General features: G+C 48.6%; 1 protein-coding gene across 3 annotated transcripts; it reads right to left on the bottom strand.

Moving 5' to 3' along the window:
* Window positions 1-1,832: 1,832 nt before the first annotated feature.
* Window positions 1,833-50,776, bottom strand: EMP2 (epithelial membrane protein 2). Of its 3 annotated transcripts, none has more exons than XM_027526627.1 (5): window positions 50,579-50,776; window positions 13,345-13,476; window positions 10,210-10,300; window positions 6,425-6,571; window positions 1,833-5,340 (listed from the first exon to the last, which is right to left on the bottom strand). In XM_027526627.1, the coding sequence occupies exons 2-5, from the start codon at window positions 13,420-13,422 to the stop codon at window positions 5,153-5,155; spliced, it is 504 nt and encodes a 167-aa protein (XP_027382428.1). In that variant the 5' UTR covers window positions 13,423-13,476; window positions 50,579-50,776; the 3' UTR covers window positions 1,833-5,152. The 3 variants fall into 3 exon arrangements, with proteins under 3 accessions (XP_027382428.1, XP_027382427.1, XP_027382429.1); XM_027526626.1 differs by lacking the exon at window positions 50,579-50,776 and adding an exon at window positions 47,358-47,626; XM_027526628.1 differs by lacking the exon at window positions 50,579-50,776 and adding an exon at window positions 31,667-31,808.
* Window positions 50,777-60,948: the final 10,172 nt, after the last annotated feature.

Below are 60,948 nucleotides of genomic sequence, written 5' to 3'. Positions count from 1 at the left end.
CACACAGGCTTCAGTTAGCTGTGGCACACAGGCTTAGCTGGCCCGCAGCATGTGAAATCTTCCCGGACCAGAAATCGAAGCCTGCATTGGCAGGTAGACTGTTAACCACTGGGACCACAGGGAAGCCCCAAATAACTCTAAGAATGAAAAAGCATTCCACATTTGAGGACCACAGAAAGGCAGGGCTTTGGCCAGCTAGCCGGTAGTTTGCTAAGCCCTGGTCAAGACTAAGGGTCTGTGGTGTGAAGGCAAAAAGCTGGGCAGAAGATAGATGGGGTGATAGGAAAAGATATGTCAGATCCTGTAGCGTTCTTCATCAGACAAAGGATCAGCCTGGGCACATGGCTTGGACTGAAGGCTCGAAGAGACTGAAGCATAAGACTGAGAGGTAGGAATTCTCAGGTCCAAAGATGAAGTCCATCTCATTCATTAAGACCACAAAGCAAAACCACCCTACAATGCTGCTACTGGATCCCTGACTGTCAAAATGTGTGTGATAATAAATTTCTGTTTAAAAAAATCCACATGAGAGCTCTTAGCCTTGCATGGTCAGAGGAACTGAGAGCCTTCAACCCCCAGGGACTACCGAGACCCTTTGTACCCACAAGGAGGAAAGGGCCTCCTCCCCACACCCACCTTAGATAAGGCCTTGGAGGACTGTGGACTAGAGAGATCATCATGCTGAGTGGAACCAGACAAATCCTGCATTGACAAACCCCTGGTCTTACTCCCACCATGGAAGGGAGTTCTTGGAACTGGTAACCAGCATGGAAGCCATGCGTGGATCGCTGGGCACTGATGTTTATCCCGCTCATCCGTTTTCCAAACCGGATCATTTATTGTAGACCTCCTGTTCCTTTCTTCCTATTCCACATTGGGTGCCTTTAGGAGCCTGTGATGACCCTAAGTCATAGAGTCATATGGCCCTCCTGGGCCACAAGGAGCCACACTGGGCCAGATGGATATCAACACATCACCAAGTGACCCTGGAGTGGTTGTGACTTCAGGGTGTGTACCTCCTGGTAAGGGGTATGGTTCATTTCATGAATGTATAACTCTTGACTACTTTTGGCATTCCTTAGGGAAAAGTGAAAGTTCTGGTTTAATTTTTCTTTTTTGGGGGGGTGGGGGGGAGGGAAGAGTGTATTTTTATGATAGTCTTGTTTTCATCATCACCCAACCCTTTAAAGCAGAAGTCTTTTAAATACAAACTGAAGAACGGGACTGGCTACATAACTTGCAGTGACCATCGCAAAAGGAAAATGTGGGGCTGTTTGTCCAAATATCATTAAGAATTTTAAGTCGGTGCTATGCTATGCTAAGTCACTTCAGTCGTGTCCGACTCTGTGCGACCCCAGAGACGGCAGCCCACCAGGCTCCCCCGTCCCTGGGATTCTCCAGGCAAGAACACTGGAGCGGGTTGCCATTTCCTTCTCCAATGCATGAAAGTGAAAAGGGAAAGTGAAGTCACTCAGTCGTGTCCGACTCTTAGCGACCCCATGGACTGCAGCCTACCAGGCTCCTCCGCCCATGGGGTTTTCCAGGCAAGAGTACTGGAGTGGGGTGCCATTGCCTTCTCTGGTGCTAGCCAATCGTTAACCGAGCGTGGGGCCCTTCGAGGTGTGGGGGCTCCTGTGTCACTGTCGGTCATTCATCCAGAAAGCTGGCCCATGAAAGCAGCAGACCGAGTGAGAAACCCTCCCTTGACAAACTTTCAGCCCCTCCCAGGCTGCTGTACAAACCACACGTTAGGACCCTGCCACTCAACGTGGCAGCTTCTCTCTCAGGACATTGGCAGCATTGGGAACACTGGAATCTACTGCTCTGGGCAATTTGGTTTTAAACTTTATTTTTCCATGTACAGTTTCAGATTATACAAAACATAGAAAATGGACTACTTTAAAGGCACATTAAGTAGAAAGTATCTAACTACTCTTAAAATCACATTTGTCCCCAAATCAAGATTCAAACTCAACACCTTTCCCTAGCATCTCCCCATCACCACTGCACCCCACCCCCAATATACAAAACTGTCCAACTTGCTGTATTGTAAGTAATCTTTCAACTATTAGCGAGTTTAGTAATTCCCATCCAGGCAGATTTTAAATGAGGCTGCAGCATCTATTCAAGCTACCGCGTTTAGTGTGCTTACATACAGGCTTGGGGGGTTAGGTTTCTTCATCACCAGTGAATACAGAGCACCCTAGGGCTTCATCCTCTCGATTAGGGATGCGCAGAGACACACAACCCATTGCAGAGAATGTGGGGCAGGGAGGGGGGAAAATGTCTCCAATTTTCCTGTATTCACATATGAATATATACATTCACGCAGAGCAACAAATCAAGCATTCTCCAAACTTATTTGAACAAAGACCCAAAGTAATTTTAATACGAGTAATAAAAATGAGTTAGTCTGTCTTCATTCATAGCCCCTCAATGAAAGAATTACAGTACTTTATAAAAATGTCCTAAAATATGCAAACTACAGTTCCCTCGAATGCAGTTGTCGTCAGTAATACATTTGGTCCTAATATTGCCTCTTGGATGTCTTAGCTCATTGTCTCTGTTGTCCTTGAGTAACTGATCATGAGTGCCAAGTGAGGGCTGAACCTACCGATGGGTAAGAAGGCTTGGGTACTGTCTTGCTCATGCCATCACCGCTTTTCCATCACTCCAGGGCACATCGTGTCGTGGGGGGAAAGGAAGCTCTGTTGCTTCACAAAACCTTGGCATCACAGATGGATGTGGGCTCTGAATGCTATACAGGAATAGTGGAGAGACCGGCCAGGAAAATCCATGGGTCATATCAGATACCACTCCTGGAGACTTTTGGAAAAGGAAATTCATTCATTGCTTGGGGATGAAGCTTTCTGATTTCTGATTCTAAGGGGTTCTGCTTGTTTCCACTGTGGCTATCAGAGAGTTACAGACAAGCCACCCGAGCAGAAAGCTTGGGGGCACTTACACCCACCTTCCTCCGCAAGGTGTATGTAGCATCCCACCAAGCCCAAGGGTGTACCCTGCTCTCCTACCCCAAACAGGACTAATGAGAGTTTTCCACTGAGGCAGGAAGTGGTCATTTGTCCTGCCTCTGGCTCCATGCTCCCCTGCAACTGTGCTGGTGGCCTCTCTGCAGGGAGCGGGGCCCTGTCTCAGGCAGGATGTCCGGATTGGCCTATGTTTTCAGAGCCTTGCACAGTGCTTGGAACACAGCATTTAGTATTCTGCTGAAACCGAATGGAGTGAACGGGTAAATGGAGAGAAAACCTGATCCTGCATGAAAGAGGTATCCATGGAGACCCTGGATGACTTAAACCAGACATTTCCCCAGCTCCACAGGAAGTGGGCTGATGCTTCATTTAGCAGGAGGTCATTTACACGGCACCAGGGCTGACATGCGCAGACAGCTCCCAGGCACACCTCCTGCAGCAGGCTCACAACACAGGAGGGAAAAGGCAGTGAGGGACAAAGGGCTTCTCCCACAGTCGCGTCCTGGGGTCCCCGTGCTGCCCGATCCTCTCAGAGCCCTAACGACTTGGAGTCCCCAGCCGCATTTACCAGGACCCTGGCAGGAGCGTCCCATGAGAGGCACGTCCCATGAGAGGCACCCACTGAAGTGTGAGAACCACAGCAATCTGGGGCCCTCCCGGGGCCTCATTCTCTGTCAGGACCCTGGGCCCCTCCAGGGAAGGAAGGGTTTTCCGGGTGCCAGGTGGACTGCACAGCTCCATCCGCGCCACCTGCCTTGGCTGAGCAGAGCGATATTCAGGCTGATCTAAATCCTCCGGGAGCTTTTAAACGCAGGCAGGCACGGTGCGGGTCCCCTCCCATCCCATGGACCTCTCTTCTGAATCCTTGGTTGTGTTCTCAGCAGCCTTCACTGCTGTTTGTAATTCGTTTCCCTAATCGGTTTTTTAATCTGTCTCCTCCGTCAGACAATGAGCCCCATGAGGAGACAGGCTGTCTGGACACAGTTTCCCCCGTGCCTGGCACAAACACTCTATCACTTATGTGGACAGATGAACGAATGGCGAACGGTCCTCTATGGCTCCAGAAGTGGGGCTTAGTAGAAGTCAGGCAGCCTTAGAAGGCAGGGCAGGAGGAGAAGGGAGAGGCCTTCTGAGTTAGGGTAGGGAGAAAGCTGTATCCTCCCCTCCCCACCCCTCGCCCCAGGGTGTTTGGCTATCAGGATGCAAGCCCTGGGACTGGACTTTGGGTGGTCCAGATGTGAGCAGCTGTGGAAGAGGCAGTGAAGAATGAGCCACTGATGGAGGCCAAGGTTCGGGCTTTCAGTGCAGTCTAGACCCACCTCCCCATCTCCACACGATGAGATCTTTAACATATATGAGGCAGTTCTGCTCACCCAGCCCTGGGACCGCTGTGGTCCTCAATTTTAAGGCACCTGAGCATCACCAAGGAGCTTGTTACAAATGCAGGTTCCCAGGCTCCATCCCCGAAGACTCTGATTCTGTAGGTCTAGGAAGGGACCCGGAGAGCCTGCATTTTACAAGGTGCCTGGGGGATCACGTGTGAGCCTAAATCAGACCCCCAGATTAAAGCTCACCTTCCTGAAGGCAAGCAGGTGACACTGTCAGCAAACGTGGGTGGCACTTTCTGAAGCCAGTCCATGACAGGAGGGTTGGGGCTCTGGTCTGGATGTAGACAGAACACCGGGGGGCCTATACCCGTTTCTCATGTGGAACTTGGCTAAGCATCCAAGGAAGTTTTCTCCAGTACCCGGACCCCCTCTCCCCACCTTCCACCACTAAACACACAGAGATTCAGTACAGGAAGCTGAGGTGAGGGAGCGGGGCTCAGTGTAGCCCAAACCTAGGGGAAGATGCCCCCAAGACCTGGCTTTTTCGGAGTCTTGTCCATCCCATTACATCCCCGTGGTTATCCTGCTGAACACTTGGATTTGAGCATTGCAAGATTTTTGGCTTTGTCATGTTGAGGCTTTCGGATGGGCAGGAGTTCTGAATTCCAGACTTCATAGTCTATTCTCTGATCTCAAGAACATAAAAACTCTTCTTTTGGCTTTTAAAGGAAACAATGTGTTTGCTAGAAAAACCACACACACAAAAAAACTGATTATATACAAAACGGTTATGTGGATTCTGAACCGCGGCGAAAGCCACCCAGCTCCTGGACTCTATTTGCGCTTCCTCAGTATCAGATACATGAGGCCGCTGATGAAGGTGAAAGCAAAGGCCACCCAGGCGAGGATGAAGGAGTAGCCGAAGCTGCCGCCCGAGGTCTGGGCATACAGATCTTCGTTCTTCTCGTGAATGTCTTTGCGCCGGTCTGTGTAAATGGAAGCTGCGATCATGACACACAGGCCTGTTGGAAGAAAGCCAGGGCCCAAATAAATCACAGACCACAGTGTGCAACCGGGGACCCGAGGGGACTGTGGTCAGAGCTGAAGACAAATTTCAGGTTTTATTATTAGCAGGCATTTATTTTAGTCTCTTGGAAAGATTACAACTAGTATTTCATGGCAGAATATTGCCCTGTAGCCATTCAGCTGCCCATTCTTGCTGGCTGAATCCAGTGTCATTTGGACAGCCAGCTACCCAGCCCAGAGGGTCATAACTGCTCCAGGACATGGGTCAGCCAGGCAGGAAGTAGTCTGCTTTGCAGGACACATATGGTCTCTATCGCAGCTACTCATCCTGTCCTGTTTACTTGTTATAGTTTATGGTTCTACATATCCCAGTTCTGGCCACAGAAAATTCTACAGTGAAAATTATTACTGTATTATCCTGAAAAGAGGGAGATGAGAGAGGAGAAAGCATTTTTTGATGCTGTATTTTCCCTTGCTTACTGCTTTAGAAACTCTTGGTGGTGGTGGTTTATTAGGTCAGGATGAATGTCAGGAGCTGCAGCAGCCCTTTTGGGGCCATGAGGAGGCCATCACTGACACTCTGAAGATGACAGCACAGAAGGATGGAAAGAGTGGAGGGTTCCTGATGCTACTGCTGAGCTGCCAGAACAACTCTGGCACCTTCCACCTTCAAGCTATTTGTTATATTAAAAAAGTAAAGTTTTTGTGCCTGAAGTCATTGCAAATTGGATTTCTCTCTTAATCGCAGCTGAAAACATCCTTACTGAACCATCAGCATTCACAGATATTAGTGGTACAATAAGGCTAAGTACCCAGATTTTCCTTGCGGGGAGAGCTATGCCTCTCTCCTCTCTACCAAGGCAGCAACTCCTACTTACCCTACAGATCCTAGCTCAGGCTTCCCATTTTTAGGACACCTTTCCTGACGCTCTAACTAAATCCAAACTCTGAAGTGCAAAAAACATCCCAGCTGCTGACCCCTCCTTTCCAATTCCTCACCTGCCACTCTCCTCCCACCAGAATACTCATGGTTGGCTGCGAAGGGAGTGTTTATTCTGGGAAGCCCGTCATTTCACTTACAAGCCATGAGCTGGATGATGGAGGTTAAAACAAATCTCTCTCCCTGCTTGAGGCGGAAGAGTTGGAGCAAGAAGATCAGAAAGGCGATGCAGCAGAGGATGGTGGACAGGATCATGGTGGCCTGGACCGCCTGCACCGTGGAGAAGTCTGTGGGAAAACGGGCAAGAGTACACGGCTAAGGCCCACAGACCACCTGGGCCCCTGAGGAGCATGGTGACAGCCCCAGCGCAAAGATGGAGCCAAGAGGCCACTCGGCTTCCATTGGCACAGAATGAGCACATGTGCAGCCAGTGAGTCATCCTGACACCCACTCTGTCCACTTGTGCAACTGACCAGATGATCCCCAATGTCCTTATCTGGAAAACGGTGCAAGAACCACCCACTCTGCAGTCTTCCTAGTCTGGGTATTGCCCCCAGATGCCTGGCTCAATGGCAGGTTTTTGTTTTTTTTTTAAGTACAAACCCTCAGATCCTGAAAGATTCTGGATCAAGAGGTTGGAATGAGATGGGTTGGGTGGGGATTGGGGGTCCTGCACCTTATAAAGACCTCAAAAGGGATTCTTAGACATATGGGGCTCACGGGGCTGAGGGACCTTCTGAAAGTGCCCTGTCAATACAAAATACCCTCTAAATATAATAGTGTGAGCCTTGTGGTTGTTATTCAGGAAAAGGAAAGGTGAGGGTCTTTTCATATTAGCCTTAGTGAGCAGGGCATGAAAGTTTGGGGCTTGGCACCGGGAAGTTTTAGGGGACAAAGGAGCTGGTCTTGGGTGGAGGGCACTGCATGTAGGAAAGACACAGGTGAGGCTGTGAAGAGGTCAAGTGCATACACTGGATTCACCTGTGCGGGCCTCAGTTTCCTCACCTGTAACACGGGGACAGTAAGTGATCCACTTCATCAGCAGGGGAAGGTGGAATGCTCGAAGCTGAGTGAGGATTCCAGGCAGTGAGCGCATGCTCGTGCGTGCTCAGTTGCTCATTTGTGTCTGACTCTTTGTGACCCCATGGACTGAAGCCCTCCAGACTCCTCTTTCCATGGGATTCTCCAAGCAAGAATACTGGAGTGGGCTGCCATTTTTTTTTTCTCCAGGGGATATTCCTGATCCAGGAATCGAACCCACATCTCCTCCACTGGCAGGAGGGTCTTTACCAGTGAGCCACCAAGGATGCCAAAGATTCCAGGCAGTGCTGGCAGAAAGGGAGTCATGTATAAGGGCTGGCTGTTACCACCAGGAGGCAACTGGTGAGGGGCACAGTGCCCAAAGCGGCGAAGGAAAACTTAAGGACAGATCTTTTTTTTTTTTTTTCTTTTTTCAGTTTTGCTGGAAACTGACTGAAGGGAAGCATGATTTTTAACTACTTAATCCACTATTTGGGCTTCCCTGGTGGCTCACTGGTAAAGAACCTGCCTGTCAATGCAGGAGATGTGGGTTTGATTCCTGCATGGGGAAGATCCCCTGGAGGAAAAAAAAAAAGTGGCAACTCACTCCAGTATTCTTGCTTGGAGAATCCCATGGACAGAGGAGCCTGGTGGGCTACAGTCCTTGGGGCTGCAAAGAGTGGGACATAACTGAGCGTGCATGCACATGTAGAAAAAAATGAACTGTTTTAAAGCAGGTGTCAGGATGCTTTTTCTATAAAGGCTAGACAGTAAATATTTCAGGCTTTGTGGCTATACAGTCCCTGGTTCATTGTCTTGTTTTATTTGGCTTTTTTCTTGTTTTGGTTTTTTACAACGTATTAAAAATATAAAAAACCACTCTTAGCTTATTGGACTGAATCTGGCTGGTGGTTTGACAACCTGTTATTCTAAAGAAAAATAAAGGAATTCCCTGGTGGTCCAGTGGTTAGGACTCTGCACTTCCACTGCAGGTGGCCTGGGTTTGATCCCTGGTCAGGGAACTAAGACCCCACAAGCTATGCTGTGTGGTCAAAAAAGATTTTTTTAATTAAAAAAATAAAAATGAAAGGGAATAACTGCACACGGGGAAGTGGAACACAAGCGACAGAAGCTGGGAAATGCTGCTTCAGTGCTGCCAGCTGACCACACACCCTGGCAACGGTGAGGCTCCAACAGGGAAGAGGGGCTGTCTCCAGGGTCATGGCTTAGAACGGCAGAGAAACAGACCCAGAGGCGGGGCGGCGGGGATGGCGTCAGGGGCTTAGAGGGCAGGCTTCTGAGCTCGTCATGTCTCAGCTGGACTCCTAACTCCATCACTCACTCCCGACTTTGTGACCTTGGGTTTCTGCCCTGTGCCTCAGTTTCCCCATCCTGAAACAGGGCCAGGAGACCACTTATGGGAAGGACTTAGCCCAGCGCCTCCCAGTAAACCTTCAGGAAATGACGCCTCCTTTTGGTGGTTTTGCTTTTATTATGAATATTGCCATTGTTGCTGATGGAACGGTAAGACTTTACGCCCCAGTGAGCAAGGTCCCTTTCTCCCTAAGTAGGATTCTAAGAAAAAAACAAACACAAAAGCAGGATGCTTGTTAAGTCTGAATATCAGGTAAACAACAACAATTTATTTTAGTGTTAAGTGTGTTCCATGTAATATTTGGTACTGCTGCTGCTGCTGCTGCTGCTGCTAAGTCGCTTCAGTCGTGTCCGACCCTGTGCGACCCCAGAGACAGCAGCCCACCAGGCTCCCCCGTCCCTGGGATTCTCCAGGCAAGAACACTGGAGTGGGTCGCCATTTCCTTCTCCAATGCATGAAAGTGAAAAGTGAAAGTGAAGTCGCTCAGTCGTGTCTGATTGTAGCGACCCCATGGACTGCAGCCCACCAGGCTCCTCTGTCCATGGGATTTTCCAGGCAAGAGTACTGGAGTGGGGTGCCATTGCCTTCTCTGAATATTTGGTACTAAATTATCCTAAATTTTTCATTGTTTATCTGAGATATCAAATTCAACTGGCTGTCCAGTGTTTTATCAGCCAAAGTATCGCTTTTGTCAGTTCTGCAACAGAAAACTGAACCATTCGCTCCACAGGGAAGAAGAGGGCTCGACATGTTTTTAGATGCGATTTTCTGCATTTACAAAACCCTTTATTTTTCTGAGGCTTCCCTGGTGGCTCAATTGGTAAAGAATCCACTTGCAAGGCAGGAGACCCAGGTCTGATCCCTGGGCTGGGAAGATCCTCTGGAGAAGGGAATGGCTACCTGCTCCAGTATCCTTGCCTGGAGAATCCCATGGACAGAGGAGCCTGGTGGGCTACAGTCCATAAGGCTGCAAAGGGTTGGACACAACTGAGCGGCTTTCACTTCACTTCATCTTTCTACTGCAGCTCGTGTGCCGAGGCAGCACGGCAGAGGCATTGCTGTCACCTGCATTGACAGCTGAGGTTATTGAGAGTCTGAGCAGCGCTCAGGTGACCTGCCCCAGGGAAGGTCACACAGCTCTTAAAGGAGCCAGCTTTTGGGTTTCTGCCCACCAAGCTGCTGAGATGTGAGGAAGTGACATAAATGTCTCTGAGCTATTTAGAGGAGTGGGGAGAAGATTCTAGATGAGGGCTGGAGCTGAGAAGGGGTGAGGGAGGGAAGCTCTGCTAGGTCAAGAGAGAAGAGAAGGGTGGGGCCCAGTGTCACTGGGGTTGGTGCCCTCTAGCCTCTGGCTCCCCCTGCTTCCTGTCCTCAGCTTATGCTGACCCTGCTCCCCCAGCCCTGGGCAGCAGCCAGGCCCCTCTGCACAGGCTGAGACGGAAGGAGGCAGTGAGGGGTCAGACCATAGGGAAGCCCTTCTCCCGAGGGGTCTTTTTTCACTCAGTGCTCTCCCATCAGCTTCACACTCACCTTGAACAGAGTCATTGAGTTCCGTACAGTTCGTATTGTTGACACACACTTTCCAGATGTCTGCAAAAAACTCCTCTCCTACCCACCAGGCCTGGAACATGACAGGGAAACACAGGGAAAGGGTGTTTGTTCATTATGAAAACAAAGGCCTATAGGGATTCCCTGGTGGATCAGTGGTAAAGAATCCACCTGAAATGCAGGTCTGATTGCTGGGTCAGGAAGATCCCCTGGAGAAGGAAACATCTACCCACTCTAGTATTCTCGCCTGGAGGTCCCATGGACAGAGGGACCTGGAAGGCTACAGTCTGTGAGGTCGCAAAGAGTCAGACACGACTGAAGTGACTGAACATGCACGCACATGGCCAAAAAATAAATGTTAAAATTTTTTTTTAACTAAATTAAATTTAAAAATTAAGAAAAAAAGAGGTTTGGGGTGGGAGTGTCTGTTTCTAACAGGCTCCCAGGTGATGCCCATGCTGCTGGGGTGCTGACAGGGAAGGTCCAGGCTCTCCCAGGACTTGGGTGAGGAGGCGAGGCTCAGCTGGTGATGATAAGAGCAGATGGTGGTAAATTCCCCCGGGACTGCAGGGGCGAAGCTGGAGGGGAGGACAGAAAGGATATTATCTTGCGGGGGAAGCCTGTTACGAATGAAATAATCAAACAAGAGCCTCCTGCCTTCTGTGCAAATGCTTCTGTTTCTCTCTGTGTTCTTGCTGCTCTTTGCGCCCAGATGACCTTTCTTCTGGGCTTCTCAGGTGGCACTAGTGGTAAAGAATCCACCTGCCAATGCAGGAGACATAAGGGATGTGGGTTCGATCCCTGGGTTGGGAAGATCCCCTGGAGCAGGGCATGGCAACCCACTCCAGTATTCTTGCCTGGAGAATCCCCATGGACAGAGGAGCCTGACGGACTACAATCCATGGGGTCGCAGAGTCAGACAGGACTGAAGCAACTTAGCACACATGCATGTCCTTCCTTCTGCTTTCCATCCACCCAAAGACTGGAATCTCCCCAACCCACCACCATCCATCCAGGCCACAGTTGGTCACTAAGCTCTCACTACGGGCCCCAGTGACACTGCCAAGCTCAATTCCTAACACATAATAAAGACCGAGTGACTCATGGACTGGTAAAAACGCCCACCTGTGTCTTCCCAGTAAGGCCCATGGTAACAGAAACACCTACAGGATAAGCTGGTTCTATGGCTGATGGCTTTTCTGCCCCTAACGTTAGTGTATCCCTTTCACTCTGGGACCTTTGCAGGATCCCAAGGGCTAGATGCAAGAAATAGAAAAAGATTGTAAAAGCACATTCAAACCATTCGGTTCACACAGAGTGGGCCCTTTGGATAATGGTAGGTTCCCAAGGCTTTAACAATGTGGCCCCTGCCCTGGTCATGACAGCTCTTCCAGAACCCGCAGGAACCCCAACCCAAACTCAATCATTCATCTCCCTTAGGGCATCTAGAACCAGGGGCCTCTGGGATGCTTCAAATCCCAGCTCTGCCACTTCCTGTCCCGTAAATTCCAGCAGACGCCCTAACTGCCCTAAGGCCCAGGTCTCTCATCATAAAATGTGCCAGGAGAGGAAGGATCTCGTAGACTTGAGATGACATCACAGGAGATGATCAAAGGGCCGAGCGTAGGAGCTCCAGAGTTAGCAGCCTCTAAGTGACAGGTCTTATCCTGGTCCGTGTTGCTATTATTTTGATGATGCATTGACAGGAGTCAATTATATGATTATATGCAGACTGACGTGGAGGCCACTTGTACAATGCCCTTTCTGGCTTTCTGAGCAGAGTTTCTGACTCTAAATATGTCCACAGTCTGAAGCCATCAGAACTGAAGCCAGGCCTTTGGATCAGGATGTGGGCCATAGGGAACATCTGGTTAAAAGCTTCATTTTTCTGCCAGGGGGGATGTTAATCTATGCCAATATGTTATTTATCAAATGCACCCCTGCCATATGGATACTCAAAGAAAAAAATTAAACTTTTCATGGGTACGTAGTCAGAGTGGGGAGTGTTCCACTCTGCTGGGAAGGGCATGCTCAGGTAGGCTTGCAACAAGAATCCTGTTGGTAAGGAGATGTCAGAGGCAAGAGGGGAAAAGGTTATCTGGGATGGGTCACCTGCGGGATCTAGGGCAATGGTCCTCAAGCAAGGGTGACTTTGCTTCCCAGGGACATTTGGCAATGTCTGAAGACATTTTGGGGTGTCACGACTAGGGGAAGGAGTGCTGCTGGAGACCAGGGATGCTGCTAAACACCCTATGTTGTGCGAAGCACCCACAACAAAGAAAGTTGTTGTTCAGTCACTAAGTCATGTCCTACTTTTTCCAGCCCCTTGGACTGCAGCAAGCCAGGCCCCCCTGCCCCCTTCACTGTCTGCCGGAGCTTGCTCAAAATCAGGTCCATTGGGTTGGTGATGTTGTCTAACCATTTTGTCCTCTACCTCCCCCTTCTTCTGCCTTCAATCTTTCCCAGCAACAGGGTCTTTTCCAAAGAGTAGGTTCTTTGTATCAGGTGGCCAAAGTATTGAAGTTTCAGCTTCAGCATCAGCCCTTCCAATGAATATTCAGGGTCGATTTCATTTAGGATTGACTGGTTTGATCTTCTTGGTGTCCCAAAATAACAACAGTGCTGAGAAAATGACCTGAGGAGAGCTGAATTTAAGCCACATCTGCAAAGGGCTTCCTACAGCTAAGGCATCTGTCAGGGACTCAGAGATGAGTGGAACAAGGTCCCTGCCCATCCAGACTTATATATGGGATGCTTCAAACTCCCACACTTCAGCCAAGAGTCCTCATGCCTGGGATGAGGAGATAGGTGTTCCTTGGTAAGGTGTGAAGTGAAAGTTGCTCAGTCGTGGCTGACTTTTATAGTCCAGGGAATTCTCCAGGCCAGAATACTGGAGTGGGTAGCCTTTTACTTTCCTTCTCCAGGGGATCTTCCCAACCCAGGGATCGAACCCAGGTCTCCCACATTGCAGGCGGATTCTTTACCAGCTGAGCCACCAGGGAAGCCCTTGGTAGGGAGGATAACCCCAAATTATAATCACCTTGTGGGAGTTCTCAACTCTGCTTCTATTGACTCTAGGATCCAGTTCTGGGACAGTCAGAAGGAAAGGGAACTTACATTGTCGATGGTGGCGACGAAGAGCAAGGCCGCAGACGTGATGTGGAAGACGATGATGAAGGCCAGAAGCACCAACATTTTCACAGGGCACCGGGGGGCGCAGAGCAGCGTTTAAAGCCCAGAGGAGACGTGCTTAACAGGTTGAAAGAAATTCAAATTTGTCAGTGACAAAGCACTAGGAAAGTGAAAAATTAAACTTTCATGGGATTTTAGAAAAGCTTAAACAGCTCTTCCCATCTTTCCTTTGCCTGGAGACTTCACTGGACAAAGTGTGGCATGAAGAGCTGCTCTCTTTTGCATCCAGAGGCCAGACATTCCTCACGGAGGAGGAGGAGTGAGGACCAATTACAATCCCTAATTCAGAAGAGCACTGCAGTCTTCAAAGCAGCACACCGTGGGCACCAGGGCAGGAAGGAGCGCTCTGAGTGTGCTAAAATACTGTTTCCGATCCCCCACCCACCAAGCAACGCCGTGGGGGCTTCACAGCACCAGAGTAAGCCCACTGTCTCAGTATTCATTATCACAGTTCCTGCTGCCTTGCCGTGTAACAAAGCAAAAGTGATCAACTAAGGAAACATTTCCTAATGATCTATTTATAAAATTAATCCCAATGTAAGTTGGTGCAGTCACTGTGGGAAACGGTATGGAGGGTCCTTAAAAAGCTAGAGTTGCCACGTGATCCAGCAAGCCCATTCCTGGGCACACGTCTTTGTATCAAAGAGATCCAAAGAGGAGAGCAAAGAAAGAAAACATTCAAAAGAATGCTGTGGATATCAAAGGACAAAAAGCAACGCTTGGGAAAACGGATGAAGTCTTTGAATTTGTAAAAAAATGACCATCATCTTGGTCAAACAACACGAAGATGTCAAGTAAAAATGTCACATCAACTAATCCAGTTGAACGAGTGAATGCTACCAACCCTCCAAATCAATACATGATTCATTCGTCTTTCACTCCAATCATTTGTGACCAGTTACCACTGCTAAAATTTTGTAGAACATAAAATTAATTTTTAGTTTCACTTTTAAAAACACAGTCCAAATCAGACCTTGTTTTCACTATTTTATGATATTACAGCACCAGTTTTCAGTGGGTTGATTTTATTTTTTTAACCCTCTCCTTGTCTCCCTCCAAATACCCCATCCCCAGCCACACACACATCGTGTTCTGAACCATTTGAGAGTAGGTTGCCTATGCCATCTCTTTGAGAGAGATAAGCTTCATCTAAATTATTTCATCTGATTGATGACTGTCATTTATAAATTTAGTGCTACTTCTATTTTGGGTATTACTTTGGAAAAGATGTATGACTTCATAACACACTCTAACGTATTGTCTATAGATTATAAGATAAAGTCAAGAATGTATCTGTTGATACTTTTTGAGTGGACCTGTCTTTATACTTAGAAACATCTCTTAATACAAGGCTTCTCTGGTGGCTCAGGTGGTAAAGAATCTGTCTGCAATGCAGGAGATGTGTGTTCGATCCCTGCACTGGGGAGATCCCCTGGAGAAGGAAATGGCAACCCACTCCAGTATCCATGGGATTGCAAAAAGTTGGACACGACTGAGCGACTCTCACTCACTCACTCTGTCTATGCCATACTTTATGTCTAAATATTTCAGTGTGCATCTCTGAAATAACAAGGCCATCACTATACATAATCACAGCATGATAACCCCCCAAATTTTACATTATATAGTACTTTTATCTTATCTACAGTCCATATTCAAATCTATCCAATAATCTCAGTAATGGCCTTAGCTATGTTTTTAGTCCAGGCCAAATCCAAGATAATGTGTTACATTTTGTTGTCATATCTCTTTATGGTTCCTCAGCCTTTCTTGGCCTTCCTAGCACTGATATTAGAGTACTGACCATTTATTTTGTAGAAAGTCTCTTTTTTATTTTTTCTAGAGGCATCAGTTCAGTTCAGTTCAGTCGCTCAGTCATGTCCGACTCTTTGCAACCCCATGAACTGCAGCATACCAGGCCTCCCTGTCCATCACCAACTCCTGGAGTCCACCCAAACCCATGTCCATTGAGTTGGTGATGCCATCCAACCATCTCATCCTCTGTCGTCCCCTTCTCCTCCTGCCCTCAATCTTTCCCAGCATCAGGGTCTTTTCCAATGAGTCAGCTCTTCACATCAGGTGACCAAAGTACTGGAGTTTCAGTTTCAGCGTCAGTCCTTCCAATGAACACCCAGGACTGATCTCCTTTAGGATGGACTGGTTGGATTTCCTTGCAGTCCAAGGGACTCTCAAGAGTCTTCTCCAACACCACAGGTCAAAAGCATCAATTCTTCTGTGCTCAGTTTCTTTATAGTCTAGAGGCATAGAATTTATTGAAACTTAAACAAGAATTTAAATATATTTCTTTTTAAAATTGATGTATAGTTGATTCACAATATTATTTGAGTTTCAAGTATGCAACACAGTGACTTGATATTTTTAGAGATTATAGTCCATTTAAAGTTATAAAATACTGGCTGTATTCCCTGAGCTGTATAATATATCCTTGCAGCATATTTATTTACTATAATTAAATTTATTTATTTTTAACTGAAGGATAATTGCTCTATAATATTGTGTTGGTTTCTGCTAAACATCAACATGAATCAGCCATAGCATTTCATGGCAAATATTTCATGGCAAATAGATGGGGAAACAATGGAAATAGTGACAGAGTTGATTTTCTTGGGCTCCAAAATCACTGCAGATGGTGACTGCAGCCATGAAATTAAAAGACCCTTGCTCCTTGGAAGAAAAGCTATGACCAAACTAGACAGCATATTAAAAAGCAGAGACATTACTCTGGACAAAGGTCCATCTAGTCAAAGCTATGGTTTTTCCAGTAGTCATGTATGGATGTGAGAGTTGGACTATAAAGAAAGCTGAGCACCAAAGAACTGATGCTTTTGAACTGTGGTGTTGGAGAAGACTCTTGAGAGTCCCTTGGACTGCAAGGAGATCCAACCAGTCCATCCTAAAGGAGATCAGTCCTGAATATTCATTGGAAGGACTGATGCTGAAACTGAAACTCGAATACTTTGGCCACCTGATGCAAAGAACTGACTCATTGGGAAAGACCCTGATGCTGGGAAATAATGAAGGCAGGAGGAGAAGGGGACGACAGAGTATGAGATAGTTGGATGGCATCAACAACTCGATGGACATGAGTTTGAGCAAGCTCCAGGAGTTGGTGATGGACAGGGAGGCCTGGCGTGCTGCAGTCCATGGGGTCGCAAAGAGCTGGATAGAACTGAGAAACTGAACTGAACCCATGTCCTCTCCTTCTTGAATGTCCCTATTACCTCTCTCCCCATCCCACCCCTCTAGGTTGTTACAGAGCCCTGGTTTGAATTTCCTGAGTCACACAGCAAATTCCCATTGGCTATCTACTTTACATAGGGTAATATATATGTTTCCATGTTACTCTCTCCATACATTCCACCCTCTCCTTCCTCCCCTCCCGCCCCCCGCCCCCGTGTCTATAAGTCTCTTCTCTATGTCTGTGTGTCCATTCAATTCAGTTCAGTTCAGTCGCTCAGTCATGTCTGACTCTTTGTGACCCCATTACTGCCCTGCAAATAGGTTCATCAGTACATGAAAGTCTCCGTTTTTAAATGCTTCCTAATGATTAGATTCAGGGTGGGTTCTTTTGGCAAGAATATTACACACTCATGTGACCGTGGTGTGTTCCACCAGGAGGCATAGGATGTCAGGCTGTCCATTATTGGTGATGCTAACTTTGATCAAGAGGTTCAGGGTCACCAGATTTCTCCATTGTGCACTTTTCCTTTGTAATTAAAAAGTAACTTCTGGGGAGGTATTTTTTAAACTGTGATAAAATGCACATGACATTTAGTACATTCACAAGGTTGTACATCCACCACCACTGTCTCCTTCCAGAACACTTCCTCTCCTTGAAAGGAAACCTTGTACCCATTAAGGAGACACTCCCATTCCTCCCTCCACTCGGCCCCCAGCAACCATTAACCTGCTTTCTGCCTATGGATTGGCTGATTCTGGATATTTCATAAAAAATGAAACAACACAAGATTTGCCCTTTTGCATCTGGCTTCTTTCATTTGGTAGTATTTTCTGGGTTCATCCCTGTTGTAGCACATGTAGGGAGATATTTTGGGTCGACCTTAAGATCCAGTCTTTCATTAAAATGTCACCCCAATAGTTTGAGCATCCACTGATATTTCTGAAGTAGAATCACTTAAAATGGGCTGTTTTTGGATAAATACCATATGATATCACTTATATGTGGAATCTAAAGGACAATGCAAATGAACAGATCTACAAAAAAGAAACAGACTCACGGACATAGAGAACAACCTTGCGGTTGCCAAGGGGTGGGGAGGGAACGATTGGGAGTTTGGGGTTGGCAGATGCACACTATTGTATGTAGAATGGATGAACAACAAGGTCCTGCTGGATAACACAGCGAACTATATCCAGTATCCTGTGATACACCATGATGGAAAAGACGATGAAATACATAAATATATATAACTGAATCACTTTGCTGGATAGCAGAAATTAACACATTGTAAATCAGTCCATGGGGTCGCTAAGAGTCAGACACGACTGAGCGACTTCACTTTCACTTTTCACTTTCTTGCATTGGAGAAGGAAATGGCAACCCACTCCAGTGTTCTTGCCTGGAGAATCCCAGGGACGGGGGAGCCTGGGTGGGCTGCCGTCTTTGGGGTCGCACAGAGTCGGACACGACTGAAGCAACTTAGCAGCAGCAGCAGCAAATCAATTATACTTCAATAACATTTTTTAAAAAGAATAAAACAGCCTTTTTCTGACACTAACTCTCCCACTTAGAGAGCTGCACTGCACAAAACCCTCCACCCTTTCTCTGCTCACTCTCACTCACAGGATGCATTATTCCCTCATGACCAAGGCTCGTGAGCTCACACCAGGGCCAGCCGCTCTCTGAGACCCAAGACTCATGAACAGTGATCCAGGAGCCAAGTTCCCAGCCGCCATTCTGTGTATGCATCATCATTCGAAAGAACACAGTGAACCAGCTCACGAATTCTTCCAATTCTTTCAAAAAGGGCAAATTCCCCTTTGTCCAGGCTTGCGTCATTCTTAGCTGCCATCCTATGCTGCCTTTAAATAGATGCATTTCTGATTCTCACAAAAAAAGGGGCATTACCACACTGAATGCCACGTTCCTTCAATATCAGCTGGAAGGCCAAAATGTCAGCATCACAAGCAGCGCCAGTAATTCCAAGGTGATAATAGCTTTACATATAGTTCAGCTCAGATGGCATAAATACATAAGGACACATAACTAAACCTTTCTGGAACAGGAAAGAAAGACTTTAACTCTTTCCTAAAGTGTGGAATTCAAATGTTATAGGGCAAGACTTTGGATGGTGCATTGACATGGCATTACATAACAGTGAACCACATAGTAAGAAAGTCCCCATTCTAATCCTTCCAAGCCCATCAAGGAAAAAGACGCGGCTTGGTGCTGGACCGTCTCTGTGGTGGTGGTTTAGTCACTAAGTCATGTCCAACTCTTGTAATCCCATGAACTGTAGCCTGCCAGGTTCCTCTGTCCATGGGATTTTCCAGGCAAGAATAATGGAGTGGGTTGCCATTTCCTTCTCAGGGAATCATCCCAACCCAGGGATCAAACCTGGGTCTCCCGCACTGCAGGCAGATTCTTTACCAACTAAGCTACCAGGGGTAAGCCTATCTCTAACACTTAGCAATTTCCCTTTAAACACAAAGAAAAAGCAGACCTTTGGATTGGCCACAGTGCATAGCTAGAATTTAACAATGTTTTTAGATTTTATTAGGTTTATTTTTAAAGTTCTTTCTTTTTATAAGAAGTAAAGATGGAGAAGCTCTATACAGTCAGCAAAAACAAGACCTGGAGCTGACTGTGGCTCAGATCATGAACTCCTTATTGCCAAATTCAGACTTAAATTGAAGAAAGTAGGGAAAACCACTAGACCATTCAGGTATGACCTAAATCAAATTCCTTATGATTATACAGTAGAAACAAGAAATAGATTTAAGGGACTAGACCGGATAGAGTGCCTGATGAACTATGGACAGAGGTTCGTGACATTGTACAGGAGACAGGGATCAAGACCATCCCCATGGAAAAGAAATGCAAAAAAGCAAAATGGCTGTCTGGGGAGGCCTTACAAATAGCTGTGAAAAGAAGGGAAGCAAAAAGCAAAGGAGAAAAGGAAAGATATAAGCATCTGAATACAGAGTTCCAAAGAATAGCAAGGAGAGATAAGAAAGCCTTCCTCAGCGATCAATGCAAAGAAATAGAGGAAAACAATAGAATGGGAAAGACTAGAGATCTCTTCAAGAAAATTAGAGATACCAAGGGAACATTTCATGCAAAGATGGGCTCGATAAAGGACAAAAATGGTATGGACCTAACAGAAGCAGAAGATATTAAGAAGAGGTGGCAAGAATACACAGAAGAACTGTACAAAAAAGATCTTCACGACCCAGGTAATCACGATGGTGTGATCACTCACCTAGAGCCAGACATCCTGGAATGTGAAGTCAAGTGGGCCTTAGAAAGCATCACAACAAACAAAGCTAGTAGAGGTGATGAAATTCCAGTGAAGCTATTTCAAATCCTGAAAGATGATGCTGTGAAAATGCTGCACTCAATATGCCAGCACATTTGGAAAACTCAGCAGTGGCCACAGGACTGGAAGAGGTCAGTTTTCATTCCAATCCCAAAGAAAGGCAATGCCAAAAAATGCTCAAACTACCATACAATTGCACTCATCTCACATGCTAGTATGGAGAAGGCAATGGCACCCCACTCCAGTACTCTTGCCTGGAAAATCCCAGGGACAGAGGAGCCTGGTAGGCTGCAGTCCATGGGGTCGTGAAGAGTCGGACACGACTGAGCGACTTCACTTTCACTTTTCACTTTCATGCATTGGAGAAGGAAATGGCAACCCACTCCAGTGTTCTTGCCTGGAGAATCCCAGGGACGGGGGAGCCTGGGGGGCTGCCGTCTCTGGGGTCGCACAGAGTTGGACACGACTGAAGCAACTTAGCAGCAGCAGCAGCACATGCTAGTAAAGTAATGCTCAAAATTCTCCAAGCCAGGCTTCAGCAATACATGAACCATGAACTTCCAGATGTTCAAGCTGGTTTTAGGAAAGGCAGAGGAACCAGAGATCATATTGCCAACATCCGCTGGATCATCAGAAAAGCAAGAGAGTTCCAGAAAAACATCTATTTCTGCTTTATTGACTATGCCAAAGCCTTTGACTGTGTGAATCACAATAAACTGTGGAAAATTCTGAAAGAGATGGGAATACCAGACCACCTGATCTGCCTCTTGAGAAACCTGTATGCAGATCAGGAGGCAACAGTTAGAACTGGACATGGAACAACAGACTGGTTCCAAATAGGAAAAGGAGTACGTCAAGGCTGTATATTGTCACCCTGCTTATTTAACTTCTATGCAGAGTACATCATGAGAAACGCTGGGCTGGAAGAAGCACAAGCTGGAATCAAGATTGCTGGGAGAAATATCAATAACCTCAGATATGCAGATGACACCACCCTTATGGCAGAAAGTGAAGAGGAACTAAAAAGCCTCTTGATGAAGGTGAAAGAGGAGAGTGAAAAAGTTGGATTAAAGCTCAACATTCAGAAAACGAATATCACGGCATCTGGTCCCATCACTTCATGGGAAATAGATGGGGAAACAGTGGAAACAGTGTCAGACTTTCCTTTTTTGGGGCTCCAAAATCACTGCAGATGGTGACTGCAGCCATGAAATGAAAAGACACTTACTCCTTGGAAGGAAAGTTATGACCAACCTAGATAGCATATTAAAAAGCAGAGCTGTTACTTTGCCAAGAAAGGTCTGTCTAGTCAAGGCTATGGTTTTTCCAGTGGTCATGTATGGATTGTGAAGAAAGCTGAGTGCTGAAGAATTGATGCTTTTGAACTGTGGTGTTGGAGAAGACTCTTGAGAGTCCCTTGGACTGCAAGGAGATCCAACCAGTCCATCCTAACGGAGATCAGTCCTGGGTGTTCTTTGGAAGGACTGATGCTAAAGCTGAAACTCCAATACTTTGGGCACCTCATGCAAAGAGTTGACTCATTGGAAAAGACTCTGATGCTGGGAGGGATTGGGGGCAGGAGGAGAAGGGGACGACAGAGAATGAGATGGCTGGATGGCATCACTGACTCGATGGACATGAGTTTGAGTGAACTCTGGGAGTTGGTGATGGACAGGGAGGCCTGGTGTGCTGCAATTCATGGGGTCACAAAAAGTCGGACACGACTGAGGGACTGAACTGAACTGAACTGAATAGCATATATAGTAGTGATAGAAAGTGACCTTTTAAAACAACTTTACTGAAGTTTTAGTGAATCATTTAAGAAAAATTATGGGGGCAAATGGATACATGTATATCTATGGCTGAGTCTCTTCGCTGTCCACCTAACATTGTCAGTCACAACACTGTCTATCGGCTATATCCCAACACAAAATTAAAAAGTTTAAAAAAAAGTTTTTTAAGAAAAATATTGTGTAGATAAAAGGGCAGGTGGTCTTCAATGTTAGCAAAAATCCTGAAGGTGGTTCTCAAGTGCCTAGTGTCTGAGAAGCACTGCTTTAACACCTGGAAGTGATTTCAGCTGTAATTCCAGACATTAGGAGTAAGCTCCTACAGAGAAGAGCAAGTTTTTACAAGAGGTTAAGTAAGGTCTTGAGACCAGTGTAAGAGAAAAGTCTAGGGGCATACAATGGTGGCTACTGATTGGCTTGAACAGTTAAGAGTCCAGGAAAATTAGGGAGAAGAGAAGTAAATGTCACCTACTTAGTTCTCCCCCATGATGGTGTCTGGAATTCAGATCCCCAGTGAAAAACAAAACGGGGTAAATCAATGACAAAACTTTCAGACCTAAGGCACGGCTTGGTAACCTCACCAGACCCTTTGGAGGCAACTATTCATACCTAGAGAAAAACCCATCAACCATGAACAGAGACTAAAAAACGACCCTCTGCTCTTACATCTCTATACCAAAATAAGTCCCCCTTCACCACTAGCCCTGACTGAGTCTTCAAGTTCCTTTCCTTTAAGGACACACTCTCCCAGTTTCCTGTGTATCCTTCCAGAAATATTTGTTAGGTGGGAACGCTTATTCCCCACTCCTCTGGTTTCCAGTGTGGAGGGAGCTGCACCAGGGCAACACTCTTGGCCTCAGGTCCCGCCCCCACTCACTCCTTTGATTCTGATTGGAGGGTACATCAGTGTCCCCTTTCCTGGATTGGTGGAGCTCAGCTACTGACAGGCTCCCTCACAAGGCTTTTTCTTTGTCCTTCCCCACACCTCCTCCCTAGATAATAAGTGGGTATGTCTGTCTCCCAGAGCCCCAGTTTCCCTTGGCTTCGGGGTCCAGGGCTCGGGGCGGGGAGGGGGGCAGGGGGGCAGGGTTGTGGAACTGAGAACCCATCATCCAACCTCATTTTTCCTCCCTTGATAATATCCCTGGAGATCATTTTTTTTCCCGCATATGAGTCCACCTCATTCTTGCAGTGGTTGCCTGGGGTTTTGTTGGGCGGTGATGCCAACATCTACTCCACTGGTTCCCCAATGATGGCTATTTAGGGCATTTCCAGACTTTTTGCTACTCCAAACGACACTGCCGTGAATATCCTTGTACTTACTTCTTGGCGTGCTTGCGTTACTGTTTCCGAGGGTCAGATTCTTAGAAGTAGGGGTGTTAGGTCAAAGGAAAGTACATTTATTTTACTTTTAATTTTCAATTCAATTCAAATTTAATTTACTGCAAGCATTACTGGACACTGTGCCAGCCTTGATCTTTAGAGGGTCTTCAAGGAGTATAAAGTACGGGACTAACTGTTCCATGAGGACCGTGTGGGTGGACAAGCTTTTTTTGAGTTAATAACATCCCTCAATTCCCCTGGAAGCATAATTCTGGCCTATACAGACCAGCCTCGGCCATATCCACAGCTTTCCCTCCCATGTTTCACTCCTGCTCTGTGTCTCATGGACCCTCTCTGGAGACAACTGAAGGACAGCTCCATGGGCTAGATGTTGGATGAGGGTTGGCCCACCAAACCCAGGGTGGCATCAAATTAATCTTTGCCATTCACAGAAATTTATTTTCCTTTCCAAAAACATCATACTGAATGCTGATCCCTCTTGCCTCCCCTTGTCCTTGTGGGCTTCAGAGCTCGGTCAGCCAGGTCTGGTCTCAGTCCCTTGGAGCAGGGCTCCCTTCCACCATCAGCTGGCTCTCTCTCACACTGTTCAGGTCTCAAGCCAAGCATCCTCTCCCCAGGATCCTGGATCCTGATCACCCAGTAGCCACACCCCTCCAGTATCTATCCCCTTGGTATCCATCCCATCCCCCTGGCTTATTTTCTTTCCTTTTTTAAATTTTTTAAATTATGAAAATATGATAACACATTTACAGGAGACCTGAAAATACAGAACAAAGTTACATATAGTTCCACTATATATTTGTTTGTTCTAAGTAGATAAATTAAGATTTTTAGTTGGAGTTTCAATATCGAACTCTCAGAAATTAATTGAATGAATGTACAGAGAAGTTGAAGAATCTTGTGGACCTGAAAAGCATTACGAACCAATTCAACATTAAGATATATGCAATTTTCTTCGGAGGATCTTCACTGTCTGAAAGTATCTTATTTGTTCACTCGATTGTTATCCATTGCCCCTTGTTCCCTGCTGTGCTCAGTGCACAGAAAGCTATTTGCTGTCATTTCTAGGAATGTAGAACTATATAAAAGCCCTGGAAAAACTCAAAGCCGTGGGTCCAGAGGCAGGAATTGCGGCCAGAAAGGGCTGTAACACACTGAGATCCCAAGGCAAGGCAGAGGCAGGAGCAGAACTAGGGAGTGTCCTGGCCCCAACTCCAACTGCCCTTCTGGCCTCAGTGCGAGACCCCTCAGAAAGCGGCCAGCAGTCTCTCAATGGTCAAAGACTATTTCCCCAAAGCCTCTGCCATTTCCAAGCACAAATTTCACCAAGCAGTCCGAAAGATGTTGCTTCTCCTTTTATGATTTCTTCAGGGATTGAGCAGGACAGTCTAGGGGCTACCTGGGTCAGGGCGTGTACCTGTCTGAAAGTGAAAGTGAAGTTGCTCAATCGTGTCTGACCCTTCGTGACTCCATGGACTGTAGCCTACCAGGCTCCTCCATCCATGAGATTTCCCAGGCAAGAGTACCAGAGTGGGTTGGGTTGCCATTTTCTTTTCCAGGGGATCTTCCCGACCCAGGGATGGAACCCTGGCCTCTCCTGCACTGCAGGCAGGCAGACGCTTTACCCTCTGAGCCAGTCTAAATGTAAAGGCAGACGTACAGTTGGGAGACTGTACTAGTTGAGTTTCTCAGGTTCCTGTCTAGAAATCAAAGTCCCAATATTTGCCGAACTTCTCTTTTAAAAATATGTTTTGATCTACATAATGTGATAATTAAGGGGGGAGGATAATAGAACCCAGGGCATATAATGAAAACCACAGTCTCTGCCCCTGCCCCAGTCCTGATCCCCGGAAGCAATCACTTCTAACCTTTTCAGCTGTTTCTTTTCCCAACAGTTCCATATGTCCAAACAATATTCATACACTTCTCTTTCCTGATTCATCTATTACAGACAATACAGACTTCCTGAGTTGTTTCATCATCATCATCCTCCTACTCCACCATCCCAATACAGTCTTGTGCGAGCGGGCTAAGTCACTTCAGTTGTGTCCAACTCTTTGCTACCCCATGGACTGTAGCCCTCCAGGCTCTTCTGTCCATAGGAATTTTCCAGGCAAGAGTACTGGAGTGGGTTGCCATGCCCTCCTCCAGGGGATCTTCCCAACCCAGGGATCAAACCTGCGTTTCTATGTCTCCTGCTTTGGCAGGCGGGTTCTTTACCACCAGCGCCACTTGGGAAGCCAGTCTTTCCATACACCAGTAATTCTCATTTATGCTATGACCATGTAAACGTCATACATTGCAGAGCCAAGTAATGTACTATGCACCTTTTTCTTCTTTTCCCGAGCATTACTAATTGTCTTTTCCCTGCTCCCTCTGTGGCTCCATCTATGTCCCCCATTTCTTCAGTTCTTGTAAACTTCTCATCACTCCTAGACGTCTGCTGCAGAACCCCAGACGCAAAGTAATGCAGGGTTTCAGTTAAGGGCCTGTGATTTGACTCCTCCTTTGCAGGATACTATCTCCAGCAGTCCCTCTCTCCCAGCTCTGTCCTCCTCTGCTCTCCGTCAGGTGCAGCCTCGGCAGCTTTCACCGTCACAGGACAGAGACCAGAAAATCCTCTCCTGTGTCCAGGGCACAGGATGCCAGCATCAAGCTGTGTAGGAGATAAAGCCCCCTGGGGAGGGGGTGGTGCCCAGAGGGGCATCCCACACGAAATGAGACTCCTCATGATTAAAGGTCAAGTTGCAGTTTACAATGCGTATCTTGCGTTGGATCTCTGGGTCAACCCTCTGAAGGTGGCAGAGCAAGGTGTCATTATCCCCATCTGACAGATGAAAGACTGAGGCTCACAAAGGCGTCACACGATTCGCCAGAGTTCACAGACTCTAACCCCTCTTTTTCCAGCTCCAAATCTGGGACGTTCGCCCTGCCACCCGCTTTCCTGTCTCCCGCGCTTCAGGCTTAATGAAAACACAGGCAGCGCCAAGTCATCTGTTTTAAAACATTAATTTCCTTGGCTGTATTGGATCTTTGTTGTGGTACGTGGGCTTCTCTCTAGCTGCAGCGTGAGGGCTGAGCAGTTGCAGTGCACAGGCTTAGTTGCCCCATGGCCCGTAGGGTCTTAGTTCCCTGGCCAAGAATTGAACCCACATCCCCTGCGCTGGATGGCAGATTCTTAACCACTGGCACCAGGGAAGTCCCCCAGGTCATCTTGGTATCCCTCCTTTTGGCTGGATTTCCCACAACCTCTGTATGAGGCAGGAGGGATTTTGGAAGGTAGTGTCTCTCTGCCCTGGCCATCAGCTAAAGTTGAGATGTGACTGTGCTAATCAAGAGAGGGCTTGATTAAAAACCATGCTTAAGTTGTCATTTGTACTAAAAATAGAGTTTCTTGCACTCTTAATCCTATTACTTCTTCAGCCCAGCTGAAGTGTGTGTTGTCTTTATTGATCTACTCTGAGATTGGTTTGGACTTTGGATAGAGCTTTTCCTTGAAGGGAATTTATTCAGACACAAGAGAATGGAGTCCGTTCTGTTCTCTAAATTTATCACAGTGTGCCCCCTTCCTACCCAGAAACTCAGGTGGGATATCTCACCTGGATCCCCCACCTTGATTTAGGTGCTGTGTAGGAATCATGGTAAAGTAAGTTCAGACTGAAGGCCTAACTACTCCCCATTCTACAAAATAGCCATAAAAATAATCACATAAAATAATAGAGAACACAAGATCCTAGAACTTCACATTTTTTTAAGGAAAAAGAATCAGGAGCTGGAATAGAAAGAGCAGCAAATGTGCTTCTTTGAGCAGGAGTGAGCGTCCTCTGGGCATCATCCTGGAACAAGGGGAGTGGAGGGGAGGGGCGCCGGGAGCGGGGGTGGGCCCTGGGGGTTCTGCCCCAGCACGCAGTGTGCGTGGGTCAGCGAATTTCAAGCTCTAGAGGCTGACGGTTTAAAAAGAAAAAAGGCTGATGGTTTGGGATAAGGGACGGTACTCCCAGAAATGTCCCTCCAGACCTCAGATAGCAACCAGGATACACCAAGAACTGGCAACTCCTCAATGCTTCCTAAGCAGAGGTGCCCTCCTGCTACACCTTGGACCCGGCTTTGCTTGAAATGTGTTTGGGTCTGTGTGTGTGTCTTCTGTCTCTATGTGTGTGTCTGTGTGTGTGTGTGTGTGTGTGTCTGTATTTGTGTCTGTGCATGTGTATTTGTGTGTATGTCTCTGTGTATAGGTGTCTGTGCGTGTGTCTGTGTATTTGTCTGTGTCTGTGTATGTGTGTCTGTGTGTGCATCTGTGTGTGTCTATGTGTATGTCTCTGTGTGTATGTTTCTGTATATGTGTCTGTGTATCTGTCTGTGTGTGTGTGTCCATGTGTGTGTTTATGTGGTTCTGTGTCTCTGTGTCTGCGCCTCTGTGTGTCTCTGTCTCTGTGTGTGTGTCTGTGTGTGTGTTTATGTGGTTCTGTGCGTCTCTGTGTGTGTCTCTGTGTATTTGTGTCTGTCTCTGTGTGTGTGTCTGTGTGTGTTTATGTGCCTCTGTGTGTCTCTGTGTCTGTCTGCGTCTCTGTGTGTGTGCTGCACGTCCAGCACTGGGTGTGGAGAAGGTCCTGCTGCTGACTCCCTGGCCCCCCATTCCCCCCAGAAGCACCATCTTATTTGTCATTTATGGTGGGACATCACCAGCAGGGTCTTTCAGGTGAAGAGAGGCCAAGGGAGCTTCCCCAGGGCGATGTGAGTGTCCCCTCCCCTCCTCTCCTTCACAAAAACACCAGCCCCCCCACAAGGAGCACAGCCCTGGCTGCTGCAGCTAAAGGAAGCTGCTTTGGCTTCGGTCATGACGTGCCGGGGAGCCAGAGGGTGGCGGCTTCCCGCGGGGTGAGAACACGCTGTGAGATGACCACTTGTCCACCTGATTCCAACCCCGCCCTCAGGGGTTCTTCCTACCATTTACGCCACAGCCCATTCTCAGCTGTGCTGCAGCCTTTTCCCAGAATTGTAAGCAAGAGGACAGTCCTGAGGTCTAGAACTTTGCAAAACAAACCTGCGATGTTTGGTGTCTGAGGTCCCCCAGCCCAGCAGGGCTCCGCCCACAGCTCCCGCCCAGCAGGCCAGGGAAGGCCACGCGGCCAGGGGCACCCCCGGGCCCACTCTGAAGCTGGCGGTTCCCCCCTAGGCTGGCTGGAACCCAGCACCCCCAGCTCAGCTCCCCTGGCATTCAGAGGGGATGGCGGCTTTGGCCTGTTTTCAGGAAGGCAGAGGTCAGCTCAGCCTCCTGCCCTCGTATCTGGACACCAGCCAGCCTGGAATCGCCAGGCATCAGAGATGACCCGGGGATGGCGGAAGCCCTTTGTGCCCGGGCGGCCCCGCTTTATGCTCACTGTGGTTGGGGTTTCTGGGCACAAAGCCAACACTTGGCTCTGTCCAAATATGGCAACAGGCCGAGGACATTGGGATTTGGCAGTGCTCCAGGGCAGAAGCCGCTGAGGATGGTTCTGTCTGTGAAGGCCTGAGCCTTTCAATCCACTGGAATAATGATAACCATGGCATTGACAATAACGATAGCCCCTATTTATTGCCTGGAATGTGACAGGCACTGTTCTAAGCCCATTTTGTACATTAACTTAGGCATTCTTCACAAAAACAGCTATGATATAGATGCTATAGTTAGGTAAAGAAAATAAGGGTCAGAGAGGTTAAGCACCTTCTAGAAGATTACAAAGCTAGCAGAGGCTGGAGCTTGGATCTGAAGACAGACAATCTGGCTTCAGAGAAACCCTGTCTTGCCCACCCTAAATCTGAATTTCTCTTCCCTTTTGGGATCCAGGTATCCTCCGGCCTGATCAAGAGATCGGTCCAAAGTCCTGGGTCCACACATGGCTTTGGAGGCTGGTCATCATTATCTGCCCTCACTCTGGGACACGCTTTGTCACACACACTGGGGACACGGGAAAGTGAAAGAAAGTGAAGTCGCTCAGTCGTGTCCGACTCTTTGTGACCCTGTGGACTGTAGCCCTCCAGGCTCCTCCGTCCATGGGATTCTCCAGGCAAGAATACTGGAGTGGGTTGCCATTTCCTTCTCCAGGGGATCTTCCCGACCCAGGGATCGAACCCAGGTCTCCCTCATTGCGGGCAGACGCTTTAACCTCTGAGCCACCAGGGAAGACACGGGACACGGGAAGCAGAGCACAAAGTCACTCATGAGTCCTCCAGGCTGAAGGGCTTCCCTTCACTGCACATGGGATAAATACCTGTCAGTAAAGTGACAGCCCCATCAAAAGGACGGGCAAGGACTAGGATCCACTTTGCAGCCAAGAAGTCAAGTTGAAGGCTTCGTCCCCATCATCCAGTTAGCAGGTGGCAGAGTCAGGGCTCAAACCCCAGCCTTCGGATCACTAGCCTGTCATCCATTTTTTGGGGGGCATTGTCTCCTTTTCTGATCAGGGATTGAACCCCAGGTCCCTGGCAGTGAAGCATGGAGACCTAACCCCTGGACTGCCAGGGAATTTCCCCATTGTTTATTTTTTAATTTACGTATTTTTAATTGAGGGATAATTGCTTTACGATATTGTGTTGATTTCTGCTATATATCAACATGAATCGGCCGTAGGCGCTCTGTTGTTTTTAAAAGGAGCAGTTAATCAGGCAACCAGCATTCACGGAGTGTCCACCAATTCCCAGGTTCTAGTGACACACAGGTGAGAAAGGCGGGCTCCACAGCTCCTGGGAGCTGCCCGGTACGTAAAGGACGGGACATGTAAACAAATAGGCACGGTATGATGACCTGCGTGCTATGAGAACGCAGAGGAAGGGGTGACTAGCGCTGTGCTAGGGTGGGGGCAGCATCTGAGGCTTCATGGAAGAAGTGACAACTGGGCTGGATCTCAGAGGCCGGGCGGCTTGCCAGGCAGAGCCGTGGGGACAGGGTGTTGCAGGCAAAGGGAACAGGATGCTCCGAGGCACAGAAGTATCACCAGAGTGAGCCTGAGAAGATCTGGGCAGGGCCCCAGGGCTGAGCCAGAACTCCACGCTGGGTGAGAAGCTCGACGGGGCTTGGGAGTTTGAGTGTTACCCTGGAGGCAGTGGGGAATGGGGCGGGCTTTGAAGTAGGAAAGGAATAAGACCTATCTCTAGAGGAAAAACATTCCACGATCAGAAGGATGGGTGAGGAGGAGGAGAATTGGGGGAGCTGCTGGAGAAGCCCCAGTGAGAAAAGGACCGGCTCCTTGCCCACACTGCTGTATGTAAAATGGATAACCAACAAGGACCTACTCTATGTTATTTAATCGCTAAGTCATGTCTGACTCTTTGCAACCCATGGACTTTAGCCTAACCAGGCTCCTCTATCCATGGGATTTCCCAGGCAAAAATACTGGAGTGGGTTGCTATTTCCTTCTCCAGGGGATCCTCCCAACCCGGGGATCAAAGTCGGGTCTCCTGCATTGCAGGCAGACTCTTTACTGTCTGAGCCACCGTGGAAGTCCTGCAGGGAACTCTGCTCAATGTTATGTGGCAGCCTGGATGGGAGGGGAGCTTGGAGGAGAATGGATACATGTATATGCATGGCTGAGGCCCTTCCTTGTTCACCTAAATCTATCGTAACCCAATACAAAATTAAACGTTTTTAAAAATTAATTTATTAAATTAAAAAGGAAACGGAGAGGGTCCAGATAAAGATAAAAACGTGATGGGTGGTGGGTCAGGCAAAGGATTCTGGGGGCTCAGAGTAGATACGGGCTCTCCTGACGTCCTTGGCTCGGAGCAGGAGGAGCAGTTTGAAGGATGAGGGGAACAGGTCATTGGTGGTAGAAATGTCCAGTTACCAGCCGTGGAGATGCTCCCGGGACAGTTGAAAATATGGGTAGCACCGTCACCCAGAGGAAAATAGGACCTGGGAAAAGAAATCCCCGCATTGTGGGCTGGATGGGAGACCCAGCCACTAGTAACTGTGAAATAGCACCAGGGAGGAAGGGCTGCGAGAGGGGAGGGGAAGGGGGAAACCCAGAGCGGAGGGTGGGGCCCCAAAACCGAGAGAGTAGAAAAAAGGCATCAGCATGGGAAGTCAGCTCGCTGGCAAGCCTGTAACCATTTTAGTGAAGTGAACTAAAGCCCTTCTTTATTTTCCTCCTCTTCGCACCTTCCCAGCCCACTTCAATTGTAGTTGTCATCTGGGGGTTACCTATCTCCCCGCCACAGTGTCAGGGACCCAGCAGATTCTGCACGTCACTGTTCTCAGCACTTAGAACAGTGCCTCGGTTATAGATGGTGCTCAATAAATGTGCTGAAGGAAGGAAGGAGGCAGGAAAGAAGGAGGGAGAAAGGAGGAGCCAGATTTCAAGGGGCTGTGCTAAGAAGTCAAAAATGTTAACAAACATTGTAAATCAACTACACTTCAACAGAAAAAAACATTGAAAAATAAGTAAATAAAGAAGTGGAGCCAGACTTTTCCTTCTCGTTTGGCCACACAAGAAGAAAGAAGTATTTATCAAGGCTCTGGAGTCCCTTCCCAAAGAGAAAACTCCAGGTCCAGATGGCTTCACTGGTGAATTCTGTCAAACATTAAAGGAAGAATAATAGCAACTCTGGACTTACCTGGTGGCCCAGTGGTAAAGAATCTGCCTGCCAATGCAGGAGATGCGGGTTCGATCCCTGGGTCGGGAAGATCTCTTGAAGAAGGAAATGGCAACCCACTCCAGTATTCTTGCCTGAGAAATCCCATGGACAGAGGAGCCTGGAGGGCTACAGTCCATGGGATTGCAAAAAGTCAGACATGACTTAGCAACTAAATGTCAACAACATCAATACCAACTCTACACATACATTCCAAAAAAGTCTAAGAGGAGGGAATAGCTCCCAATTCATCCCACGAGGCCTGCAGAGATCATCCTGATCCTCAAACCAGGCAACACATTCCACAACAGGAAAAATACAGACCAAGATTTCTCATGTTCATATGTGCAAAAGGTTTTAACAAAATGTTATTAGCAAATCAAGTCCTCTTATTAAGAAGTGTAATCTATTTCCCCACCCACTGAACCTGGGTGATTTCTTTTATCAACAGAAGGCAGCAAAAGGGCCATTTCTGAGCCCAGGATTCAAGAGACCTCATGTACCTCCTGTCTCGGCTACCACAGGTGTGAGCCCAGCCTGGCCTGATGGTAGGAGACTGCATGGAGCAGAGACGAGCTTTTCTCCAGCAAGGGGCTCCCAAGACCAGCCAGCTCCTAGCTGACCCCCCAGCTGGCCACAGAGATGTGAGAGCCCCAGCCAATACTGCCCACCTGCAGAATCGTGAACTAAATAAATGTTTTCTCTTTTAAGACATTATGGCCTCCGAGATATTACAGGCTCAGTTCCAGACCACCTCAATAAAGCAAATATCGCAATAAAGTGAGTCACGTGATTTTTTTTTTTGTTTCCCAATGCACATAAAAGTTATATGGGACTTCCCTGGTGGTCCGCAGGTTAAGAATCTGCCTACCAAGGCAGGGGACAGAGGTTTGATCCCTGGTCAGTGAACTAACATCCCACATGCTTCAGGGCAACTAAGCCCGTCCACCATGACTACTGAGCGTGTACTCAGGAGCCTGTGTTCTGAAATAAGAGAAGTCATTGCGAGGAGAAGCCCATGTGCACCGCAATTTGAGAGTAGTCCCTGCTTGCCACAGCTAAAGAAAGCCTGTCAAAGCCTGTGGGCAGCAACGAAGACCCAGCGCAGCCAAAATAAATATTAAAAAACAAAGTTTTTTAAAAAGCTATGTTTACACTACACTGTAGTTTATTAGGTGTGCAATAGCATCGTGCCTAAAAGAAAAACAATGTAGATGCCTTAATTTTAAAATATTCTACTGCAAAAGTTGCTGACCATCATCTGAAATGAAGTTGCTCAGTCGTGTGCGACTCCTTGCAATCCCATGGACTGTAGGCTACCAGGCTCCTCCGTCCATGGAATTTTCCAAGCAAGAGTACTAGAGTGGGTTGCCACTTCCTTCTCCAGGGGATCTTCCCGACCCAGGGATCAAACTCAGATCTCCCACATTGCAGGCAGACGCTCTACTGCCTGAACCACAAGGGAAGCACCCATCATCTGAGACTTTAGCAAATCGTGGTCGTAACATCAAAGATCACAGATTACATAACAAATATTGTAACAATAAAAAGTTTGAAATATTGAGAGAATTATCAAAATGTGACACACACACAAAGTGGGCAAACCCTGTTGGGAAAACGGTGTTGACAAACTTGCTCACCATGGGGTGGCCACAAACCTTTAATTTGTTTTAAAAAAAAATACAAAAACAAAACCACAGAATCTGCAAAGTGCAATCAAGTGAAGGGCAATGAATTGGGACGCGCCTGTGCATTTCAGGACGGTTTGTTTACACAGCAAGAGCTAACTGATACAAGAGAAACACTGTCCTTAGATTCAGGGTTCCTCAAAGACAGAAACCATGCTTTACATATCCCCAGTGCCCAGGGTTACTCAGCAAACACTTGGTGAGTGTCTGCTAATTTGCACAGCTTTGGCAGAAGAGCTAATAACCACCATTCTGCCAATGACTGCTGTCTGACCCCATCAATTAAAGGGCTCCCTGTTGGCTGCTGTCATCCAAGGAGCTCCCTATAATTATGCTACCCAACACACCCTCACCCCAGCCCAGAGCAGGCTGGGACCTGCAGGCACTCAATATGTCATCTGGATTAAGTGGCTGAGGTGAGGCAGGTGTCAGACTCAGGGCACTTGTCATCCTCACAGCCATCAGGTTAGGGATGCTCTTCCCTTTACAGAGCATCTCGTGTTAGTTACTTCCAAGTAACCCCCAGGAGATCAGTGGTGCTCACTTTAACAGCTTTTCCATCTTTCCTAAACTGTCATTTAAAACTGGGTGAATTCTGCCAGCAAGTTAGGGACTGGGAGTCAATGCCTACAACTTGGCCAGACCCAGGGAGCCCCAGGACCAGGAAGCCAGGCCTCCGCCTCCAGGTAAGTTAACACACGAAGGGGACGAAGGGGAGAAGATGAGCAGGAAGTAATATGTGCAAAACACAGAAGAGCATAAACAGAGCCAGACTGGACTGAAGTCTAGCAGCCTAACAACCTGGTGCCTCAGTTTTATCATCTGTACAATGGGAATGACCATGATATGCCCACCTCCTAGGACCACCGGGAGATAATAGACTGAAAGTGCTTAGAACAGCATCTGGCACCCAACAAGTGCTTCGTACATGCACCAATCACAGCCACCACCATGGTCAAGGAGTTCCTAGAACTACACCCCCAGATCTTTCCCATCCCCAGAGTCAGCATCGTCCCCTCATGCACTGCCATTCTTGGGGGGCAGTCACCCAGGGGAAATAAACCACCCAGCTGTCTCCAGCAGGGAAGAAGTACAAACAGACAACAGGCAGCTCAAGCCGTGTGGACAGGTAGGGGCTCCTCAGGCACCGTCCTCACTGTGCTTGCGTCAATGTCCCTCCAAACCAGTCATTCCGGCACCACGTGCAGCATCTCCGGTGTATCCGTGTACCACCTGTGTTACCAGCAGCCTACTCACTTTTTAAACGTACCTCTTTACAAAAGGAAACCTTATATCACAACCAAAATGGAAAGATGGCAATCGATGGGGAAGAAAGAAACATACAATGAACACAGAACGTTACTCAGTTCCAGCTAGAAACTGTTGCTGCTCAAAATTCTGAGCCCAAGGCTCGCTTTCTCTTTCTTTGCTGAAGCAACAGGACATTCCATGTGTTTGGGAAGCTCTATTAAAGACATAATAGTACAAAACTGAGGTTTTCTCCTTGGAGGGTTGGGAGGGAATTTAAAAAGGAATGATTTTAAAAGGGCTTCGAGAGACCTGGGTTTGATCCCTGGGTCAAGAAGATCCCTGGAGTGGCATGGCAACCCACTCCAGTATTCTTGCCTGGAGAATCCCCACGGGCAGAGAAGCCTGGGGGGCTACAGTCCATGAGGTTGAAAAGAGTTGGACATGACTGAGCAACTAAGCACAACACAGCACTATCTTATTTAATGCTGTGTGTCTAGTCCACCTGAAGCATCTGTGATGGTTGATTTTCTGTGTCAGTTTGGCTGGGCCACAGGGTTTATGTGAGGGTGTTTTTGGATGAGATGAACATTTAAATCAGTGGGCTTTGAGTAAAGCAGATTGCCCTCCATAATGTGGGTGGGCCTCCTCTGATCAGTTGAAGGTTCAAATAGAACAAAACACTTACACCCACTACCACCACCACCCCCAGCACCCTTTGGAGCTGAACTGCAGCATCAGCTTTCCCCTGGGTGCCCAGCCTCCCAGCCTACCCATTGATGTTGGACTTGCTAGCCTTCATAACTGCATAAGCCAATGCCTGAGAAATAAACCTCTCTCCATATATGTACATGTGGAGAGCGGTGTACACACACACATATACAGTTATTGTTGTTGTTGTTGTGCAGTCACTAAGTCATGTCCAACTCTTTGCAACCCCATGTACACCAGGCTTCCCTGCCTTTCACTATCTCCTGAAGTTTGCTCAAATTCATGTCCACTGAGTCAGTGATGCTATCTCACCATCACATCCTCTGCCACACAAATGTATACACATTCTGTTGGCTCTGTTTCTTGGAGAACCCTTTGGGATAGGTTCTCTCCTTTGCAGCTCTCTCTCTCCAAAGCAGCTCTCCTTTGGGATACCTATGCAGCCCATACAGACTCACTAACCCGAGAGCTGGCAGGCCATGTCCTTTAATTAGGTCAGGGAACCTGGTCAGGGAACTAGATCCCACAAGCCATGTGGTGGCCACACACACACAAAACCAGGGTGTGACGCAGCCATTAAATGGAATCCTACTCAGCAATGAAAAAGGAACAAAAGGAAGGGATGCGCTCTGTTAAACATCCAAGATCGGGACAGATGCTGAGCCAGCTGGGGAGTGGTCCCCATGAACTTGGAATCACCCTGTAACATATCGCCACCGGCATGCCCCGGGTTGTCCGGGGAACTGTGAGATTGCCTGGCTGGAAAGAAAGGCAGCCCCCCAGACCACTTGCCCGTCCAGCTGGGCCACCTCTGATGATATGCATCTGCAGCTATGACACCATCCAGCCGTGGAATTGGGAAGTGGACCCCACACAATGAGAATCGCAGACTCATGCAGTCTCAGCTAAGGGTGCTGTGCGATCATACAGAATCACCCCTGCCCCAGCCTCTGCCTGGATTATTTTTATAGCAACCAGCCTCCATTTGTATGAGCCCCAGGACTGGAGACCTCACCACTTCCTGACACAGCACCTCAGAACTGAGCCCTAAACATTAGAAGGTTTCTCCAAACTCCAGTCATCGGCTCACCTCCTTCCTGAGTACCACTGTAAGATTTTACTTCATATTTGTCATTAAATAAATCCACTCTCTAAGAGAAATATATGTATTTCAAGAAGAAATCTTCTGGCTCCCTGGGAATGGAAAATCAGCATGACCCGCCACATCGATTGATTGTGAAAATTAATAGCCACCCCCACTAAAAAAATTTCACAAGTTCTGGTTCAGTGTTGTCCTCCAAAGGGCTGTGTGGAGACCTGCTCTGTCAGGTTAAAGAAGGAAAGCTAGAATTGAAGAAGCATCTTCCCCCTGATGGAATCCCTGGTGGCCCAGTGGTTAGGACTCTGTACTTTCACTGCAGCAGACCCGGGTTCAGTCCCTGGTCAGGGAACTAGACTCTGCAAGCATGCGTCATGACCACACACACAAAGCCAGAGTGTGACATGGCCATAAAATGGAACGCTACTCAGCAATGAAAAGGAACAAAAGGAACTCCTACTATGTACATCATGGATGATTCACAAAACCTTGTGCTGGGTCAAAGAAGCCAGACACAAAGAGTGCACACTGCCTGTGATATTGTGACTAATAAAAAGAAATATAGCTTTAAAAAAAGAGAGAGAAGAAGGAAAATTACAGTCAGAGACGCATCTTCCCCTTGATGGAATCAGAAGAGCCGAAAGACAACTGGAAAGAGAACCACTTTGTTGCCGAGTGACTTCCCTGGTGGCTCAGACGGTGAAGAATCTCTCTGTAATGCAGGAGACCCGGGTTCCATCCCCTGATTGGGAAAATCCCCTGGAGAAGGGAATGGCAACACACTCCAGTATTCAAGCCTGGAGAATTCCTGCCAGACAAAGGAGCCTGGCAGGCTACAGTCCACGGGGTCACAAAGAGTCAGACACAACTGAGAGACCAGCACACTACAAGATGCGGTATCCAGCAAAACCTAAAATCAGTCCAGGGTCCTGCAGAAAACAGCGCTATGGAGGGCTCTGCCTTCCATGGTTTCCACTTCTCGCACGTGGTCCCCATGTGCCCCTCATTCCTCCCCGACGTCCGCCCCCTACTCAGCTGGGCCCAGCCCAGCTCAGAACCTTTGGTAGGCCCTTGCTTAAACCCAGGATCCCGGCCCCCTGCAACCTTTTCTAGACCTCTAGGAATTCTACCAGTGGAAGTTTCTTAGGAGCCAGGACAGGGCTGGGCACAGAATTAAAACTTGGGGAAGCAGAGAAACTTCATCCAGTGCTGTTGGGAGTGTAAAATGCTGCAGCCACTGTGGGAAGTCTAGCTGGTCCTCAATTAAACACAGAGTTACCATATGTGTGTATGTGCTCACTCGTGCCCGAGTCTTTATGAACCCCATAGACGGCAGCCCACCAGGCTCCTCTGTCCACGGCATTTTCCAGGCAAGAACACTGGAGTGGGTTGCCATTACCTCCTCCAGGGGATCTCCCAGGGGATCAAACCTGCGTCTTTTGCGTCTCCTGCATTAGCAGATGGATTCTTTACCACTTCACCACCTGGTTAGCATAGGACCCAGCAATTCCACTCCTGGGTAAATATCCCAGGGAAATGAAAACAGCAGCACAGACAATTATACTCACTATTTTGTGATAGTGATATGTGCTCAGTTGTGTCTGACTCTTCGCGACCCCATAGACTGTAGCCCGCCAGGCTCCTCTGGCCAGGGAATTTTCCAGGCAAGAATACTGGAGTGGGTTGCCATTTCCTCCTCCAGAAGATCTTCCTGACCCAGGGATCGAACCCGAGTCTCTCACATCTCCTGCATCAGCAGGCAGATTCTTTACCACTGAGCCACCAGGGAAGCCCCTTCAATGTGTATTATACTGTAAAGGGAAAGTCAATATCACTTGCCAAGTGACTGACATTTTAGTAATACATGAAAAAAAAAAAAGAGAGAGCGTATTACAGTTTGTAACATTGCCTGTATGCTACAGAAATCATCTCCAAATGCCTGTGGGCGTGCAGACCGCACTCTGGGAGGGCCGATGATTAAGCCTCTTTCGGGCCCTGGCCTAGAAGAATGTGACCCCATGTCATGCTGACATAGAGGGATGCTGACTGTACCACTTGGGCCTGACCCAAGTGCGGCGGGCAGGCGGGGGGAGCAGCTGCCCTCAGCCCTACCCCACGCCACCCGTCTCCACTCTGCAGCCTCCTGCCCGCTTCTCATCCAAGGCAGGGGGCCTCGCTTCTGCCACTCCTCCCGGGGGTGGGCTGAAAAGCAGGAAAACCAGCGACTCCTGGGGGGACGCCCTCCCCCAGCTATTTACACAGCAGAGACTTACTGAGCGCCTACTGCACCCTTCCCAGTTGGCTCAGTGGTAAAGAACCCGCCTGCCAATGCAGGAGACACAAGAGACATGGGTTCGATCCCTGAGTGGGGAAGATCCCCTGGGGGAGGAAATGGCAAGCCCCTCCAGTATTCTTGACTGGAGAATCCCACGGACAGAGGACCCTGCCAGGCTACAGCTCAGGGGCTCGCAAAGCATCAAATACAACTGAGCACGCACTGCATACTTAGCTCTGTGCTAGAGGGTCCTGGAGAAACCCCAGGGAACTCAAAAGAGCTGGTCCCTCAAACGAAGACCGTCGGAAGTAATGGAAGTGATCACCGCTTAGAAAGAGGATTCCTTCTCCATTCCACACACACATCTGAAACACAGGAATCAAGATGGCTTTGCCCAGGGCAGAGGTGGGGGTGAGTTCTGTTCTCTGTGACCAGGCTGTTAAAGGCAGAGGACCCTCGTGTGGTCCAGGACCCTCGGGACTGACAAAGTTGACGTGAGAGGAAGAACACAGGCCTCTAAGACATCCATCAACACATCGGCAGCAAAGACACTTTCTTGGCCCAAAGGACCAGGATTTTTTCAAGAGGACTCAGATGTCTGTTAAAAAAGAGGGATGTGATGGGACCCAACCAACCATCCAATGGAACAGGGTCTGCAGAGTCCGAGAGTTTGTTGTTGTTTAGTTGTTAAGTCAAGTCCGACTCTTCGTGACCCCTATGGATTGTAGCCCACCAGGCTCCCCTGTCCATGGAATTCTCCAGGCAAGAATACTGGAGTGGCTTGCCATTTCCCACTCCAGAGGATCTTCCCAACCCAGGGATCAAACCCGAGTCTCTTTCATCTCCTGCACTGCAGGTGGATTCTTAACACACCCTAAATGTACCACATTACCCCCTCCCCAAACTACCATTTGTCTGTTAACAGCATCCAGACAGAAAACCATCACGGCCAGGAGAGGTACACAAAGGGATGTTTCCAGGGGCATGTTCCATGGAGGCTGAATGGCACACGTCCTGGTTACCTTGCCATTGAATTGCCACACAGCCCCCACCTAGTCTATCTACCATTGCCCCCCACCTCTAAAAGCTCCCCACTCCAAACCTGCAAAACTCACACTGCTTACCGAATTCAGGGAAGACTATTTCATTATTCCTGAACTTCACGGATACATATTAGGGCTTCCTAGATGGCTCAGACAGTAAAGAATCCACCTGCAATGCAGGAGACCCAGGTTCCATCCCTGGGTCAGGAAGATTCCCTGGAAAAGGAAATGGCCACCCACTCCAGGACTCTTGCCTGGGAAATCCCATGGACAGAGGAGCCTTGCAGGCTCCAGTCCATGGGGTCGAAAAAGAGTCAGTCATGACTTAGCAACTGCACCACCACCACCACACTTACGTAACTCTTGAATATATTTTCTCAGAAACAAACAAGACTGGAGTCCCACAGTCCATTCCTTCCTCTCCCCGTTCCCATGGGTAGCCACACTGATTGATTCTGATATGTCCTTCCAGTCACTTTCCTTGCATACATGTAACACATATGAGGCCACAGGAACACTGTTACTTTCGGTTTGCTTTTATGTAAATAGCCTATTTTCCCATATATACCTTTGTTACTTATCGACCTTTCTACAGGTACACAGAGATGAACCTCCAAGTTTTTTTTCTCTGAGATCTAAATTTTTAAACAACTTTGATTGAGAATATAATTGATGTACAATATGTTAGTTTCAGGCGTGCTACATTGTGATTTGACATTTGCACACATTATGAAATAGCCATCATGATAAATCTAATGGTTAAATACATTATATCCCGGTGGCTTATTTACTTAATAACTGGAGGTTTGTACCTCTTAATCCCCTCCACCTATTTTACCCCTCCCACCCCCACCTTGCATCTTGTCTTTTTTTAATTTTTATTTTTATGCTTTCTGGCCACTCTGCATGGGATCTTAGTTCCCCATCCAGGGACAGAATCCTGTATTGGGAGTGCAAGTTTTAACCACTGCACTGCCAAGGGAAGATCCTGAATTTTGCTCTTTTTAACTTCTGTAAAGCGTTAGTTGCTCAGTCTTGTCCAACCCTGTGACCCCCATGGACTGTAGCCCACCAAGCTCCTCTATCCATGGAATTCTCCAGGCAAGAATATTGGAGTGGGCTGTCATGCCCTTCTGCATGGGATCTTTCCGACCCAGAGATCGAACCCAAGTCTCCTGCATTGGAGGCAGATTCTTTACCGTGTGAGCCACCAGGGAAGCCCTAACTTCTGTAAAATACTCCCTAATGTGACCAATGGGTATTTAGTTGCTTCTAGGATGCTTCCACTTTTTCCCTTTCTCTCTTTTTTCTTCCCAGTGTTGCAGTGTGAACATCATCACTCCTGCTTCCCCAGCCAGGTTCATCGGGATGTGGAGGGAAGCCCCCTTCATCTCCGCCATCAAGCTCGGCCCCCAGGCCTGCCCTCCTCTCCCACGCTGTGCACTGCAGGCTAACGAGACACGTGCATCTGCACCAGCAAGACTTCTGCCTGCACCCTCTGCCTTTTCTCTCCCTCCTTTCTGCAAACCCAGAGCTATCACTGCCCAGGGGAATTCTAGGGACTCTTCCAAGCCCATCTCCAGTCCGAAAGGCTTAAGGAAACTCTTGCACACCACGACATGGGCTCCCCTGAAACCCCATCTCGCAACTCCGCTCCTGGCACGTACCTGCTTGTACCCACCATCTTCTTCGTGGAACTGAAACCTCTTTTGAAGAAAGGGAAATCCCCCTTTGCCTACACGGCTCACTGCCCAGAGTCATGTGCTAACAGCCACCAGGATGAAAGTGGGCAAGCCAGATGCTCCCTCAGCTTTCCTTTGGTTCAGGCAAACCACAAACACCTTTAGCCACTTCCACGAACATCAATATTCCAACTCTTCTGATCCCCAGAACAACCGTCCAAGGCATCGGAGGGCATGATGACCCTCATCAAAGATGCAGAGACTCCTTCGGAAGTTGAGTGGAACATCAAGTCTGAAGCTGAACGCTGGGGCCTCTTTGTAGAAGAGGAGCTTGGGCGGGGAGCTCACAGATATTTCAAGACTGTTGTCAAAGGGATGAACATCTCTGGAGAAGGAAATGGCAACCCACTCCAATATTCTTGCCTGGAAAATTTCATGGATGGAGGAGCCTGACAGGCTCTTTGCCCATGGGGTCACAAAGAGTCAGACAAGGCTGAATGACTAACACTTACACTTTTGCCATCTCCCCGAAGGCAGTCACCAAGATTTTTACCAAACCCAAGGATCATCATTGCTTATTAATGACACCTTTCCATTATTTCAAAAAATGAGTTTACAACATCAACCTCAGTGTTTCACCCTATGCAGTAGTGAAACTATGGGTTTGTGTTCTGTTTGTGTTTTTTTTCCCCCAAATATCAATGGAGAAAAAGACATAATTACTCTTTTTGTTTGTTTCACATTCAGCTATGAACTTCTAAAAATGATCTTGGTTACCACCAGTGATAATACACTTTGGGAAACATTCATTTGGTCACATGTATTCATTGCAAAAATTGTTAACTAACTTCATTTTGGGCTTCCCTGGTGGCTCAGAGGGCAAAGCATCTGCCTGCTCATTTTAAGGAAAAAAAGCTCTCCAGAGAAGTTTGTGATCAAAAGCATCAGAAAGGGAAACCTTCAAAGGGACTTTTCTATTGGACAAACTTACTTGATCTTAGGCTTACAAGCAGTTTGCATTGAGGGACTTAACCAGTCCCTCTCTGCATCCTGCAGGGTGAGAGATGTTTCACACCCAAATTTCTCAGCTCAGTTTTGGCACCAAATATCCAAATATCTAGAGCTTATATCCCTCAGCTCTAGACCTAGGAGTGCTAGGAAGCTTCTAGAAGCTGATGTTGTCTAACCTGTCCAAGGAGGGCAGGAAGTTGGGAGAATCTCTTCACCTTCAGTCCCTTTCTAGATCAACTGAAGCCCAGCTTCCCAAAAGGTGAGAGTCCTGGGAATTTAACTATTCAGGTCAACAACTCCTTGTTAAGCCCTGGAGATACCATGTGAACAAACCAAGTGTCCTCAGATGGGAAGACGGCTTTTCTCCAGCCCCCAAGTCTTCCTACTTCCTGCCTGAGGATGGATGATATTCCCAGAGCCCAACAGCTCTGGCTGGGAGTGACCTGAGGCCAGTGGGAACTGACCCATTGCTCTTGGCCCACCTGTCACTGATCAGCACGCAAGCGTGGAAACTCAACATCTTGGATGGATGACACGTGCCATAAGGGTCCCTGGGACCTGGAGGACCATAACGGGACCTGGCCTAGGAACCCACTGGCAACTCCCAGTCATCCAGCTCCTTGGCAATGAGTCCCCAGACCCAGTTCTAGCCCAGGTACTGCTGCCAACCTGCTGAGTGACCTTGAGTGAGTCACTCCTCCTCTCTGAGCATCCCTAGCAGTTACATTGGGACTTTTAAGGCCCTTTGTTGTTGTCATTCAGTCACCAAGTCACGTTCCACTCTTTGTGACCCCACAGACTGCAGCACGCCAGGCTTCCCTGTCCTTCACTATCTCCCGAAGTTTGCTCAAACTCATGTCCATTGAGTCAGTGATGCCATCCAACCATCTCCTCCTCTGTCACCCCCTTCTCCTTTTGCCTTCAATTTTTCCCAGCATCAGGGTCTTTTCCAGTAAACTGGCTCTTCACATCAGGTGGCCAAAGTAATGGAGCTTCAACTTTAGCATCAGCCCTTCCAATGAATATTCAGGGTTGATTTCCTTTAGGATTGACTGGTTTGATGTCCTTGCAGTCTAAGGGACTCTCCAGCATGTTCTCCAGCACCACAGCTTGAAAACATCAGTTCTTTGGCACTCAGCCTTCTTTACGGTCCAACTCTCATATCCGTACTAAGGCCCTTATGCCCCTGAAACACTCTGATCCTAGCCCACAGAGGCCCAGGGCACTCTCACGCCTCCCAGCCTCTCCCAGGGCTTAGCCGCCTGGAAGAGCCCCAGTGACTGGAGCTGGGACAGCGAGTGCTGCCGTGGTTGCCCAGTTACAGGCCGGTGCTCTTGCTGGGTGGCAGCTCTGCCTTGGGTATTTTTAGACTCCCCCATCGGCCTGTCCCTAACAAGAGCCAGACGCATCTGACAATCCCCAGCCACAGGCCAGTCCTGCCAAAACTGCGCTTTGGGGTCACTCCTGCAGGAAGCCGGGTGAGAAGGGGCGCCTCCTTTTTCCAGCACCCCCACCCCATCCCTGCTCTTCCCTGGATGAGATGACGCCAACATCCAAGGGTCAGGTCCCAGTTCTGTCTAAGGTGCCAGCTGCCCTGGTTCCCCAGCTGCTGCTGCCAATCGCCCAGTAAGAGGTCCCTGGAGCCCACCCCCCTGTCTTGGAGTCCTGCCGTCAGCTTTTAATGGCCTCTCCTGGAAGGACTCTGCTTCCCTCTTTGGAGGGATGGCTGTCACCACCCCATGACTGGAGAACCCACCTCTGCGCCACGTTAGCCCCCGAAGCCAGGGTCAGAGGCCTCATTTGCCCACAAAGCTGGGCAGCAGCCACATGTTGCAACACACACACACACCAATCTGCCTTCCCCAGGACAGTCCGCTGGACTTCTGCCTTCCAAACAAATCCCGCCAAGCAGCCAGCAATCCACCACCACCCCATCTGGCCTGGAAAGGCATTCCTGTATTTTTGTCTCGACAGACTTCCCTTCCTGGTCACGTCTGACGGAGTTCACTGTGACAAAGAGCCAGCCTCCACTATGCCCCTGTCAACCAGGAAGGCCCCGGAGGGCAGGGGAGTAAGGGCAGGCCTGGGATGAGACATGGGCCCGTTGAGCCTTCCTGGGAATCACCCATGGCTGGAAAATCGAGAGCCTGTGCACATGCACACACGTGCTTTAAGCTCCCGCCCTGAAGATAATATGCACAAGGCAGACAGAAAATCTAGGTGAAACATTCACTTCCACTCTATAAACAAAGGGCTTCAGACAAGACTTGTGTGTGCAGGGGAGTGGCAGGGAGGACAGGATGGTTGTGCCCTGGATCTACAACTGGCTGCCATGGACCTTTGCCAGCCCCTCTGTGTGCTGTGTGTGTTCAGTCTCGTCCAACTCTGTGACCGCATGGACTCCAGGAGTCCACCGGGCTCCTCTGTCCATGGATTGTCCGAGCAGGTACACTGGAGTGGGTTGCCATTTCCTTCTCCAGGGGATCTTCCCGACCCAGGGAGCAAACCCACATTTCCTATGTCTCCTGCATTAGTAGGTGGATTCTTAAGCACTGTACCACCTGGGAAGCCCCTCATAAACTGTGCCCTAACCTGGGGCCTGGAAGGCAGAAGAGGGCTTGGCCTCTCCCCTCTGGGGGGGGCAGCGCAGTATCAGTGCCCACCGGCCTGGCCCTGCCCTCACCCGCCCTCTGGCCCCCACTCTGTGGCTTCCAACGCAGTCACTTGTTCCCAGATTTCGGGTGAATCTTGATATCCCCACTGGAAGGACAGAGGCAGCTACAGGCTATGTGGCCCACTCCCTGCCTCCCACTCCCCAATTCCCAGCAAGGGTGGAGGACGCTGATCCAAAAACCCTAGGTGGGAAAACAGGTTCTGCACCTTCCTGCCACCCCCATGCCCTCCCTCTGCCTCGGGCTTGGCATCTGCCAAGGGCCCCGTGGGCATTGGGGCCCTGATTTCCCCAGAATGGTCTTCCCCCTGCCTCTCCAAGTCCCACCAGGGCATCTCCAGGTGTCACTATAAGTAGGGACTGGGGAAAACAGACGGAGATCCAAAGTCTGGCTCTTGGCACCTACTAGCCCAAGGACCTTGAGAAACTGACTTAAGGTCTCTGGCCTGGCTCTTCCCACCTGCAGCCTGGGAGCGTGTAGGAGCTGGTGCAGGGTGGTAGGGTGGGTGGGGGGTGGCTTCTGGAGCGTGCCGTGCCCTGCAGAGGCTCTATCAGCTTCGCTTCCCTTCCTCGTCCCTTCCAGACTCCTGGGGAAACCTGGCTTCAGTCCCTTCCTCGCCCTTCTTCCACTTCCTTATACTGAGGCCAAATTCTGGGGAGAGGTAGCCGGCAACCGTGACTGGCCTCCCAGATTTCTAGCTGATTCAGACTGAAGCACAGAGGTGGCTGCAGACTCGGTTTAATTGTGGCAGGATATACAGAACATAACATTAATCATTTTCACCATTTTTAAGTGTAGAATTCAGTGCCATTAAATACATTTACCATGTCATAGGACCATCACCACTATCTATACCCCAAATCTCTGCATCCTCCCCACCTCTGTACCCATTAAACAAGGACTCCCCATCCCTCTCCCCAGCCCAGCTAACCTCTACTCTACTTTCCGTCCCTATGAACTCGCCTATTCTAAGTGTCTCCTATCAGTGAAGGCATACAATACTGGGGCCGCTGGCTTCTCAAGACCCTCTCCAAGCCCCTTACCTTACTCCTCACCCTGCCTGTCACTTTTTACCTGTTCTCTGCATTTTAGATACAGCTAAGTTCAAAGATCACCCCCAGGACACTTCACATGTACCGCTTAGGAGCCTGGGAGGGGGCACTGACCATTTTCCCAAACCTGAAATGGGGCTGTCATTCTTGTTCCAAAGTCAGAGGTGGGTTCGGTGGCTTGGAGGGAGGGGCTTTGCAGTGTGGGGTCTCCGGCAGGTAGAGGTGCCCCCACCTAACCCTCATTCTTGAGGTTCCCGTGTCAGCCCCCAAACAGGGCCTCCCCGGAATGGATTTGGTGGTGGTGGTTTACTTGCTAAGTTGTGTCTGACTCTTGCGACCCCATGGACTGTAGCCGCCAGGCTCCTCTGTCCATGGGATTCTCCAGGCAAGAATACTGGAGTGTGTTGCCATTTCCTTCTCCAGGGGATCTTCCCAACCCAGGAATCAAATCCAGGTCTCCTGCATTGCAGGCAGATTCTTTACCGGTGGGTTTAGGACCCTGGGTTTGGGAAGAGTGTATAGGCAGGCTTTCTATACACGAACGCTAGCCTCCCGTCGCTCTGGACCTATGGGTGGGGCCCTCAATGCTCCTCCCCAGTCCAACCGCAGGGGAGAGGGGACAGAGGCGTCACCCAAGCCCCTCCACCGCCCCAGACCGAAGTCAGCAGCTCCTCGCCGCTGGGGGGCGCCACGGAGCCGCCGCCGCCGCCGGGGGCCAAGAGGGACCCACCGACCCAGCCTGGGTGCAGCAGGTCCCGCGCGCTCCCACGAGGCTGGGGACCCGCGCCAAGGCGCCGGGGACTCTCACACGACGAGAGCGGGGCTGCCCGGGATCCCAGAGCCCTGGGAGTAGAGTTGGCGGGGGCGAGGGGAGTCGCCCTGACTCCTCCCCAAACTTTTCCCGCCCGCCTCGGCGCGAAAGGCGAAGGAAGCAATCCGGGGGTGGGAAGGTGGAATCCGGAATCCAGGGCGGGCCGGGCGCAGGCGGGAAGCCGGCCCGCGTGCGATCTGGCGGAGGAACAGTGGATTTTCCTCAGGGAAGGGGCCCCTCCCTGCCCCCCACCCCAATCGCAGGGATCTCCCTGCGTCGGGTACTTGCAGGGGCTCGCGCCCCGTGCTGCACCGGATCTCGCTGCCCGGAGCGCCCCCCGCCCCGACCAGCGCGCGGCTCCCGGGCGCGCCCCCGACTCACCGGACGCGGGCGGCTGGACCGACCGACGGGCTGGGGCGCGAGGCGAGGCCGCCGGGCTGTTTTGAAGCTCTGGGCTGGGACTGCGCGCTCTCCCTCCTCCCTCTCGCTGGCGCCGAGCCTCCTCCCCACGTCCCCCTCCTTCCCCGACCCCGCCTCCCGGGGCGTGATGTCAGGAGCCGGGAGAGCCGAGGGGGAGGGACCGCGGGAGGCTGGTGGGGGACCCGGGAGGGGAAGGCCGGAGCCGGGGAGCGACCCCAGCCCCAGCCCGCCTCCCTGCGATCCTTTGGGCCAGTTTGGGGCAGAGCTGGTAGCCGGGTGGGGGTGGGGGGGAAGGAAGGAGAGAGTGGGTGCTCGAAGGCTCTCTGCACTGCATTCGCCCTTCTCCCTCCACCCCTGCCCGTCTTCTCCCCGTTCTCTTCCCCTCCTGTAACGCTTAAGGACCAGCGTTGTGGAATCGACTCCCTACATTAGCACCCCTTCCCTGGCCCTTTTCTCAACGTAGTGATTTTTTCTTTAATCTTTCCTGCCTCAGTTTCCCCTTCTGAAAATGGAAGTCACAGTAGAACCGCTTTCCTTAGGTTACTGTAAGACTGGAAATGGTCATACCTGAGCGTGCCTGGTACATAGTTAATCTAAACTCAATTAATCTAAGTTCAATTAATCTAAGCTGCTGGAGATGACAGGGAAGAGAACGGACGTTTTATACACAGTGACGTGTCATACCTCCAGTACACTCAGTTCTGGAGGGTACTTATGGTTGGTTAAGTGCAAGTTCGTCCCTGATGGCTCAGTTGGTAAAGAACCTGCCTGTAATGTAGGAGACCTGGGTTCGATCCCTGGGTGGGGAAGATCCCCTGCAGAAAGAAATGGCAACCCACTGCAGTTATCTTGCCTGGGAAATCCCATGGACAAAGGAGCCCAGCAGGCTATAGTTCATGGGGTCCCAAAAGTGGGACACAACTTAGCAACTAAACCACTACCAATCTAAGCTATAATTGTTTTTATTTTCTGACTAAGAGTCCCTGACCTTGGTGGGAAGTGGCTAGGCAACCAGGGACCCCATCTTAGGACTCCCGCAGAGTCTGCCTCACACAAACCACCACACGTGTTTTGAACCCACAGTCCTGGAATTTATTGTCCCTGGAAACGACATCAAAAGACAAACTTCTCTCCAGCTTCAGTTTCCCCATTTGGGACTGAAAGGGTTAATCTGCCCTGGAGGCTCTTGTGGGATAAAGGAAAAGGTCAGAGGGGCCTGACTCCCATCTGTCAGGGGGTGAGCCGTGGTGGGGAGGGAGGGTTTACTGTTGAAAAAGTTGGAGAAGTTCCAAAACAGGACCACAACAATATTACAGTACGTTTTTAAGCTTTTAATTGAACAAGTTAACGTTACTTGCACTCACCCCCAAACATAAGGCAATGGACTTGTGCCAATAACAAAAGAATTAGAAACTCTTTTAAGAAATGCTAACTTATTGTGTGATAATTGGTCTGGCTGGGAAACCAAGCTTCATTAAATTTTCTGAAGTTTTTTTTTTTGGCTGTATTAGGTCTTCGTTGCCTCATCCAGACTTTTTCTATGCAATGTGCCGGCTCAGTAGTTGCAGAACAGAGGCTAGGTGCCCCGAGGCATGTGAGATCTTAGTTGCCCCACCAGGGACCCAAATGGTGTACCCTGCATCAGAAGGCAGATTTTCAACCACTGGACCACCGGGGAAGTCCCCTGATGAGTCTTTCTTCAATCCTTTTGGGAAACTGTGCAAGGGGAAACCCTCCTTGGGTCTAGATTAGAGATCCTTAGGCAATTTGAAGCAGCCTTCATCCAAGCCCCATACCGAGGTTCCCCAGCTGGACAAGTGTCTGACATCCCACATTTCTTTTCGTTTTGAAATTCTGTGACTAATCAAGACTTTCATCTCCCAAGCAAGAGATTCTTTGTGGGGCTGGCAAGGGGCCAGGAAGGTGTCCATGTGAACTGAGGTCCCACATAAAAGGGGAGGAGAGGGGGTCTGGCTGCTGCAGAGGGGGTCTGTGTAGGGCCCACCACCAGCAGGAACAGTGATGCCTGCCTGTCCCGTGGCCACCTGGGGGGACAGAAAAACCCAAAGGTTCTCCCAGAATGGACAGTCCAGGTACAGGCTGGAGAGGTGTGTTTCTGCTGTTTGCTGAGCCCTCACACTGTGCCACAAACTCTATCATGAACATAATACAACAGCCCATAAAGACACAGGTTCAGAGGAGCTACCTAAGTAACTCACCAAAAGGCCCTATCCGAGAGATGGAGTGTGAGTTTGAACCCACTCTGACTGTAGCAAACCTCACTCTCCTCCTCCCACTAAATCGCTATTTACAAAACACTCACCATGATTTCCGCCATATCCGCAGGCCAACTGAACCAGTATTCACTTAATATTTTTCTTTCAATCAACTGTTTATCTAACTATATTTATTTTTAAAAAGGAAGCCCTATATTGTATGGTAAACAGGAAACCAATGCCCAACTACCAAAAATAGAAGACAAACTTGCTAATACAAACACTACCCAGAGAAAACAGTGTTAGTACCTTCTAACCAGACACTGTTGCCCAAAAGAGTCTATGAGCCTGAGGTTTAGGATCTGTTAAAAAGGGAGATCAGCAAGTGTAAGACAGGTGGTAGAGTCAAGCTAGCTCAGGAGACTTTGTCTTGTCATCAGAACTTCTGCAAGATCATTGGCAAAGAGGGTACGTTCTCACTCTGTGACTCAAAGCTGGACAATGCCGCCTCCTCCTGTCACCAAAAAACACCTCCCATTTGCCTGCCCGCGGGGCATGCCCCACACAGGGAAGAACCTGGCCAGACACCAAGATGCTTCTCTAGGACCAGAGAAAGGAATGACAGGTTGCATCTTTCACTTGTTTCCAAACCTTCTCCAGAGCCCCACCTGCCTGAGCAATTTACCTGCTACTTGCACCTCTTAGTTTTTTCTCTCTTTAAATATACACCTGGGGACTTCCCTGGCGGTCCAGTGGTTAAGAATCCACCTTCCAATGAGGGGCGTGCCAGTCGGATCCCTGGTTGGGGAACCAAGATCCCACATGCTGTGAGGCAACTCAGCCTGCACGCCACAACTAGAGAATAGAGAAGCGCAGCTCTGCAACAAAGGGCCCACAAGCTGCAACGAAGACCAAGCACCGCCAAAATAATATGAAAAAGTAAATATTAAATAAATCAATACACACCTGTCTCTCCAGGAAAAGCAGAGGCCGAAACCTACGTCATACCCACTATATCCCCATTCCTGGTGTTTCAGTAGAAAGTTTGAAACTTCAGCATGGTGTAGGGGAGAAGTAAGAGTGTGTTCGATTGAGTTCTGGGTCCCAATTCTTCACCCCACTGTGGAGCAGTATATCCACACTGTAGCTGTAATCTCCTGGCTAGTAGAGCGTACTAACCCCCTTGGCCTTGAGTTAAGCCACGTGACTGGCCTTGGCCAATGAGATACTAGCAGACTCGACACAGGCAAAGGCTGGGAATGTGTTTGAGCGGTAGGGCTTGCCCTTCTGTGCTTTTGCCATTTGTTTGAGCAGAATAAACTTCCAGTAGTCCACTGGCCCCAGAAAAACGTACATGGGAGCAGAGGCTCCCTGCATGACCTCAGAACTTCCATGTGGGACGCAGAAGTGCTCCAGCCATGCTGTGGACGTGTGAATGAGAAATGGTGTCTGTTCTTGCACGTCACTGGGGCATCATGGTTGTCACTTTCCCAGCTGTAGCTGGTTGATAAAAAGGTCATCTCATGTTGGGAGAGAGAAATGTAAAGAAGGTATGTGAAGGCATGGAAGAACATGGAGAAGGCTAGGGCGTTGGTTCAGGGGTGGAGATAGAAAGTAGTTGAAAACTTAGTGACCTCTTGCGTGTCTTTTCTGGCTTGAGTGTTTTCAGGTTCTGCTACCCATTTGTAAAATATTGATTTATTTATTTTTATTTATCTGGCAGTGCTGGGTCTTAGTTGCAACATGTAGGATCTTTAGTTGCAGCATGCGAACTCTTTAGTTGTAGCATGTGGGATCTAGTTCCCTGACCAGGGATCGAACCTGCATCCCCTGCATTGGGAGCACAGAGTCTTACCCACTGAACCACCAGTGATGTCCAAAGTATTGATATATCTTGATCATAATATATGTCCGTTCTGGATTGATTCTGACCATGAGTCCGTATCAACTTTACTTCCAGAGGCAGGCAGATGGAACAGCCTCTGCAAGGACCATTGCTGGTCTCAGGGAATTGGGAAGAAAAGATGATGAACCACTCACTGGCTATTAAAAGCTTCTACATGCTCACATTTCATTGGCAAAGCAAGTCATGAAGCCAAGCAGCAAAAACATCTCTCACTAGCCATGTTGTCTTGGCAAGTCATTCACCCCTCAGGGTCCAACTCTATCTTTGCATTTGGCTTACAGTGCTAAATGCTTCTCAGTGTAGGAATATAACAAGCACATCCAAAGGCCTAGCAAGCAACATTTTCTCTTGGCTCCTCTTCCAGATATGGAGTAGGGTCCTGCAAACCAAATCCTATCATCAGCACTTCTAGACGGGGCTCGGTTGCCTGCCCTTCTTGCCACAGACAGACATCTGGGAAAAGCCCTTTCATGCCTGCTGTCTAGAGATTCAGGAAATCTGAATTCCCAGAGTATGTAGCTTAGAAATACAGTCTCTGGAGACCATTTCCTCCCTGTCGCCCACCTCCGCAGACAGGGTTGGGGGAAGGATGGAGACAATGGTTTCCAGCAGAAAAACAAGCTCTCATGTCCTCCCACTTAAACTTTGGCGCTCTGGGTTCTCACTCCTTCTCTTTATCATCAAATTTCCTGCCAGTGCAAGAAGACTCCCCAAGACAAATATTGTCCGTCTGACTGATGGCTGATCACCAAAGACAAGAGCCATAGAATCTCCAAACCTCTGGAAATGTTACCTATGCCATACTGCTGGGCTTCCCAGGTGGCTCAGTGGTAAAGAATCTACCTGCCAATGCCGGAGACACAGGTTCGATCCCTGGGTGGGGAAGATTTCCTGGAGCAGGAAATGGCCTCACACTCTAGTATTCTTGCCTGGAAAATTCCACGGATGGAGGAGCCTGGCGGGCTACAGTCCATTTGGTCTCAAATGGTCAGATACAACTTAACGACTGAGCACACCCATGCTGTTTGGGACTTTCACGTCTTTCTTTTTTCCACCATGTAATGAACACAGATGTACTGTGAGCAGAACCTGAGGGCTGAGTCTGAGTTTTTCCCATTATGGAAATGTTTGGCACTGAGATCCAAAAACGTCTGGCTGCTTGACTGCACTTCTAGTTTGCAGCAGGAGTCTTGGCACCGCAGGGACAGAGCTTCAGAGTGCTCCCAGGTTTGAATTTGCCTGAAATACAGTCAGAAAGACTAACAGGAAGCACGGGAGTTTGCTCCCACCACCCATGCCGTTACCACCCAAGCGTCGAGTCCAGGATGGCCCAGGGGATGCTCTGGGCAAGTTCGAAAGCAAGTCGCCATGTGTCTCCCAACACACAAGGTGCACAGAGGCCAGTTCTCTTGGCCCATCTTCTGAAAAGACAGAGTGCAGTTGGGCACTGAGAAGGAAAAGGAGAAGAAAACCGTTCCTGTTGTTAATCGTGTCCCAGGCTGTGCTCTTGTTTTCCTGGGAGCTTAAGTACAATCATAAATATTATTCCTGCAGACTATGAGAGCATCCTTTGTACTTTTCTAAATATTTTTAATTTTTTTTTAAAAAACATCCTCTTCTTCCTTTCTGCCAAGCAATTGCTCAGGAAAACAATATTTTTCCAATCATTTGCTTAAAGTGTACTTACTGTGACTCTTCGGTGTGGCAGGCACTGGGAAGACAGCAGGGAACAAGCTGGTCAAAAAACCTTTGCTCCCTGGAACTTACTAACCAGCCCTGGTCAGCTGCACTCACTATTGTGCTTGACGCTGATATGAGTTTTGTTATGCTTTGCTTTCTAAGATTCCTGGCTATGTTTGTGTATGTGGTTTGTCTCTTAGACTGTAAAACCATGGACGCATTCCCCTCAGCTGAGTGACTGTCAACCCAGCCAGGTGACTCCAGCCTCAGGACTGAAGCCGGGCTTACAAGTGCCTAGGAATCTTTGGGTATAGAGAAATTGGGGTGCCTTCTATTTCCAACGGAAGGTACACGCACACACATACATAGGCATACACTTGCACACCACACTCATAGTCCAGCAGTTCAAAATTCAAAGAGTAACAGGACAGGAGGAGACCCAGAAATTCCTGTCCATTCGATGCTTCCAGGCAAGAAGGTATTTAAGCCATTCTGGGCACTTCTTGATCGGCAAGTTCTTATATCTGAATAGTCTGGAATTCCGTCCTTACCTGGGATAGGACTCCTTTTGGACACAGCCCATTTCTGTTTGCCCCCCTGCATGACCACCCCTGAGAGGCTGATGCCCTGGATAAGGCAACTTGGTGTTCAGCCTCTGCCTCCTGCAACCAGCACAGAGGAGGTGCTCAGACACAGGACTTTTCTCCCCTCACACTGTTTATAATCTGTAACTGTATTTGTTAATTTTTTATTTATGTGCTCTCTCACTCATTGTCTTCACTCCCCGATAGAACATAAGGTCTCCAAGAGCAGAGGCCACCTCTTGTCTTGCCCGTGGCTTTTTCATTCATGTCTGACACGTCCCAGATGATCAGTTAGGGTCTCTGCTAGTCTTTACAGCACTTTTATGAAAATCAGAAAAAGTGCCCCTTCCAACCTGATGGTTAAAAAAAAAAAACGGCATCCTTTCGGCACATACAGCTTGGTATAAAGAGGACCATAATGTATATGTTAGTAGCTCAGTCAGTACTGACTTTGCAACCCCGTGGATTGTAGCCCACCAGGCTCCTCTGTCCATGGATTTAGGCAAGAACACTGGAGTGGGTAGCCATTCCCTTCTCCAGGGGATCTTCCTGCTCTAGGGATCAAACCCCAATCTCCTACTTTGCAGGAGGATTCTTTACCATCTGAGCCACCACAGAAGCCCATAAAGAGGTCACCTTCATACAAAGGGGAGAAAAAATGCTCCTTCCTCCAAGCAGACACAACTCCAAGCCAGGCATATTGGCTTAGTGAACAGTCTATATTTCACCCCTTACCTCTCAACTAGGAACTCTTGTGCCCAAACTACTGACAAGAGGCAGGAGCACCAGAATCCATAAATATTTGACAAATGAATTAGTGAATGAAATTCAAGTCTTTGGGGATATGTGGGGGTTTTAAGACTTGTCTGCAAATTCTTTAAAATACTCAGTCCATTGAGAGTTCGGGCTCATCTATTCAACCAACAACATGGTGGGAGTGATGCTATGTCACTATCAAGGGTAGGTCATCAATAGCCATCCCGGCTCTGCCTGGTTCTCCCCAATGCAAGGACGAGCAGTGTCCTCAGAGAGCTTACAGTCTGGTGGGGTGGGCTGTCATGGGGACAGCCATATAATTGACCATCTGAACCAAGACACTTTTAAGAGTGGAAAAAAGAGTTAGTTGCTCGGTCATGCTCAACTCTTTGTGACCCCATGGACTGTAGCCAGACAGGCTCCTCTGTCCATGGGAATTCTCCAGGCAAGAATACTGAAGTGGGTTGCCTTTTCATTCTCCAGAGGATCTTATCAACCCAGGGATTGAACCCAGGTCTCCTGCATTGCAGGCAGATTCTTTACCATTTGAGCCACCAGGGAAGACCCTTAAGAGTGAAAGGGATGCTATTTTTTAATTTTTAATTTTATGTTGGAGTATAGCCAATTAACAATGACTTGTGATAGTTTCAGATGAACAGCAAAGGGGCTCAGCCATACATATACATGTATCCATTCTCCCCCAAACGCCCCTCCCATCCAAGGTGCCACATAACATTAAGCAGAGTTCCCTGTGCTATACAGTAGATCCTTGTTGGTTATCCATCTTAAATATGGTAATGGGTACATGTTCATCCCAAACTCCCTAACTAGAGAGGGATGCTATTGATAATTCCAGTGGGACAATAGTCATAAATAAGAACTGTCCTACTGAAAGTAGGGTGCACAAGCACCCTTACTACAGCGAATTAATGAATTAAGCAACCACAAACAAATGTGATGTGTGCTATGAAGGACAAGGAAGATGGTGCTCTTTGAGTTACTGCTCCTGCAGTAAGAGGATTTGACCCAGACAGAAATATCAGGGAGGGCTTCCCTGAGGAGGTGGTGCTGAAGGGTAGCTAGGAGTTGGCTGGGCAAAAGCTGGGGGAGGAAGCAGCACAATCAAAGGCCCTGTGGGTGGTAATGTGGTAGGTAGGCGGGTCCGAAAGAAGCCAGTGTGGCTGGGAAGGGGGGATGTGAGGATGAGGTTGGAGAAGGCAGTTGGGCTAAGGTAGCTTGAGGACTTCATTCTAGGGGTGATAAGAACAGTTAAAGGTTTTAAGGCAGTAGTGAGGTGGTTTGATTGTTTTTATTTTTTAAGTTTTGCTTATTAATTATCTGGTTGTGGTGGGTCTACATCGCTGCACGCAGGCTTTCTCTAGTTGCCGTGAACAGGGGCTACTCTTTGTTGCGGTGTGGGGGCTTCTCATTGTTTGGGCTTCTCATTTTGGTGGCTTCTCTTGCGGGGATTCTTAGGTGCACAGGCTTCAATAGTTGCATCACGTGGACTTAGTGGTTGCGGCCCATGGGTTCTAAAGCGCTGGCTCAGTAGTCATGGCACATGGGCTTAGCTGCTCTGAGGCATGTGGGATCTTCCTGGACCAGGGATCAAACTGGTGTCCTTTGCATTGGCAGGCAGATTCTTTACCACTGAGCCAGGAAAGCCCTGGTTGACTGTTGTGTGGAGAAGGTTGGGAGGTGATGAGAGTGGGCTCAGGCGGAGAGATTAAGAGGTGAGAAATGATAGTAACTTGTAACCCAAGATTCTACTCCTACTTTAGAATGATGCTGGGTCTGGGAGAAGAATAACCCAAATGAGGCTCAGAAGTCCCTTCACGGAGCTGTAAAAAGTAATCTTACATAGAAATCTGAGGAGTCTGGGGCTCACTTATAATGGGCACTTCTCTTGAGCCAGTGTGAAGGGCTCGGCTTGGTCCATTGGCATGTCCAAGGGTGCGGATGTTTCCTGAAGAGCTGAAGATGCTTCCTTCAGCTCTTCAGGAAAGACACAGGGACCATCTGGCTCAATTCAGGTATAAAGGAAGGCTCATCGGGCAGCTTCTGTGTGAGCATTGCTTTGTTGGTAGATTCACTGGCAAGAAGAGCATCAGAGGGGCAGGGCTGGTTCCCTGGGACACCTGGTCACATTTGAAGCCTTGTGTATTTACTCTACTTATCTGGCTTGCAAAGGGATTTAAGGTAGCTGACGATCAAAGATATACACACAATAGAACTGACACAAAAGGAAATAAAAACTACACAGACTGAAAAGGAAGCAGATATATGAGCCCATTGAGTTTGAAAGGAGACAGAATAAACGAATCACCTGGGAGAACCTATGAACCATGAAAATTCCACACCCCCCACTCCCCCTTCTAGAAGTGCTGGAACAGTAGGTCTGATGGTGAAAACCCCAAATCTGCATATTTAACAAGGTCTTTCGCCAATCCCCAACTGCAAAATGTTTCTGATGCTGGCGATGTGTGGACCACAGTTTGAGAAACTCTGCATTAGTCCTTTAACCAAACGTGGTCATAGTCACATTGAATGTCAGGTTTCCCAACACCCTAGTCACGTGTGAGTTGACGTCCTTTTGAGAAAGATTTTCTTGGCCGATGGAAGGCCAACTTACCTTCCCTCAGAGGTGGGTCCCAGGAGAGTTGCCCATGTCTCCACTGCTGGACAGCACGGTGTGTGAGTGATTTGGTGGGTGGGGGACAGGTATGGTCACCAAGGCAATGTGGAGCACCCACCACTGAAACATCCAGGTCAGGCATGTCATACTGCTGGGATGTACATGGTGAACTTGGCATTGAGAGTGGAGACAAGCTGGTACAGCAAGGATTAGGTTTTCCAGCCCTGAAACAGCCTAGCTCCTTGCTGGGAGGGATCCTAGGACCATCCTCGTCCAGCCTTCCCAGGTCTAGACAATCCAGGTCACGTAAGCTGCCAGCCTGGTGTTCTACGCTCAGCTAAGCTTCTTCACCATCATTAATCCTGAGCGCCTTGGAATTTCTCCTACTTCATTATTAATCCTCCTTGGGTTTCAGTAGCCCCTTCCTTGCCTCTGAGACCTCTCCTCGGGTACTGAGCAATGAGGAAGGGGAAGGGGATGGTGGGCTGGATGGCTGAAGAGGACAGACTTTCCCTGGGTCATTGCTACTTAGGGCATGGTCCACAGACCAGCAGCCTGAGAAGCCTCTGGGAAATGCAGGCTCTTGGGACCTCCCTGGTGGACCAGTGGTTAAGAATCTGCCTGCCAATGCAGGGGACAGGGTTCAATCCCTGGTCCGGGAAGATCCCACGTGCCTTGGAGCAACTAAGGCCCTGTGCCACAACTGCTGAGCCTGTGCTCTAGAGCCAGCGCTCTGCAACAAGAGAAGCCACTGCAATGAGAAGCCCACCCACTGCAACTACAGTAGCCTCCGCTCACCACAACTAGCGAAAGCCCTCTTACAGCAACGAAGACCCAGAGCAGCCAAAAAAAAAAATGCAGACTCTCAGGCCCCATCCAGACCAGTTGAATCAGAATCTGCATTTTAACAAAATCCGCAGATGAATCATATGTATGTTAAAGTTCAGAAGCGGTGGTGTCCTTATTTCTTCATCCAACAACTATTTATCTAAGACCTCTCAAGGGCCAGGCTCCATTCAGTGCTGGGAGACAAACGATACGGATGGATGAAAATGACATGGTCCTCAACCCAGTAGAAGGTACAATTTGGTGGAGGAGCCATGAGATAAATAAATAAAGAAACAAACATGTAATTTCAAGGTGTGGTAATGGCTATTAAGGAAGTGAAAAAAAAATCAGTGATCACAGTATAAAAAAAAGTTGTAAGACAGTCTAACAACAGATGGGGGGAAGGAGTTGATTCAGACAGAATAGCCATGGGGATCCAAGAAAGGAAGGCCTCTCTGAAGAAGTGTCTTTTGATCCTGGAAAGTGGGTGATCCTTGAGGAAGGAGTTGGAAGATTCTGGAACGAGTGCTCAAATCTTGTCCAGGATCATGTGATGAATTGGAGTGTGGAGTGTCAGAACTCAGAGTGTAAGATTCTCCTAGAAGGAGAAGGCATTGACCACTTATCAATTTTGGTTCATCCCCTCCCCATGCAGCTATAGGGGCCTCCCCAGCTCACCTCAATTCTGCATCACTCTGCAGGCTTAAGCCAAAGCTCCCAGTCTTACTCTTGGCTTCAGGAGTATGAACGTCTACTAGACATTGGTCCTATAGCTTAGAACCAGCCAACTCCAGGATCTCTTTCATGGCAGATCCCAGATTTGGGGGCCAGAAAACTTGCAAATGAGCCCTTTGGTAGATTAAGTAAGGAGATGTTTTGTTTTTTTCTGAAAATGATTTCTAAACTTTCCCACTCCCAGGAAGAGTAACCTCTTCTCCAACCACTGGCTTCTGGTGTGTGGCGGGGACCCATAGCATCTGTTGAAGTCTTCACATGAGCCCAGATCCTGAGTCACCCTCCCTCTCCACCAGCAGCGTCAACATCACCTGGGAGCTTGTCAGAGATGCGGCATCTCAGGCCCCGCCCAGACCGAACTGAAGCAGGATCTCCAGAAGATGCACATTAGACTGAGAAGGCTTGCCCTACTCCATGGAGTCACATAGGGGCCGGTCCATGTGGTGGGATCCCAGAGAGAGACGGCTTTTGGTGGTCAAGTTCACGCCGATCAGTAGAGCTAAGTGCCAGTCTGGAGACTCTGAAGATGCTCAGCTCTCCTGCAAAAGCTGGAGAGAGCCGACCACTAGGGAACTGGGGCCTGTGGGTTGTCAGGGACCCAGGCTGGTCCTAACAGGTCCAGTTTATATTTCCCAAAATGAGATCCATACACCCTGGCAGTCCTGGCAATGGTTTCTTTCATGGGATACTTAGGGATGCAATTAGTAACACTAAATCATGGATTAAGAATGTTGTTCTCAGGGACTTTCCTGGTGGTCCAGTGGTTAAGAATCTGCCTTCCAAGGCAGGGTACGTGGGTTCAGCTCCTGGTAGGGAAACTAAGATCCCACATGCCATGGGGCATGCCCACGTGCCATGGTTGGAGAGCCCCCTTCCCACAACTAGAGAAAGCCTGCACACTGTGATGAAGACCCAGAGCAGCCAAAATAAAATAAATAAAAATTTTAAAGAAGAATGGTGTTCTCTTTCTAAGTCCCATTCAGTCTCTCTGATGACCACAAGGAGAGAGGCTTAGTTGGGTGCTAGGATGCCTAGAGCAGAGCTTGGTGGAGAGAGCTTGGTGGGTATGACAGGCACTCTAAGCTGCCTGGATCCACATCCAGGCTCTGCATCTCTGTGTCAGTCTGTTTGGACTGAATAAAGGAACACAGATGAGCAGCTCACACAACAGAAATTGTCTCACAATTCTGGAGGCTAGAAGTCCCAAGATCAAGGTGTCAGTGGGGTGAGTCTCTTCTGAGGCTTTTTCCTTGGATTCTTGAGGGACATCTCCTGTGTCCTCACGCAACTGTATGTTGCATGTCCTAACCTCCTCTTCTTCTAAGAAAACCTAATGAGCTCATTTTTACTTGAATTACTCCTCTTAAGACCCAAAGTCCAGTCACATCCCAAGGGGTTAAGACTTCAACAAAACCTAGATGAATTTGGGAAGAATAAAACTTAGCTAGCGGCGGAATGTTCACAATTTTTTCAACCTCTCGTTGTGAACTTTCACAGATTTCTCAGCCTCTCTGTACCTCAGTATGCCCATAAAAGGAGACGACGGTATCCACCTCATAGGCTGTAAAGGGAGCCTAACAAATTAGTTCATATGAGATGCTTAAAACAATAGTTGGCACCAAGTAGGTTCCCCAAGGGCAACAGCCACTATCAGGCATGATACTGGGTTGGCCAAAAAAGTTTGTTTGGGTTTTTCCATAAGATGATGTTATGGAACACATAGGAGATATTCAAAAGCATCTGTTGTATGTATGTGTCAGGGAGGAGGAAATTTTCCTATATCCTTCTTGGTTCTTTTTGCTGGTCTAAGAAGTAAACTGACATGAGACAAATTAACATGAGAAAATCAAACAAAAGTAAAAAAAAGAAAAGTAAAAAAAAAAAATGTATATTTAGAAGAGACCCAGGAAAACTGAATTATTCCCCCAAATGGCCAAACCCTCACCTTTAATACCATTTTCATGGGTGTGTATGCTTAGTTGCTCAGTCGTGTCTGACTCTTTGCGGCCCTATGGGCTGTAGCCTGCCAGGCCCCTCTGTCCATGGGATTCTCCAGGCAAGCATACTGAAGTTGCCATTGCCTCCTCCAAGGGGTCTTCCGTGGGATTGAACCCGCGTCGATTTCCTGGGATCTCCTCCGTCTCCCACATTGACAGGAGATTTCTTTAACACTGAGCCACCTGGGAAGCCCAAGATGACCAAAAGCCTCACC

The sequence above is a fragment of the Bos indicus x Bos taurus genome, chromosome 25 (assembly GCF_003369695.1).
Source record: "Bos indicus x Bos taurus breed Angus x Brahman F1 hybrid chromosome 25, Bos_hybrid_MaternalHap_v2.0, whole genome shotgun sequence".
Classification (NCBI taxonomy): Eukaryota; Metazoa; Chordata; class Mammalia; order Artiodactyla; family Bovidae; genus Bos; species Bos indicus x Bos taurus.
The sequence above is the reverse complement of the archived record's forward strand: the minus strand, read 5'-3'. Positions and strand labels throughout refer to the sequence as shown.

Coding starts and splice junctions, on each gene's coding strand:
- EMP2 (XM_027526627.1), bottom strand. CDS start 13,422: ATGTTGGTGCTTCTGGCCTTCATCATCGTCTTCCACATCACGTCTGCG. Junction 6,572..10,209: donor ACTCAATGACTCTGTTCAAG/GTGAGTGTGAAG, acceptor GTTTTCCCACAG/ACTTCTCCACGGTGCAGGCG. Junction 5,341..6,424: donor CATCATCCAGCTCATGGCTT/GTAAGTGAAATG, acceptor TTCTTCCAACAG/GCCTGTGTGTCATGATCGCA.